Below are 72,089 nucleotides of genomic sequence, written 5' to 3' on the forward strand. Positions count from 1 at the left end.
TACTTGATGAAGCACAAATCTGAGACGTTTGAAAAGTTCAAGGAATTTCAGAGTGAGGTTGAGAATCAACGTGACAAAAAATTAAATGTCTACGATCTGATCGTGGAGGAGAATATTTGAGTCACGAGTTTGGCACACACCTAAGGAAGTGTGGAATCGTTTCACAACTGACGCCGCCTGGCACACGCAACGCAACAGAGTGTCTGAACGTCATAATCACACTTTATTAGATATGGTACGATCTATGATGTCTCTTACCGACTTACCGTTATCATTTTGGGGATACGCATTAGAAACTGCAGCATTCACTTCAAATAGGGCACCGTCTAAATCTCTTGAGACGACACTGTATGAACTATGGTTTGGCAAGAAACCTAAGTTGTCGTTTCTTAAAGTTTGGGGTTGCGATGCTTATGTGAAGAAACTTCAACCAGAGAAGCTCAAACCCAAAGCGGAGAAATGTGTATTCATAGGATACCCTAAGGAAACTATTGGGTATACCTTGTATCTTAGATCCGAAGGTAAAACCTTTGTTGCCAAGAACGGATCCTTTCTAGAGAAAGAGTTTCCTGGAAAGAAGTAAGTGGGAGGAAAGTAGAACTTGATGAGGTAATTACACCCCCTCTCGAACAGGAAAGTAGCGCAACGCGGGAAATTGTTCCTATGGCGCCTACACCAACTGAAGAGGAAGTTAATGATAATGATCATGAAGCTTCGGATCAAGTTACTACTGAACTGCGAAGGTCCACAAGGGCACGCTCCGCACCAGAGTGGTACGGCAACCCTGTGATGGAAATCATGTTGTTAGACAACGGTGAACCTTCGAAGTATGAAGAAGCAATGGCGGGCCCGGATTCCAACAAATGGCTTGAGGCTATGAAATCCGAGATAGGATCCATGTATGAGAACAAAGTATGGACTTTGGTGGACTTGCCCGGTGATCGGCGAGCCATAGAAAATAAATGGATCTTCAAGAAGAAGACTGATGCAAATGGAAATGTGACCGTTTATAAGGCTCGACTTGTCGCAAAGGGTTTTCGAAAAATTCAAGGAGTTGAATACAAAGAGACTTTCTGTCCCGTAGTGAAGTTGAAGTTAGTCCGAATCATGTTAGCAATTGCTGCTTTTCATGATTATGAAATTTGGCAAATGGACGTCAAAACAACATTCCTTAACTGGAATCTTAAGGAAGAGTTGTATATGATGCAACTAGAAGGTTTTGTCGACCCTAAGGGTGCTAACAAAGTGTGCAAGCTCCAACGCTCCATCTGTGGGATGGTGCAAGCATCTCGGAGTTGGAACATTCGCTTTAATGAGGTGATTAAAGCATTTGGGTTCATACAGGTTTATGGAGAAGCCTGTCTGTACAATAAAGTGAGTGGGAGCTTTGTAGCTTTCCTCATACTGTATGTGGATGACATATTATTGATGGGGAATAATATAGAGATGTTGGAGAGCATAAAGGCCTATTTGAACAAGAGCTTTTTGATGAAGGACCTGGGAGAAGCTGCATACATATTAGGCATCAAGATCTATAGAGATAGATCGAGACACCTCATAGGTCTTTCGCAAAGTACATACCTTGACAAGATATTGAAGAAGTTCAATATGGAGAACTCAAAGAAGGGGTTTTTGCCAGTTTTACAAGGTATGAGATTGAGTAAGACTTAGTCACCGACCACGGCTGCGGATAGAGAGAAGATGAGTACTGTCCCCTACGCTTCAGCCGTAGGCTCTCTAATGTATGTCATGCTGTGTACCAGACCTGATATAAACCTTGCCATAAGTTTGGTAGGGAGGTACCAAAGTGATCCCGGTATGGAACACTGGACAGCGGTCAAGAATATCCTTAAGTACCTGAAGAGGACTAAGGAGATGTTTCTCGTTTATGGAGGTGACGAAGAGCTCGTCATAAAGGGTTACGTCAATGCTAGCTTCAACACAGATCCGGATGACTCTACGTCACAGACCGGATACGTGTATGTTTTGAATGGTGGGGCAGTGAGCTGGTGCAGCAGCAAGCAAGAAGTCGTGGCACCATCTACATGTGAAGCGGAGTACATAGCTGCTTCAGAAGCGGCTCATGAAGGAATTTGGATGAAGGAGCTCATCACCGACCTTGGAGTGGTTCCAAGCGCGTCGGGTCCAATGACACTCTTCTGTGATAACACTGGGGCCATTGCCATAGCCAAGGAGCCCAGGTTTCACCGGAAGACCAAGCACATCAAACGCCGCTACAACTCCATCCAGGACCATGTCCAGAGTGGAGTAATAGATATTTGTAAAGTACACACGAATCTGAATGTTGCAGACCCGTTGACTAAACCTCTTCCTAGAGCAAAACATGATCAACACCATAATGCTATGGGTGTTCGATACATCACAATGTAACTAGATTATTGACTCTAGTGCAAGTGGGAGACTGTTGGAAATATGCCCTAGAGGAAATAATAAAATGGTTATTATCATATTTCCTTGTTCATGATAATCATCTATTGTTCATGCTATAATTGTATTAACAGGAAACAGTAATACATGTGTGAATAAATAGATCACAATGTGTCCCTAGCAAGCCTCTAGTTGGCTAGCTCGTTAGTCAATAGATGATCATAGTTCCCTAATCATGGGCATTAGATGTCATTGATAACGGGATCACATCATTGGAAGAATGATGTGATGGACAAGACCCAATCCTAAGCATAACACTATATCGTATTGTTCGTATGCTAAAGCTTTTCTAATGTCAAGTGTCTTTTCCTTCGACCGTGAGATTGTGCAACTCCCGGATACCGTAGGAGTGCTTTGGGTGTATCAAACGTCACAATGTAACTGGGTGACTATAAAGATACACTACGGGTACCTCAAAGTGTATGTTGGGTTGGCACGAATCGAGATCGGGATTTGTCACTCCGTGTGACAGAGAGGTATGTCTGGGCCCACTCGGTAGAACATCATCATGAGCTCAATGTGATTAAGAAGTTAGTCATAGGATGACGTTCTACAGAACAAGTAAAGAGACTTACCGGTAACGAGATTGAACAAGGTATAGGTATACCGACGATCGAATCTCGGGCAAGTTCTATACCGACAGACAAAGGGAATTCTATACGAGATTGATTGAACCCTTGACATCGTGGTTCATCCGATGAGATCATCGTGGAGCAAGTGGGAGCCACCATGGGTATCCAGACCCCGCTGATGGTTATTGGTCGGAGAGGTGTCTCAGTCATGTGTGCCTGTTTCCCGAACCCGTAGGGTCTACACACTTAAGGTTCGATGACGCTAGGGTTATAGGGAATTGTTATACGAGGTTACCGAAAGTTGTTCGGAGTCCTGGATGAGATCCCGATGTCACGAGGAGCTCCGGAATGGTCCGGAGGTAAAGATTGATATGTAGGATGGATGGTTTTGGACACCAGAAATGTTTTGGGCGTCACCGGTAGCGTACCGGGACCACCGGGACCACCGGAAATGGTCCCGGGGGTCCACCGGGAGGGGCCACCTGTCCCAAGAGGTAGCATGGGCCAAAAGGTGGAGGGAAACCAGCCCAAAGTGGGCTGGTGTGCCTCCCACAAAGAGGCCCAAGGCGGAGGAGGTGGAGAAGGGGGGAAACCCTATGCGCTCGTGGGCCTAAGGCCCACCTAGGGGTGCGCCACCCCCTCCTCCTGCCCTGGCCGCCGCACCACCCATCTGGGAGGCTGCCGCAACACCCAGGGTGGGAACCCTAGGGGTGGAACCCCCTCGCCTCCTCCTATATATACCTAGGGGTTTGATGATGTTTTACACACGGTTTCTTCTCCTCTCGGCGCAGCCCTGCTCCCCTCCTTCCTCCTCCTCCCACGGTGCTTGGCGAAGCCCTGCGGGAGACCTCGTCTCTCCATCGACACCACGCCGTCATGCTGTGGGAGATCTTCCCCAACCTCTCCCTCCTCCTTGCTGGATCAAGGTGCGGGAGACGTCACCAGGTTGCATGTGTGTTGAACGCAGAGGTGCCGTGGTTTGGCACTAGATCGGAATCTCACCACGATCTGAATCGCCGCGAGTTCGACTCCATCAACCGCGTTCTAGCAACGCTTCCGCTTAGCGATCTTCAAAGGAATGAAGATGCACTCACCCCTCTCTCGTTGTTGGTCTCTCCATAGGAAGATCTGAATATGCATAGGAATTTTTTTGAATTTATGCTACGTAACCCAACACCTACATACTTGTTAAAAGGTGGGAGGCTCGGCCTTTCTAGCCTGGTATTTTGTTCCACCTTTGTTGCCTTAGTTTCGTCTACTGGTGTTATGTTCCATAAATTAGCGCTCCTAACATGCTTGGGGTTGTTATGGGGACCCCCTAGATTCTCGTTTTGGATAAAGATCGTATGGCAAGGCCTAACATTGGTACTATATTTGCCCAACATAATAATCTTGATATTACTGAATAACATAGGGCGTCATGAACACGAGGAGTAATTCAACATAATACAGGGAGGGGGTAGTGTTGATGGTGTTGGTCCCAAATGGGCTGCATGCGGGGCCACCGCGAGGAAACTCGAGGCTTGGTTTTACTCGTAGCTAGTCACATCCGACCGTGTCCTCAGAAGGAGATATGCGGCTCCTATCGGGGTCGTTGACACGCTGGGCGGCCTTGCTGGATTTGTTTTACCTTTCTCGAGCGTCTTGTGTGAGGTATTCCGAGGATGCTTTGGGTTATCTCAAGGTTGAGGTTTTCCTATAGGAACCCGAGGAGATCACGGGTTACCCTGATCGAGGTCATTCCGTCGCAGTGTGTGGTAGTTTGTAATGGACTAGTTGGAGCACCCCTGCAAGGTTAAATCTTTCAGAAAGCCATGCCCGCGGTTATGTGGCAATGTGGAAACTTTGTTTAACATCCGGTTCTAGATAACTTGAAGTGAACTTAATTGAAACTTGCCAACTGAGTGCGTAATCGTGATGGTCTCTTTCGTGAGCTCCTGCTCTGATCGAGGACACGGTGGGGTCATGTTTGACGTAAGTAGGTGTTCAGGATCATTCATTTGATCATCAGTAGTTCACGTCCGCTATGCGTAGATCATCTCCCTCTTATTCTTGTACTCATAAGTTAGTCACCTCAAATAAATGCTTAGTCGCTTGCTGCAGCCTCACCACTTAACCATGTCTCACCAATTAAGCTTTGCTAGTCTTGATACCTTTGGAAATGAGATTGTTGAGTCCCCTGTGGCTCACAGATTACTACAACACCAGTTGCAGGTACATGTAAAGAGTTACTTTGGCGTGAGCGCGTTGATTGTGCTATTTGGAGTTTTTTCTCATTATTATTCATCGATCTGGGATGGGTTCCAGGCCGGCAACCTGGGATAGTAAGGATGGACGTCGTTCTTTTTTTGTTTGTTTTTTGTTCGTAGACGGACCCTGCTCTTCTTCATGATGATTGTATGTATTGTACTGATGTGTCTCTGATGTAGCTTGTGGCGAGTGTAAGCCAACTCCTTATAGTCATTTTTTCAGTACATGTACTTGTAACGACATCCATTCTTGCGAAACGACGAGATGTGTTTCTATCCCTATCGAGGCCCTCACGTAAAAATAAGGATAGGACCGCATCTTGGGCGTGCCAAGTTGGTATGAGAGCAGTACCGACCTAGGAGCCCGTTTGATTGATCGAACTTGGCCGAGTTGAGTCTAATGAAAAACTGCTTTGAGTCTAGTTATATATCGGAGAGTGGGATTCTTTTCCCCCTTGTCTATGCTCTGGTGAGGTTCACGACTTAGGAAATTTCAATTCTACTCCTCTTCTCACTCAATTTTTTTTAGAATCACGCGGATATCTTTGGAATCTATATGATGTCAATGTGACAGAGTTCTGACTTGGTGCCTCCTGCATGTTGATTTTATTCCGGGGAGTTGAGCTCGTGGGGATTCTTGAGCATATCGTTATCATTCAGATTTCTTAATATCTGAGGACGGAGGATGTTCAAAATTGGTTCAATACTAGTAGTGGCGAGAGGAGTCTAGCTTCCCCAGTACTAGTGCAGATAGGTCCGGATGTATCGCCACACTTAGTACCGTTGTGATTACGAGGATCTAAGATAGATGAGTTTCCGAGATTCTGGTTATGTGTTGACGGATGTGATACACTCGACAGGTAGTGTTATTGCTAGGAGTTGAGTGATGGATTTTACTCCTTATATCCGTGGACCCTATTGCATGACCAGAAATTTCGGGATTTCTTAGGTGGGAATTCAAGTAGTTACTTATAGGACAACCTTTCAACAGATGCATGATGTGAGGTTGGGGTTCTACATCTAGTGGATTCATTTGTTCACGATCGTCTTAAAGAGGTTCTCGTTGTGTCTTAAAGAGTCCTTGTAGCTTGCTACGACTCGGGGACGCTTCGTATGTCGTGTGCACTACCTTGTACATGATGGCTACTGTAGGATAGAGCCCGTGCGATCCTATCCACAAAAATATCGATCGGAATCTCTGTCATGAACTTGTTGTGGCTTGTTTAGTAAGCCTCATCCTTGTTTTGTTGGAGTATGGTAATTCAAGTTGCTTTGATCTCAAGTGGTGAATTCATATCTTTCCAAGTGGTGTTCTCATATTTTTATCGGAATGCTGATTCTTTTGCTCAATCAAGTTGTCTTTTCAATTCTTCTCAACCGGAGTCGTCATGTCAATTCTTTTTCATCTGGTATGCTTCTCTTCAAGTCAATTCTATCCTTTTCAAGATTTGCAAGATTGATCTCTCATTTATTTCCGGAGTTCATCTCATCCGTCCCAAGTTATCTTTGTTTTTCCCCCACCCTCCCGCCCTTTGTCTTGAGTGATTCAATTCTCATCCAAGTGTCTTCTTTTCAGTTTTTCTTCCGCTATCTTCTCTTTTGTGTTGTAGCCGGTGATTCTTTGTGAATATCCTCAGGAGTTTTGAGTTCTTCATTCTTCATTCTTGTTCTATTTTCTGGTGGATTCAATTCAAGCTCTCAGTGTGCATCATATCCTTTTCTTCTGTTGAATGATTCATGTGCTGGAAATCCTTCCAATTATTTCGAGGTTCCCACCTCATTTAGTTTTCATTTGTACCCGCACAATAATATTCTTAGCAATCCATTCATCCGGTGTTTTCTTTCAGTGGGCCCATACCCACGGGTTCTTCCGAGAATCTTATTTGGCTCTTGTAATCTTTCCCAGAGATCTCTAATTCTTTTCAATTATGATGTAAGTATGCATTTCATCAGTCATATTCCTTATTCAATATCACTTCAAATTTATTCTCATCATTGGCTCAACCTTTGCATATTCTTTATTCCGGAGTGTCTTAGTTATTCTTGGTGGTGTTCTCCTCATCATTTTCAACTTGGAAGATTGAAGGAGCATTTCTCTCAAGTCTTTGTCCATTCTCTTGAAGATTCATCATTTCAGCTTTGTGTTATCATCTTGGATTGTCGTCAATCATGAGAAATTCTTCCATATCTATCCGGTGCATTTCAGTGTGGTGTTCATTTCTCGATCCTTTGAAGGCCATCATTTCAGAAGATTTCTTCGTTCCCAGCTTTCAGCTTTCATTCTCAAATTCTTAATTGTTGTCTCTTCGTTTGTATCTCAATTATTTTGGTGCTTCATTCAAGTTTTTCTCTCAGGTGGAATATGATCTCTTCATTCTCAAGGTGTTCTTCAAGATTCTTGTGGTAGTACTGTTGGAAATAGGCCCTAGAGGCAATAATAAATTGGTTATTATTATATTTGCTTGTTCATAATAATAGTTTATTACCCATGCTAGAATTGTATTGATTGGAAACTCAAATACATGTGTGGATACATAGACAACACACTGTCCCTAGTGAGCCTCTAGTTGACTAGCTCGTTGATCAAAGATGGTCAAGGTTTCCTGGCCATAGACAAGTGTTGTCACTTGATAACGGGATCACATTATTAGGAGAATGATGTGATGGACAAGACCCAAACTGGAAATGTAGCATATGATCGTGTCAGCTTGTTGCTACTGTTTTCTGCATGTCAATGTATCTGTTCCTATGACCATGAGATCATGCAACTCCCGGAGGTCGGAGGAATACCTTGTGTGTATCAAACGTCGCAACCTTACCGGGTGACTATAAAGGTGCTATACAGGATCTCCGAAGGTGTCTGTTGGGTTGGCATGGATCAAAACTGGGATTTATCACTCCATGTGACAGAGAGGTATCTCAGGGCCCACTCGGTAATACAACATCACAATAAGCATTGCAAGCAATGTGACTAAGGAGTTAGTCATGTGATCTTGTATTACGGAACGAGTAAAGAGACTTACCGGTAACGAGATTGAACTAGGTATGGAGATACCGATGATCAAATCTCGGGCAAGTAACATACCGAAGGACAAAGGGAACAATATACGGGACTGTGTGAATCCTTGACATAGAGGTTCAACCGATAATATCTTCATAGAATATGTAGGATCCAATATGGACGTCCAGGTCCCGCTATTGGATATTGACCGGAGAGTGTCTTGGTCATGTCCACATAGTTCTCGAACCCTCAGGGTCTGCACACTTAAGGTTCGGTGACATTTCAGTATAGTTGAGTTATGGGTGGTTGTGACCGAAGGTTGTTCGGAGTACTGGATGAGATCGTGGATGTCACAAGGAGCTCCGGAATGGTCCGGAGGTAAAGATTGGTATATAGGAAAGTTTCATTTGGCTTCCGGAAAGTTTTCGGGCATTACCGGTAATGTACCGGGAGTGACGAATGGGTTTTGGGGTTTTACTAGGAGGGGCCACTCAACCGGGAGAGAACCTAATAGGCCTAAAGGTGGTGCACTAGCCCACCCCTAGTGGGCTAGTGCGTACAGCCCAATAGGGCCTATTTCGACCAAGGAACAATTAAGGGAAGAAGGGAAAAGGGGAAGGAAAAGAAAAGGTGGAATCCTACTAGGATTGGAGGTGGACTCCTCCACCTCCTATCCACTTCGGTCGAACCCTATTAGGGTTTCTGGGCTGCCTCCTCCCCTCCCTCCCTCCTATATATACTAGCGGGTAGAGAGGCTTTTTGTACCTCAAGAAAAGGTGCAACCCTCTCCCCCTCTAGATCGTCTACTCCTCTAGATTAGTTCCGCAGAAGCTTGGCGAAGCCCTGCTGGATTGTTCACCACCACCACCACCACGCCGTCGTGCTAAATAACTCATCTACCTCTCCGCCCCTCTTGCTGGATCAAGAAGACGGAGATTGTCATCGGGTTGTACGTGTGCTGAACTTGGAGGTGCCTTCCGTTCGACACTAGATCAGGATGGATCATGATGGGATCGCGGGACGAATCGTGATGAGATTGCGGGACGGGCTGCGATTTGAATTACGAAGATGTTCCACCACATCAACCGCGTTATATACGCTTACGCTTAGCAATCTACAAGGGTATGTAAATTCAATCTCTCCGCTCGTAGATGATCATCACCATGATAGGTCTTCGTGTGCGTAGGAATTTTTTTGTTTCCCATGCAACGTTCCCCAACAGTGGTATCAGAGCTAGGTTCATGCGTAGATGATACCTCGAGTAGAACACAAAAGAGTTTATGGACGTTGATGTTCAATTTTCTGCCCTCCTTACTCTTTTCTTGATTCGACGGTATTGTTGGATTGAAGCGACATGGACCAACATTACTCGTACGCTTACGAGAGACCGATTTCATCGACTAACATGCAACTTGTTGCATAAAAATGACTGGTGGGTGCCTGTTTCTTCAACTTTAGTTGAATCAAATTTGACCGAGGCTGTCCTTGGAGAAGGTTAAATAGCAACTTGCATATCACCGTTGTGGTTTTGCGTAAGTATGATGCGATCATACTAGATACCCATAGAAGCCACGTAAAACATGCAACAACAAATTAGAGGATGTCTAACTTCTTTTTGCAGGGTATGCATGTGATGTGATATGGCCAAAGACATGATATGATATATTGGATGTATGAGATGATCATGTTGTAATAGTTAAATATCCACTTGCACGTCGATGCTATGGCAACCGACAGGAGCCATAGGGTTTTCTTTAATTATTTTTGCGCTTGGAGATGCTTTGCTTTATCGCTAGTAGTAGCTTTAGTAGTAACATCATAGTTAGCGCGACAACCTCTATGACAACACAATGATGTAGATCATGATGATGGAGATCATGGTGTGGCACCGGTGACCATGGAGATCATGCCAGTGCTTTGATGATGGAGATCAAGAAGCACAAGTTCATGGACATATCATGTCACTTATGATTTGCATGTGATGTTAATCCTTTTATGCACCTTTTTTTCTTAGGACGACGGTAGCATTATAAGGTGATACCTCACTAAAATTTCAAGATAAAATTGTGTTCTCCCCGACTGTGCACCATTGTGACAGTTTGTCGTTTCGAGACACCACGTGATGATTGGGCGTGATAGACTCAACGTTCACATACAACAGGTGCAAAACAGTTGCACTCGCAGAACACTCGGGTTAAACTTGACGAGTCGAGCATGTACACACATGGCCTCGGAACACAAGAGACCGAAAGGTCGAGCATGAATCATATAGTTGATATGATCAACATGGCGATGTTCACCATTGAAACTAAACTCAACTCACATGATTTTCGGACTTGAGTTAGTGAATTTGGATCATGCGACACTCGAATGACTAGAGGGATGTCAATTTGAGTGGGAGTTCTTAAGTAATATGATTAATTGAACTCATTATCATGAACATAGTCAAAAGGTTTTTGCAAATTATGTTGTAGCTTGCATTGTAGCTCTATTGTTTTTGATAAGTTCCTAGAGAAAACTTAGTTTAATAATGATAGTAGCAATTATGCGGGTTAGGTCCGTAAACTGAGGATTGTCCTCATTGCTGCACAGAAGGCTTATGTCCTTAATGTACCGCTCGGTGTGCTGAACCCCGAACGTCATTTATGGATGTTGTGAACATCTGACATACACGTTTTTGATGACTACATGATAGTTCAGTGTGTAATGCTTAACAACTTAGGCATCAAAGACGTTTTGAACGCCACAGAACATATGAGATGTTCCAAGAGCTGAAATTGGGATTTCAGGCTCGTGCCCACATCAAGAGGTATGAGACCTCCGACAAGTTTCTTGGCCTCTGAAGTAAGGGAGAAAAGCTCAACCATTGAGTATGTGCTCAGATTGTCCGAGTATTACGATCGCTTGAATCGAGTGGGAGTGGATCTTCGAGATAAGATAGCGATTGATATAGTTCTCCAAAATCACTACCACGAAGCTACAGAGCTTCATGATGAACTATAACATATCACGGATAGATATGATGATCCTTGAGCTATTCGCGATGTTTGACACCGCAAAAGTAGAAATCGAGTAGGAGCATCAATTGTTTATGGTTAGTAAAACCACTATTTTCAAGAAGGGCAAGGGAAAGAAGGGATACTTCATGAAACGGCAAACCAGTTGCTGCTCTAGTGAAGAAAACAAAGGTTGAACCCTAACCCGGGATTAAATGCTGCTGTAATAAGGGGAACGGTCACTGAAGCGGAACTGCCCTAGATACTTGGTATATGAGAAGGTTGGCAAAGTCGACAAAAGTATATTGGATATACATGATATTGATGTGTACTTTACTAGTACTCCTAGTAGCACCGGGCTATAAGATACTGGTTCGGTTGCTAAGTGTTAGTAACTCAAAATAAAGGCTACCGAATAAACGGAAACTAGCTAAAGGCGAGGTGACGATGTGTGTTGGAAGTGTTTCCATGGTTGATCACCATCACACGCTCCCTCTACTTTCGAGATTAGTGTTGGACCTGAATAAATGTTATTTGATGTTTGCGTTGAGCATGAACATGATTAGATCGTGTTTATTGCAATACAATTATTCATATAAAGAGAATAATGGTTATTCTATTTGCTTGAATAAATACCTTCAATGGATTATTGAATCTCGATCGTAGTGATACACATGTTCATAATATTGATGCCAAAAGATATAAAGTAGTAATGATAGTACCACTTACTTGTGGCAATGCCGCTTGAGTCATATTGGTGTAAAACGCATGAAGAAGCTCCATACTAATGGATCTTTGGACTCACTCGTTTTTGAATTGTTTGAGACATGCGAACCATGCCTATTGGTGTAAACGCATGAAGAAACTCCATGCAGATGGATTGCTTGGACTCACTTGATTTTGAAACACTTGAGACATGCAAATCATGCCACACTGGCAAGATGACTGAAGACCTCGTTTTCCACTCAGATGGAACAGGAAAGTAACTTATTGGAAATAATACATTCCGATGTATGCAGTCCAATGAGTGCTGAGGCACCCAGTGGATATCATTATGTTCTTACTTCACTGATGATTTGAGTAGGTACATGTGTATTTGCTTGATGAATCACATAGTATGAGACATTGAAAAGTTCAAGCAATTTCAGAGTGAAGTTGAAGATCATCGTGGCAAGAGGATAATATGTCTACAATGTGATTGTAGAGGTAAATATATATATGAGTTGCGAGTTTGGTAAACATTTAAGACAATGTGAAAATTGTTTCATAACTCATGCCACCTGGAACACCATGGTCTGATGGTGTGTCCGAACATCATAGTCGCACCCTATTGTATATGCTGCGTACTATGATGTCTCTTATCGAATTACCACTATCATTTTGGGTTAGGCATTAGAGACAACCACATTCACTTTAAATAGGACACCACGTAATTCTGTTGAGATGACACCGTATGAACTATGGTTTGGAGAAACCTAAGCTGTCGTTTCTTAAAAGTTTGGGGCTGCGATGCTTATGTGAAAAAGTTTCAGTCTGATAAGCTCGAACCCAAAGTGGATAAATGCATCTTCATAGGATACCCCAAACAGTTGGGAATATCTCCTATCTCAGATCCGGAAGCAAAGTGTTTGTTTCTATAAATGGGTTACAAAAGCACACCTCATAGTTCGTAGTTCTCATCTATGGATTTCCCAATGTCACCGCGGCCATCCAAAGAGAGTACCACAATCACCACAATGTATCTCAAGGATAGTCAAAGACAAGCACCAAGAGACTCTCAATATTCAATCAATTCACAAAAGAGGAAATCACTCATGAAAATATTCTTCTAATACATGTCCAATAGACCGTTGTTATCATGGTCTCGGGGATTATACTAGATAAGATCAAGTGAGTACATCAATCCAATACATAGAAGAAGGGGAAACATCATGGGATCACCCTAGATTAACATAGCCCATGATCACAATCAAGATCACATCATGAGAGAGAGAATTAACCACATAGCTACTGTAGAAGACCTCAACCCCGAGGAGGAACTACTCCCGCTTCATGGAGGGAGGAAGCAACGTCGTTGGAGATGAATCCGAGGTACTTCCTCGTCCCGGCAGGGTGCCGACACACGAATTCTGGTCCCCCGAAACTTGTTGGCGATGGCGTCGGAGATCGGAATTGCTTCTCGAGAAAAGGGTTCAGGAATCAGGGTTTCCTCCACGGGGGTAAAAATAGGAGCCAAGGTAGGGCACCAGAGGGGGTGGTCCCCACCTAGGTGGCCTCCCTACACGGCCAGGGGGAAGGCCGCGCCACCAGGGGCCCTGGGGGCCTGGTGACCCCCCTCTGGCCCTCCTTAGGCCGTCTGGAGTCTTCTCGAACACTGATTTTTTATATATTTTTTGTGGAATTTTTCGGGCACTCTAAATATGGGTATAAACCTGCAATTCACAGACATCAGTAGACAGAAACTAGCACTGGGTGCACTGAGTTAGTAGGTTAGTCCAAATATGTTGAAAAAGGTATGAAAGTGTACAAAACACATAGCAATATCACCCAAAACTTGCATGGAGCAAGCAGAAATTATAGATACGTTTGGGACGTATCAACATCCCCAAGCTTAATTCCTGCTCGTCCTCGAGTAGGTAAATGAGAACAAGCATAATTCCTGTGGTGACATGCTAACACACATATAAGAACTTCAAAGTAAAGCAAGTAAGATATGCAATTCAAGTCAAGACAATAACAAGCAAGAGTTTATATCTAGTATTGAAACTAGCAAAGTAAGAACGTAAAGGTGCAAGAGGTCTCGCTGTCCGTGACTCGAATGTCTCCAAATGGAGTTTGCGTGCAAGAAGTGGGAGATGGGTTCATAGCATAAATATAATATATAGTTTAATTGAGAACTCAATCTACTAAAACTTCACACTTGGTCTCCTTCGGAATCTTATTTTGACTCATCCCCAAACCAGTAGTCCGACACAAGTCAAAATGATCCTCTCCCTTTCGACTATGAGCACTCATGCAATGGATGAGCGCAGGCAAGATATGTTGGCACTTAGGATGGCAAAGAGAATAATGATGGGGAAGGAATATAAAAAATGGTGTTAATGGCTCACATCAATGAGGACAACCATAGGCGAGAGAAAGCCAAACGATAAATATGATGTGAGGAGTAGGGATTGCCATGCAACGGATGCACATATGAGCTAAGGTAAGCTCTCCAATGGAATTAGTGGGGGTGCATCCAACTTGGTTGTTCACGAAGACCTAGAGCTCATTTGAGGAGGCTCATCATTGGAATATACAAGCCAAGTTCTATAGTATAAGGGTCCCCACATAGTTATGCATGAATGATAATCTCTATGGAGTACAAATATAACAATGGAGTACGAGTGTGGATCTTTCAAAAAGAATAATAGTGTTGCCCCTTGTGACGCCCTCGATTTAATCGTACTCTAATCATACACGCAAATGCGTACGATCAAACTCAAGGACTCACTGGAAGATATCACAACACAACTCTAGACACAAAAAAATAATACAAGCTTCATATTACAAGCCAGGGGCCTAGAGGGCTAGAATATAGAAGCTCGATAAACACACGAGTCAGCGGAAGCAACAATATCTGAGGACAAACATACACATGGGGTGCCTTAGAGAAGGCTTGGACAAAACAAAACACGATCGAACGAGGCGAGGCCTCCTGCCTGGGAACCTCCTAACTACTCCTAGTCTTCAGCGACCTCCACGAAGAAGTCACCAACGGGGTGGCAGACGTCGACAGGAAACTCCATCTCCTGGGCTCCATCATCTGGTCACAACAACGGATCAAGGGGACAAAGGTGGAGCAAAGCAACGGTGAGTACTCATCCAAAGTACTCGCAAGACTTACATCAGAACTATGCTAAGTATGCATCAGCATCAAAGAAGGGGGTGGTTATATGTGGACTGACTGCAGCAATGCGAGAAAAGAGAGAGAAGGCCTAGTCCTATCGAAGACTAGCATCTTCAGGGTCTTGCAGCAATAGACGAGAGTAGAACAGGTGTAACACAAATAATAATCATATTGTTTTAGCAATATTAAAGTGAGGTCACGCCCAGAGATCCTCCCTCGACTCCCTCCGAGGAAGTGATCCCGGGGCAACTAATCCAGTTAAGTAACAGTTGTAGTTGTATAAGATCAGGGCACAACTCCAAGTCGTCTTGTAACCGTGGACACGGCTATTCGAATAGATAAGTTCTTCCCTGCAGGGGTGCACAACATATTCCCCGATGTGCTCGATAACACTCTGGCCGGACACACTTTTCTAGGTCCTGCCCGGCCTCGGAATATCGACACGGCGTAGCCCCACCTAAGACTCAATAGAGAGGCCAGCCCGCCGGTCTAACTCCTAAGCACAGAGGGTTCGTGGTCCCACTTGCCCTCCACGCTCCTGCATGATGCGTGGGCGGCCGAGGTCAGTCCTAGCATCCCTTAATCACAAGCGCGATGCATACTGGGACCACTCCGGCGCGCACCGCTCCACTGCTGACATCTGAAAAGCTTCGGCTGATACCGCGACGTCGAGTACCCATAATTCTTCCCACGCAGACGATTAGTGCGTAATAAGGCCTTCCGACCAACCCAGATCAAATACCCAAATCCATTATCATTTTAATTAGTCCCGACACAAACACACCGGAATCCACCCGCCTAACAACTAATCACCAAAGATCCCAGTGACATGGTCGAGTAACTGTGTGGTTGTAACATCGGGGGGAATCCGAGTTATCACCCTCGTTGGATTCTGAGCGATGTATCCGTCAAGGTGGGCTTAGAGGAATCACCCTCGGGGGTCCCACACTTGAGGGGTTGCACGACAGAGGCATCGTCGGGAATGGTGAAAGAGGAATCACCCTCGATAACCACGACCGACTAGCTATACTACAGAGATATCATGAGGAGTACTTAGCGAGGTGTCACCCTCGGTAGCCGATAGTACCTCTGTAGCGGCGTACAACCAAGGGGGGTGTATGTGCTGTGTCGGGTCTAGCTCATCGATCAGGGATCGAGATTTGAAAACAAAACGGGGCAAATGGACTACGGGGTCAGAAGGGATGACTGCTCCACTTATACTAAACAGTTTAAAAGTACAGTACTGAAGGTAGCAGTTCATCAAAAAATAGGCTATGCATCAGATATAGGAGCTAACTACAACAGTAGCAAAGGGGGGTTTGCTTGCCTTGTTGCTTTGCGGCAAAGGGCTGGTCGACAGGGTCATAGATGTACCCGGCAGCAGCGTTAGTCTCGGGGTCTACCGGTAAGAAAAGGGGGAAGAAACAATAAATAAATAAAAGCAACGGTGCAACACGATGCATGACATGGCAATATGCAGACTAGGCATGAGCTAACGCAGCAACATCCGTCATAGACGGGTCGGAAGAATATCTGACGATATTTTCCGGGTCTCGGGCTACTACCGGACAGATGAAAAACGATGGAAAGGTTCCACGTTTGCTATGCTAGGGACGCGTGACACACGAATGGACCGTGTATCCGGGTTCGTCTCGTTCTCGTGATCAACTTTCATGTTGAAAATATTTTGATCTGACTTACGCATTATTTTATATTAATTTTTAAAGTTTTATTCAATATTTAGGAATTAGAAACAGATTTAATTAATTTGATTAAATGCGATTATGACATCAGCATGATGTCATGCTGACATCAGCAGTTGACTGGTCAACTGACCGGTGAGTCCCATGCGTCATGGACACACATTTTTATCTAGGTTTAATTATTAAGTAGCAAAAGGGCCCGTGCGTTGCAACGTGATAAAAAAACTATATATTGACCATTTATTATTACAATGAGTGTTGAGTACATGAAGATTTTGACCGTCTCATATCTAATCGATATACGATTGTTAGATAAACACGTTAACACTTTATGAGGTAATTCGTTATTAACGATTATAATTCTAATGCATAGACTAATTCTAGCATTTTACATTCTTTTATGTGCACTGCTTGTCCCTTATCCACAACATCGCTTCCTCCATCCCCATATTCCTCCCTCTCCCTCTCTTATCCGCTGCAGGCCATGGCTGGTTGCCCGCGCGAGGCTCGCCGAGCCCATCACGCCGCGCCGCTCCACCTGCCCCTGCCCCGAGAGCCGCGCCGCACTCCTCCCGCTCGCCCCTAATCCCTCCTGAGGACAATAAAAGGCACATGTCAGTGCTTAGTTCAAACTCTTTTAAGCTACTTAACAGAACAATACCGACAAACAGAGACCACTTTTGTGTTCTACACAGAAAACCTCTAACAAAGCACTGAAAAGAAGTGACATGTATTCATCCAAGTGTTATACTAACAAATAGCAGCAAGGATTTTACTTTTCAAACCATTGACAGGAAAGAAAAAAAATATATGATTTGCCGCATCAGATCATCAGCAGAATTTAACACACCATATCATTAGCAGACAAGTGGTCGTATACTAAAATAACTGTGAAGAATATGCTTATAATTTCCATGGCTGCAAATCAAAAGATAAACATTTAAGCCTCAGGATGATGTTCAAGAAAAGTTTTGCTGCATGATAACCATTGCCCATGTCTTTCACATAATGTATCGTAGTACCTTAAGCAAACACTACACAAGGTTAAGCAATGCATGAAGGTAGAAGTTCACTAAACCAGACACCAGGAATGACAGAAAGTTTAGAGCAAATTTGGATAACTACTGATCATAGAGAAATTAGTCAAATTCCCTCCATACTGAACCACCATTGCTCCAAACCGGAAAAACATGCATCCATCAGTCAGACAAAATGACAGGCATATTCAAGCAGACATACCAAGCCATCTGCTCCATAGCATAAAGGAATCGACTCCAATAAGATATCCACTTCTTATAAAGGCACCAACAGTTTCATATTGATGTCAGGTGTGCAATGATGGTGACTACGACACATAAGATAGCGGTTTCGCACCTCCAAGATAGAAGATCACTTTACCTTGCCGATTATCCATATTACAGCACATTAATGTGACACCCCCTGCAATGAAGAACATCAAGTTGCACTCTGGATGAATCGCAACGAAATCAAAATCCACATCAAGCCATAAATCTGTCCATCCACATATGTGTGAGGTTTTAATGCTATGCTTCAATTTCCATTGTTCGCCTTGATAGTCCTTGAGAACATGAACTACCAATCGAATGGCGACACTGTTGGGGATATTATCTATTGTGTGACCCGCCCTAGTTGGGCCGGGTCACGAAGCGGGCGACTCATCCTTTGGCGATTCAAGCTTCGGCCCGTGAGCCCAGGAGCTAGACGGTGGTTCAGGATCCTCGTGGAAGGATCCATCATTGGTAAGACCTTTAAGTCTTGGAAAGCACGGTGACTTAGAGATAGAAAGAATCATGACTTGCATGATGGTAAGGACTCTTGTAAACCCTAAGGGCTTGACCTGATATAAAGGCGAGTCCCGAGGAAGGATCCGGCAGGTTAGAAATCATCGAGTGCTAGGTCAGGCGAGTTACGCCCTCCTTGTAATCGAAACACCATCAATACAACACAAAGCAGGACATAGGCTTTTACCTCCTCTCGAGGGGCCGAACCTGGGTAAATCTCTGTCTCGCTCCCGTTCAACCCCTTTGAGTGGCCACCAAGGTGCGATGGCTCCAACACTAAGTCCTTTCACGAGGACATCTGCCGTGACAAAACCACGACAGTTGGCGCCCACCGTGGGGCCTGCTCACGGTGGAGTTGAGTTCTCAAGGGAGCCCTACCAGGGTCAGGGAGCTACGCAGCGGGGCTCACGACTCGGAGCCGCCGCGGGAAGTACTACATCAATAACTTGTCGTGGGGGGCCCGAGGCCGACTCAATCGAATCCGACTACAGAATCCCCTTCGGCAAGATCAACATCTTTGTCGGCATGGTTGGATCGCCTATGCCTGAACCGGACATCTTCACCGACATCGTCGAGCCGGCCAGGTATGTCCGCCCTGTCGCGACGCCAAATCTAACCCGCCTGGTCTTTGTTGGTTTCACACAGGGATCTGAGGAACCAGAACGATCGGTGACTCAGGAGACCACGCCGGTCAACACTGATGACGAATCATCCATGGGCGACTCAGATTCAATTCAGTCTCTACATGGGGGGCTGCCTCGGAGGCCTGTCATTGGCGATGGACCCCGAGGTTCTCGACCGGACCCGCCGTCAGATCGCCGTTTACATGGCACGGGCGACTCAGCCCCCGCAAAACCTGGCAGGCAACGACGGGACTGGCGAAACATCCAGAAGCCCAGCTGCGATCTTGGTGGATTTGGCGGCAGAGGTAACAAGGCTCATGGCGACCCCTGTAACAGCAGAAAATCAGGACACAATAAATGCCGAGTTGACAAAGCTAAGAGAAGATGGCAGCAAGGCCAACTCGCCGAGAAAAGGCGAGTCATCCAAAAATCATACCCGGCTTCAGGGACGCGCCCACCATAATCACGGGGGAAACGGCAAGAGAAGGCGGCAGGAAGGATCCACGGACTTCCTCGCCAACACCAATGCCAACAACGGCAACCAGCGCCAGAAGAAGAGGGGTTACAGTGGCAAGAAGCCGCGCAATTATAACGAGATACTCAAGGGCCCCTGCCCGCACCACGCCATGGCGGACGGAACGACGATTCACTCCTGGGAGGACTGTTATGTGATGCAGGAATTTCGGGCGGAGGCGATCAAAAAGGGCCAAAACGGTGACCCGGACCAACGGCAGGAACAGTTCGGTGCACCTAATCAACGCCAGAACCCGTTCGGCGGCTTCCCCGAACCAGGGGCTCAGGGCGGCTCGCAGCCAAGCAACGGCCAATACCCAATGCATAACCAACAGCGGTATAACCCGCCCGGGGTTTTTCAGCAGCCACCCCCATAGGGCGCTCCGTAGGGGCAAGATGATCATGGCGGGTTCCGCAACAATCCCAAACAATTAAGCAACGGGCAAAACCACATATTCACCACCAATGCCTGCAAGCGCGATTAAAAGGTGAATCACCGAGCGTACATTGTATCTGAGCCGGCACTCCCTAGGTACCTCCACTGGTCCGAGCAAATTATATCATGGAGTAGGGAGGATCACCCGCCCAGAGTTGACAACCCTGGCGACTTAGCGTTGGTCGTGGCTCCTCAAGTCGGGGGATATATCTTATCGAAGGTACTGATGGATGGTGGTAGCAGCATCAACATACTATACTTCGACACTTTTCGAAGGATGAACCTGTTGCAGAAAGATTTAATGCCGTCAACCACGGTATTCCATGGAATTGTCCCAGGTAAATCGGCATACCCCATAGGCCGGGTCAAACTCACAGTTGCGTTTGGAACATCGTCCAATTACAGGAGTGAGTCGCTTATTTTTGAGGTGGTCAAGTTAAAGAGCCCTTATCATGCGTTGTTTGGGCGACCGGCTTATGCCCGTTTCATGGCTCGCCCCTGCTATGTTTACCTTAAACTCAAGATGCCCGGTCCTAAGGGGCCCATCACGGTTGATGGTGACAGGAGGATAGCAAAAGAATGTGAGGAAGGGGATGCGGCTTACGTAGAAGTCCCCTGCGCTGAAGAAGAGCTCAAATATCACCAAGCCAATGTTGATCCAGCAGATATGTCACCTCTAAAGAAGCCAACAACAGACGATGAGCCTCCCCTCAAGTTCAAACCAACGGATGACACTAAGATAGTGGATTTCGTCCCTGGCGACTCAACCAAGCAGTTTACTATCGGGGTGGGTCTGGACCCCAAATAGGAAAGCGCGCTCATAGAATTCATCCGTGAGAATCGGGACATCTTCGCATGGAAACCTTCTGACATGCCTGGTGTACTCAGAGAATTCGCTGAGCACCATCTTAATGTTGACCCAAAAGCAAAGCCGGTTCAGCAATATCTTCGCAGGTTCAATGAGGAACGACGCAAGGAAATCGGGGAAGAAGTCGCCTGTCTTTTGGCCGCCGGATTCATCGTAGAGGTCTTCCACCCCAAATGGTTGGCTAACCCGGTCCTGGTGCTCAAGAAGAACGACACCTTTCGCATGTGCATTGATTACACGGATCTTAACACAGCCTGTCCAAAGGACCCTTTCGCCCTTCCCCACGTCGATCAAATCATTGATTCAGTGGCAGGCTGCGAGCGTTTGTGTTTTCTGGACGCTTATTCCGGATATCACCAAATCAAGATGGTTGTGGAAGATCAGGAGAAGACAGCTTTTATAACCCCCTTCGGGGCTTTTTGTTATGTGTCCATGTCGTTTGGGCTCAAAAGAGCTGGGGCGACTTACCAGCGCTACATCCAAAATTGTCTCCGTGGCCAAATCGGACGCAACATCCACGCTTACGTTGATGACATTGTGGTTAAAACTCATAGGAAGGAGACGCTCTTGGAAGATTTAAGGGAAACTTTTGACAATCTGCGGGTATACCAGATGAAGCTTAATCCCACCAAGTGTGTCTTTGGCGTTCCTGCAGGAAAGTTGTTGGGTTTCCTGGTGTCCGAACGAGGCATTGAGGTCAACCCGGACAAAATCGAGGCGATTACTTCGCTTGGGAAACCAGCGAATATCAATCAAGTTCAACGGATGGCGGGTCATATCGCGGCTTTAAGTCGCTTCATAAGCCGCCTGGGAGAAAAAGTTATTCCCCTTTATCAGTTGCTTAAGAAATCTGATCGTTTTGTTTGGACAGACGAGGCCAATGAAGCTTTTGAAGCCTTGAAGCAGCAGCTCGTCAACCCGCCGGTTTTGGCCGCCCCGACTGAAAAAGAGCCTATGCTTCTGTACATTGCGGCAAACTCCAAGGCGGTGAGCGTGGTAGTGGCCGTCGAGAGGAAGGAAGAAGGGAAGGAATATCCGGTGCAACGCCCGATGTATTTCATTAGTGAGGTGCTAACTCTCTCCAAGCAACGATACCCGCACTGACAGAAGCTGGTCTATGGGGTCTTTATGGCGAGTCGAAAGCTGAAACACTATTTCCAAGAGCATCCCATCACGGTGGTTAGCTCCGCTCCTCTCGGGGACATCATCCAAAACCGAGAAGCGACAGGGCGAATCGCCAAATGGGCGATCGAACTTGGGCCGCGCCACGTGCGATACACCCCTCGCACGGCTATCAAGTCTCAGGCCTTGGTTGACTTCGCCAACGATTGGAGCGAATTACAGATTCCGGAAGACAGGCCCGACCTCAAATACTGGACTATTTACTTTGACGGGTCTTGGCAATTGGAAGGCTCGGGGGCTGGCGTGGTGTTGATTTCGCCCCAGGGAGACAAATTCTGTTATGTTCTCCGACTCATGTTTCCATGCATCAACAACGCTGCGGAGTTCGAAGCCTTGCTTCATGGTTTGCGACTCGCCAAGGAGATGAACCTCACGAGTGTCACATGTCTCGGCGATTCTGATCTGGTGGCTCAGCAAGTTTCAGGTACTTGGGACTCTCGGGACCCCCTGATGGTGGCTTACAGAAGGGCTGTGTCCGATGTTGCGGGTCATTTCCATGGCTATCAAGTCGACCATATCGACCGGCGCCTTAACGAAGCAGCTGACGCCCTTTCACGTCTCGGTTCACAACGTAAGCCGGTTCCTCCCAATGTATTTTTGGATATTTTGCATAATCCTTCCGTAGGTTTGCCCTCAGAAGAGGAGTTGGCAATACCAGACCCTGAGTCCCAGTTTGTGGCGGCTCTCCGTGTTACGCCGGATTGGGTTCTTCCGTATTTGGCATATCTTGCACGAGGCGAGTTACCTTCGGATGAGGTGTTGGCTCGCCAAATTGTCCGTCGGAGCAAATCCATGGTCATCATCAATGGCGAATTGTTTAAGCGAAGCACTTCTGGGGTATTCCAACGATGTGTTTCTTCCAAAGAAGGATGCGTGATTCTAAACGACATCCATGCAGGAGATTGTGGGCATCATGCCGGGTCACGCTCCGTAGTCTCAAAAGCGTTCCACCACGGATTCTTTTGGTTGACGGCTCATGCAGATGCAGAAGAGATAGTTCGTCGATGTGATGGTTGCCAACGTTACGGACGACAGGCTCATGTGCCGGCTCAAGAACTAAGGATGATACCTATTACTTGGCCTTTCGCGGTCTGGGGGCTAGACATGGTTGGCCCCTTTAAGATGCCGTCCAACAAAAAAAACTCATCTGCTGGTGGCGGTTGATAAATTTACCAAGTGGGTCGAAGCAGAACCTGTTGGTGCTTGTGATGCGGAGACAACGGTCAAGTTCTTGAAAAAACTGATTTTCCGGTTCGGATATCCACACAACATTATTACTGATAACGGTACTAATCTATCACAAGGAGCGATGCAGGAGTTTTGCCACCGGGAGCACATCCGGCTTGATGTCTCTGCAGTTGCTCATCCACAATCTAATGGGCAGGCGGAACGGGCGAATCAGGAAGTATTGCGAGGAATCAAACCCCGACTTATGGTTCCCCTGGAACACACCCCAGGGTGTTGGGTTGAAGAGTTGCCTTTAGTACTTTGGAGCATCCGGACCACCCCAAACCGTTCTACGGGTTTTACTCCCTTTTCCTGGTATATGGAGCAGAAGTGGTTCTTCCCACTTACATTAGGCATGACTCGCCCATAATTGTTGCTTATGTGGAACAGGACAACGAGTTGGCGCGTCAAGATTCTTTGGACGCCTTGGAGGAAGCACGCGACTTGGCTGCCGCCCGATCGATGATTTACAGCACGACTTGCGGCGTTACCACAGCCGTCGGGTCAAGAGCCGAACCTTTCAGGAGGGCGACTTAGTGCTTCGATTGATCCAAAATCGCACTGGCATGCATAAATTATCACCACCATGGGAAGGACCGTTCGTCGTCAGCAAAAGCCTACGCAACGGGTCATACTATCTGGTGGATCTTCAGCCTGATCGGCCAACCATGGAGGCTGAGTCAACTCACCCCTGGAACATACCCCACTTGCGGCCTTATTATACTTGAGCTATTGGCTCTGTTTTTTCTTCTCTTAAAAAATTGTAAGTTTTTCATTTTTATGAAGCAATAAAATTGATGCCCACGAACTCGGGGGCTTTCCTGCTATTTCATCTTATTGAAAGTATGGATCTTTTATTTTGCTCCTTAACAAGTCGCCCAAGCATGGACGCTATCCATACCAGAGAGCATAAGTCGCCATGCTGCACTTATTACAACACTGGGTATCGATAAGCCAAAGAGGATCAAGTCGCTCCAAGCGCGTGATTCAAACATAGGTGCCTTATATGATTCTGTGGATTAGGCCAGCTTACTTGGGGGCTATTTGTTCCCAAGTCGTTTTGTGGTAATAGCGTATATGCTTCTACAATTCTATGACCAGTCTTTCCCCTAATCATAGGTCACTTGGGGGCTTCCTCTCACTGAGATCAGCCTTACTACCCATTTGGCCTGCGAAAAATTACCGCATTACAATGGTTATACTGGACTCTGTGTTGGCCGAATCGCCATGTGGACCCATGAACTCTTGGCGAGTTACTCCGCTTTATGGACCCTGAACTCGCCTTGGTTAAAACATGTCTGGTACCGGCTAGCGCCCCACATGGAAAATAGAGAAACCATTGGTTCACTGAACCTGCTTCATTGAAGCTTGACTCGTGCCTGATCAGCCGGTCTAAATACTTGAGCTTTTTTTATACAAAAAGTCTCCCTCGGGTAGCACTTGAGTTTATATAACTCGTCCTATCCTGTCGCGACTTGAATGAGCTGACGAAATTCTTATTTTTCACCTTCCTGGCACTGCCACAAGGTTTTTCAAATTTTTCCGACTCACCCTAACATCTTGTGTCGGTTATTGTTTATTATCATCCATTACTCACTGAGGTGGTTTGATGCATGTTTTTAAGCCTAACAGGTTGATGATCAAAATCACTATTGCCATGGTGGGTCAAGCATCATAAGACGCCCTCAGGGCGACACAAGTGCTTTAAAGAAATCACAGAACAAGGTTGTTTTCTACGAATGACTTATTACATGGCTCTGATGGCCAAATCCATGAAGAACTACTCCGCTGATGTCCCCGGGTCAGCCTGCTTTGAGCTCTGACCGGCTTCAATTTGCAAGTCGCCCAATACCCAATTACACTTGGATAAGGCGGCAAATTCATCTTCATCATTCAAAAATGATGAGAGATCCGCCTCCAAATCAAAAGTGTTCTTGGGTCGACGCGGAGTCAAGCTGGTTGTCTCAAAGGTTGGCGGATTTACTTTCTTATTCTTGTCATCATAAGCAGCTTGATACTTTGATAAATCCAAGCTTGCTGCAAGCTGAGTCGCCACCAAGCGGGATTCTTTGACAACGCGCTGGTAATCCTCTTGAGCAAATTTTGACCCGTCGTCCTTGAGCTGGGGAAAGCCTGCTGCTACTTCTTCGGGTTTTAACTCTGGAGCGTACGCTAAGCATCGACTCAACGTAGTGAGTACCCCTTTTCGGGCAGCTGACCGGGTTAGCTCACCGATGTGAGGCGGAAGGGTAGATAAGCAGCCAAGCATCTTTTTGATTTATGTTATGCGTTCCTTGGCACCCATCACTGCCTTCACGGTCAGCACGCTTCCGATATAAAGTTGCTCTGTTAATGTGTAAATCGCCTTCAGCAACAGGACGCAATCATTCTGAAGGTTGGCGGCTCTCGGACCTATATAAGGGATAATGATGGTCAGTAACTTCTTCATACTAAGTTATTTTTTACAAAGCGCAAGATCAGGGTTTTGCTTCTTACCAAAGATAGCCTGTGCCATGTTGGAGATATGTTGCTTTAAGCCGGCCAGCTCTTGTTGCACGGCTTCCAATTTTTCTTCAGATTTTTCCGCTCGCTTTACCGCGGCGTGTTGATCAGCTTGAGCCTTCTTGTGGGCGGCCTTCAGCTTCTCCATCTCAGATAAGATTATTTGATATTTTTCTTCTGATTTTTCCCGTGGTCGGCTAAACTTTTCTTTAAGTCGCCAAATGCCGACTCAGCTTGGGCAAGAGATTCCTGTCAAAATATATTATCAAGGGGCAAGTCTCAGAATTATTGCAAGCAACATCTCTGACACTTGGGGGCTAATGTATAATTTTTTAGACAAAATTATACAATATCAAGACCCGGCTCATCTTTCAATAGATGACCCGGCCCTTGGGGGTTACAGGTCAAAAGATTTTTTTCATATCAAGATCCGGCTCATCTTTCAACAGATGACCCGGCCCTTGGGGGTTACAGGTCAAAAGATTTTTTCATATCAAGACCTGGCTCATCTTTCAACAGATGACCCGGCCCTTGGGGGTTACAGGTCGAAAGATTTTTTCATATCAAGACCCGGCTCATCTTTCAATAGATGACCCGGCCCTTGGGGGTTACAGGTCGAAAGATTTTTTTCATATCAAGACCCGGCTCATCTTTCAACAGATGACCCGGCCCTTGGGAGTTACAGGTCGAAAGATTTTTTCATATCAAGACCCGACTCATCTTTCAACAGATGACCCGGCCCTTGGGGGTTATAGGTCGAAAGATTTTTTCATATCAAGACCCAGCTCATCTTTCAACAGATGACCCAGCCCTTGGGGGTTATAGGTCGAAAGATTTTTTCATATATCAAGACCCGACTCATCTTTTAACAGATGACCTGGCCCTTGGGGGTTAATGAGGATGGTATGCATTAAGGTGTACCTCATGTCTATTCTTCATCATAAGGAGAAGACTCTTCTCCATTTCATAACTCGCCTCCAGGCGACTTGCAAAGTCGGAACAGAGTTCTTTAAAATTCAAGATTCTCGTATTGAGATAGCTTGGCCTTGGAAATTTCATGTTCAATAGAAGGTCGGGTTGATGTTGATACGTGCTTCGCCAAGACTGCTGGAGCCAGCTTAGAGAAGCTAGTACCAGTGATGATTATAGCATCTGAATCCTCTGCCGTTTTCAACGGACTCGGCGGATTGGGCGTTTTCGTGCCTTCCTTAGGAGAATTCAGGAGATCCGCTTGGTCATCAGATTTATCCTTTGCCAGATTATCCTGAGTCGGCAACGGTCTTTCAATAGGCTCTGGAGTTGTGATGGAAGTTGACCCGCCACTTTTCCTTTTCTTCGCTTGTGCCCTAAAAAGAGAAGGGGGTGCGCTTAAAAACAGACATCATACCATCAGGACAATGTAAGTATTATAAGAATTTACCCTGGAACGCGGATCATCGGTGGAAGGGCTGACATCACTGAGTCGCCTGACGAAGGGGGAGAATTCTGCAAAAGTAATACCTCAAGATATGAGCAAGTTATAAGTATGATCCAAAAGGAAACGAAAGGGGGCGCTGCTAAAAGGATACCTCATTCTGCCCCTTCTTAGTTTTCGTTGGTAACCCGGACACCAAGTCTCCAGAATGACTCCGAGTTTTCCGATGGGAAGCATATTGCGTTTTCTTCAAAACGAAATTAGGATCCAAACAAGCATTTGGGTGAGACATGGGAACCTTCCCACAAATCCGCCTAGCCGGCTTAGGCGGAGGAGAAGATGAGTCGGAGGAAACAGAAATTACCTCTACGAAGTCTTCCTGGCTTTCGTTGTCCTCATTCTACACAAGAGATGCGGAGGCGTAAACACAAAACTATAGCAATGAATGGCAAGACAAAGAAGATAGAATTTTTACCTCTGAAAGTACATCACCGACTTGGGATTCCTCCACATCAGACGGTTCAGTAACGGCGGCTTTGCCTTTGCCCTTGGTTTTCTTCTTTGGGGGCGGCCTGACTTGCTTCAGGGCCATCTTTTTCGGCCTCTTGGACCAGAATTTTTCACCTTTCTGAAGTGGCATTTTTATTATGAGAATCATAATTCAAGTAAGTCGGAAGGAATAAAGTAAAGGCGGGTTAAGTTATTTACCTTAGGTGCCGGGTTGATCTTGCAGAATGGCTTAAGACCTATTTGGCCACACTTGGCCAAGGGCTCGCCGGTCAGCTTCTTGATGATGGACACAATGTCATTTTCTGTCAGTGATGTACGGAAGTAGCACTGGGGATGGTCCAAGGTGCCATCAAACTCACACATTAAGCCGTCTCGGTGACTTAAGGGGAGGATGCGCCATTCAACCCGGCAGCGGATCAAGTCAATCCCGGTAAGACCGTTGTTTGTCAGAGATCGTAACTCGGATAGCACCGGGATAAAATCTGACTCCTCTTCTTCACTAAGCTTGTGTGGAATTTTAAAGTTTGTAGGAAGGTGTTCCTCCCTATAGCCAAGGAGCTTGTTCTCACCCTCAGGAGAAGTTTCTTGGCAATAAAACCAAGACTCGCCCCAGCCTTTGGGATGGCTTGGCATGGCGAGTGATGGGAATGGACTGTCCCTACGGCGTTGAACGTTGACGCCTCCAAGTTCCAAGCTAGGGCCATTGGAAAATTCGGTCTGGCGATTCAAATGAAAGAAATACCAGAACAAAGGAACTGAAGGTTCCATCTGCAAGTAGGCTTCGCAGAACACTTGGAACTGACATAAGTTGCTAATCGAGTTAGGCCCTAAGTCTTGGAGGCGGACGTTCATGAAAGTCATCGCATCTCTGAGGAATTTTGACCCTGGCGGCTTCAACCCCCGTTCGAGGTGCTCAGCAAAGACAACTGTTTCCCCTTCCATCGGGTTGGGAATCTCTTCTCCAAACCCGGAACACCATCCGATAACCTCTTTCGGGTCGAGATTTCCCGTTTTCACACAGTCGTTGAGAAAAGCTTCATCAACTTTGGTCGGGAGCCAATCGGCTTTGAAAACGGTACCCATGATTACGGGTAATTAACTCGCCAAGCGCTTGCTGAGTGGTTAAAAGATCAATTAACTCGCCGAACATTTGTCAAGTGACTAAGGGAGTCTGATGACTCGCCAACAAGGGGTCGGGTCAGAATACAAGGGCGATTTAGGAATTTCCTACTGCTTAAGAGAGACGACTCAGGGCTTCAGAGATGTTCGTTTAAATGGTGAAGTACGGATCTACAAACAGGTTTTATACAACAGGCACTAACATATAGATCTACGGAGCAGGCGAAAATGAATGAAAAAAAGGCCTGGATAAGGTAAAACAGCCTATGGCTAGGGTAAGAACAGTAAAGCTGATCTGACATAAGCCTTTTTAGATCCTCAAACAGGAGCTAATCAACTGAGGATATGGTCGATGCTACTGTACCTACTATTATCGTCGTGAACTAATCAGCGATTATGGGGGCATTCGAGGTGTTCTAAAGAATCGGCAAGCAATGAACCTCGAGGAACTAAGATCTACCTCTAATGGCGGAGGACTGACCTGATGATGGCGACCGGAGGCGACCGAGGAAGATCCGCGGCGAGTGCTGCTCGCTTAGTTGGCCTGGGGATGCGTCAGACGCGGTGGCCGGAGATGGAGATCCTCGAGCGGCGATGGAGTTCTTGGTGCGGTCGCGAGGAAGAAGGGGTCGACAAGATGGGTAGGTGGAAATGTTCCCTGCCCCCTTCCCCCAGCCTATTTATTGGGTCGGGCGCTGGAATCAAGGCGCCTCGCGCGGGAACTGATGACGGGATAAGGATTCGCTATAATGGCGCCCAAAATTTTCAGGATATCTGTGCCGAAGGATCCGTTGGGGATTGCGTCATCATTTCTTCCGAGGTTAAAGGGATAAGATGACATCAACAAGAAGTGGTTCGGCGACTTGGGTATCTCCAGGATAGGGTGGCGGACGAAGTGTGTGATGCGTAAAAAGAGCAGAGTGAGTCGCCCCTCGCTAGGTGAGAATTGACATGAACAAGTTCAGGTCGATCTGGGGCCTAATGTTGGGGATATTATCTGTTGTGTGACCCGCCCTAGTTGGGCCGGGTCACCAAGCGGGCGACTCATCCTTTGGCGATTCAAGCTTCGGCCCGTGAGCCCAGGAGCTAGACGGCGGTTCAGGATCCTCGTGGAAGGATCCATCATTGGTAAGACCTTTAAGTCTTGCAAAGCACGGTGACTTAGAGATAGAAAGAATCATGACTTGCATGATGGTAAGGACTCTTGTAAACCCTAAGGGCTTGACCTGGATATAAAGGCGAATCCCGGGGAAGGATCCGGCAGGTTAGAAATCATCGAGTGCTAGGTCAAGCGAGTTACGCCCTCCTTGTAATCGAAACACAATCAATACAACACAAAGCAGGACGTAGGCTTTTACCTCCTCTCGAGGGGCCAAACCTGGGTAAATCTCTGTCTCGCTCCCATTCAACCCCTTTGAGTCGTCACCAAGGTGCGATGGCTCCAACACTAAGTCCTTTCACAAGGACATCTGCCATGACAAAACCACGACAGACACCATCTTGATCCCTTTGAAAATTGGCAAAATGCAAGGAGCCCTGCGAGCGCTAAATAAGACCATGAGCCAGACCGAAATAATCAAACCGACCACCAGGAACCTTGAATAACACCTGTTGAACAAAACCATCGGCCTGGCCAAAATCATGAACCTGACCACCAAGGACCCTGAATATCAGGCATGTCTCTCCCTTAGTGTCCACCGCAGCTATGCAATCATGATATTAAAGGTCAAGGGTACGAAAAAATAGAAGGCCATCGAGAAAGACTGCGGCGGCGGAGTCCCGAGTAGCTCTGTTCAATCTCTTCTCCTTGTAAATCCACTCTGTGGGCAGCATACAACAGTGACTCCGACTGGTCTCTCTCAGCGTGCTTGCCCTTTCCCTTGTCCAGACGAGCCCTTCGCACGGCTTGTTGGATCTGCCGCTCGTGCTCTTTAAGGATCTCTTCCATGTTTACCCCGGGAGGCATCAATGGTCCTGAGTACTGGATTCGGTTCTTCCTTGTGCCATTCACCTGAATGAATATATAGGCGAGAAATTATGAGCGTAACTGACTGAAGATAATATATAGACGGGAAATTATCAGCACATTATTTGCCAAACATCCGCTCTGAAGTCTAGACCCAATAAGAACCAACCAGAAATGCTAACATATAGATTTTTCGAAATTTATTGAAACTGATCCCGACTCTTAAGGGCTAGGTCATGCTTTGCATTGCTCTCTATAAATGTTAGGAATTAAAACCAACTGGAGCTAATTAGAACAATTAAGTAACTCGCCCCTGCAGGCTCCTTATCTGCCACCACTTCATCCTTCCGATGGGAAGATGACGGTCTTTCTTGGAATTGATGTGATTGCGACCATTTGGGTTTGTCAGACTGGTCAGCAGCAGCGAGTTGACTGTACCTTGAACTCGACCGATGCTCTCTTAAATACTGTTTCCTGGCACTGTCCCCAAGGTTAGACAGCTTACCAATATTGCCTCGCTGCCCAGTTGCAGTAGATGGGTTAGACATCTCGGCAGCAACAATCTGAGAGGTGTAGAATCTCTGGGCGTTTGGATCTGTGCCACTTGATTGACCCAAAGTGGAGGATGAATGACCAGCATTCATCAAAGGAACACGGCGAGCATGACCATTGTCTACTACCAGAGGATCCATTGGAAAGCCGGTAACAGCATCCTCCTTTGGAGTAAACTTGTTACTACTGCTTTTAGGATTAACCAGAACTCGCCGTTGCTGCAAAGCCATGAAAAAAGAGAGACTTGAGTAATATGAAACAGTGAACTGTTTATATTTAACAGCATGGCATCAGAATTAGTTCTCATATTCAGTATAGTTGCCTCTGGAGCTAGAAACAATGTGTGTGTAGTACAATAAAATAGTTGTATAAATTAAGTTCCAGACAAATAGAGAAGCAATTGCATTGCATCACGATAATGGATCATGCATATAATGCATTCACCGAACTGCTAGCATCAGCTATTGAATGCATGTTTCAAAGATCAAAAGTGCAGACTGTGGCACCAGAAAAAAAATCCCTCAGGAGACCCTTGGTATGACAATTACCAGACTATACTAAGACCGGATTAATTGTGCAATACATGTGATTCGTTAGTGCCATTTTGTGCTGCAAGTTGCTTCCTGCGTCCAGTTTCAGATTCATGTCCTTTGGCTGCAACTGCTCTTTGCCTGTGGATCAAAACGCATATAATTAGTTAAATACAGAAATGCCAATGATAAAACCCATCTGTTCAAAACTTCAAATTGCAGATTGCATAATATTTATCTTAGGTGCTACAGAGAATATTACCTCCTAGCTTCTTCATCTCGAAGCTTAGCGTCATATTCCGTGCTTGGAGGATATTTCGGCAGACTTGATGGATCACAAGCATAAGGCTTCGTTGTAAAGAACTGTTGTATAATGTACAAGTACAGATTATAAAGCAGAAGTTAAGGGCGGTCACTTCACATATACAGAGGCAACCAAATCAGTTATCAACTAATCCCATAAAATGAAAAGGCTAATATAAAATCGCATCTCTTAAGTTTTAATATTAAGATCAACAGATATTGTTCACTTTTGAAAATCAATGTCTTGATATCTGAAGTCCATATTTTCAGCGGACTTATTCGCCACAACTCTATACTTGTATCCTGCAATTACTTTTTACAGCTACTCGATTTTCACTCTTCTGTTAACCCTATATTCAGTTTCCACTCTGGTCCTTTTCCATCCACCTTGCATCGCCGGGTCGAAGCCCTGAGACGTGGTGGAGACCTCGATGCTGTCCTTGCCGGAGTTGGGCAACACGGCCCACTTGTCGATGGCGGGGTTGCACACGGCGTAACGGAACGCGCCGACCCCGTGGGAGACGTGGTAGCAGCGGCAGAGGAGGAGGTCGTTGCAGGAGTCGAGCAGATCGACGGGCAGGTGGTGGTTGGGCAGGAAGGTGAAGGAGGCGCCGAACAGAGCGCGGTGGCGGTCCTCCAAGAGGCTGGTGTAACGGAAGGGCAACTCCAGGCGCCGCTGGCCCTGCTGCTGTAGAAGAAATCGGCGAGGGTTTGGGGGAGCCGCTTGCGGTGGTCGGGGTGGTGAATGAGGCCCAGCCAGTTCTTCGAGACACACTTGCAGCGGCAGAGCGCCTTGGCGGGCATGCGCGAGATGATCTCCACCAGGATGTCGTCGATTAGCCTCCCCGCCGGCGGCCCCCTTGGGAGAGCCCTGGGGAAACACGGACGAAGGTCAAGGGATCGGTGGAGAAGGAGGGAGAGGGTGTGATGGCGGTTGTTTCCGAGCGTACCGGGCGCGGATCGAAGCGCGACCTTCCTCTCGCGTGTGAGAAAGGTCCCCCGCGGCGGACATGGCAACGGACGGAAGAAATCCGGCGGCCGATTGGATGTGGCGAGCGCACTGTGTGCTGCCGCCGTGCCTCCTCGCCTCGGAACATGTAGGGTCTTTTTCATAAGTGAAACGTTTTCCTCACTTAAGAAAGGACTGCTGGTTGATTAACTGAAAACGGAGGGACTTTTTCGCAAAAATGCCACGATGGACGACCAGAAACCCTACTTGCTTTATTTTTAGGGAGAGATTAACCAGATTAATTTAGTGAGGGACCTACGTGTCATACTGTAATTATCCTAATTACTTAATTATCCATCTAATTAATTAACTAATTAATTAAATAATATATCTATTTATTTATTTAATAAAAACATATTTTTATATTTTATATTTTACTGTTATTGTTATTTTTTATTTATCAACGTGTGGGGCCTCCGTGTAAGTGAGAGTGGGGGTTTGGCCACACCACAATTTACACGCACACATATTTGCATCCATACATAACATAATGTATTTTCTTTTCTTTCATACATGCATATATGCGCAATACATACATACATACATACATATATTAATACATACATATGTATTTCATACATAATACATACACGCTTTTAATACATTCTTGTTTTTCTTTTCTAACTTCTCATCTCCAACCTTTGTGTCTCAACACAGACATCTCTCTCAAGAGAGAGAGGGAGGAGGCAACTCCACCAACTCCTACCGGAGCACAACGACGTCGGAATGCGACGACGACCGCCGGAACGGAATCGGGATAGAGAAAGGAAGGTAGGGGTGGGAGGAGCCCGACAAAAGGGCTCACCGGCGTTGACGGGGAAGCAGAGGCTCGGTGTAGAGGTAGACCGGGGGGAAGCTCCGGTGACATGGGGGGGGACCAGCCGAATCCGGCCCAGAGGAAGCGAGGCGGCCGCCGGAGGGAGGGGCCACGGTGTGGGAGCACCGGTGGGGGGTGCACCAAAGTGGGGGCGAGGTGGCTCGGTCGGCAGGGGTGAGGAGCTCGCCGGGAGGGGAGAGAGCCGGATGGGTACGGTGGGAGAGGAGGGGCGAGGGGCTCTCGGTCTAGGGGGACGAGGGGAGGGAGAGGGCGATGGGGAGAGGTGGGATCTGGGGCTAGGTCGTGGGGAACAGGGCGGGTGACGAGGCCGCGTGGCGGTGGGGTTCTCGTGCGCTCTAGGGGAGAGGGGGGGTCGTGGCAAGCGAGCGGGGGAAGGGTGGCAGCGGCGAAGGGGGTTGGGGAGTGCGTGGGCTAGGGTTAGCCCCGGTGGGGGAGCTTTATACCGCACCCACGGGTTGGGCCGGGATGGTGGGCGGCAGGCCCAATTCGGGGCCACGCGGTAGTGTTTCCTTTTTTTCTTTTTTTACTATTATTTATCTTATTTTTTTTCATATTCTTTTACTATTTATTATATTTTTAATACTTTCTTTTATTTATTTATTTATTTTTGTTTTACATTTTCTCTTTTAAATATATAGGGTTTACAAATTCTAAAACGCCCGATTTATTATTATAATCTATTAGAGAATATTTATAATTCATCCAACCGTATTGCATTCAAATCTTTCCGCGCTTGTTTTTATTTTAAAATTTCGAATTCAAATTGTTTTTGAACTAACGCGAGATCAACGATAGGGAATCATGGTGACGTGGCATCATTAGCGTATGATCACTGTAGCTTAATTACAATCATCACTGTAGCAAAAGTTGAGGATGTCACAACTCTCCCCTACTAACAAGAATTCTCATCCCGAGAATTAAGCGGTAGAAGGAAAGAGCTCGGGGTATTTATCACGAAGATGATCCTCGCGTTCCCAAGTGGCTTCATCTTCAGTATGATTTAACCACTGCACTTTAAGGAACTTGGTGACTTTCAAACGAGTCTTACGTTCAGCTTGGTCGAGAATGCGGACCGGATGATCTTCATAAGAGAGGTCTTGTTGCAGCTCAAGCATATCATCATCCACTGCTCGAATAGGATCCTTGGAGCAGCGGTGGAGCTGAGACACATGGAAGACATCGTGAATCTGAGAAAGGTTTGCCGGCAGTTCCAACTGATAAGCCACTCTTCCATGCCTTTCGAGAATAGTGAAAGGACCAATATAGCGAGGAGCCAACTTGCCCTTGATCCCAAATCGGTGTGCACCTCTCATTGGTATGACATGAAGATAAGCCTTTTTGCCAGGTTGGTAGACCATATCTTGATGGTGACGGTCATACTAACTCTTCTGACGAGACTGAGCAGCCTTCAGATTCTCATGAATAATGCGGACTTGATCTTCAGCATGTTGGATAACATCTGGACCGAAGATTGATCGGTCCATTGAACGGTGGCTCGAGAATTTCATACGAAGCCAAGTGTAAGGGATACCTTGGAGTCAAAGATGTACAGGAGAGTCAGGTTTCAATCATGTGGAACTTGGGTTATGGATGCACCATGTGGGCCGGGAGTAGGCAGAGGGGTGACATATTATGCGGTCTTGGTAGTATGCCATGTCAGAGGATAACCTGTCAGTTATGTTGGCAACCACATCGGTACCAAGGGCGAGGGACGAATAGAACCATTTTCCTGCTCGCTGAAACGAGGCGGACCAATAGGCAAGGTTCTCGTCCACCGGCGGCTACCGGAATGTTATCCACAATAGTAACAGGGTCTTACTGACGGAGTTGTATACCGAGAATTTTACCTAAGCAGGGAATTAACACTTCTTAGATAAGTTATGCCACAAGAAAGGTCAAACAGACCAACAGGAAGGAAGATGTGTTCACACACACAAGTATTCAAGCATTCCATTCCCGAGGGGGAAATAGAGTATGGTATACATGATAGGTCATCAAGTACATAACCATTTTGATAAAGAGGCAAGAGAAATCATGATGTTTATCCGTACCACACAGTTTGGATAATTGATCAGGAACAATTTAGCATTCCGCTTCCAATGTTCCTCTTGAAATTTGAAGTACCACATCCGTGCTTCGAGGTAGCATCGACATGGTCATCAGATAAAGGTCGGACTTACGGGTATACAAAGAGGAACCATGAGGAACAACTTATAAAACTAAGTCATACAATTTCCTCATGGTAGAATGGCGAATCTTATATATGGAAGAATTTATAACAGTAGGTCCTTCGGCTCGGTGTTCCAGACAAGACATCACCGTACCGGGTTACATAAGACCAAAGTTATAATTATTGGGAAAATGATCCAACCATCATATCTGACCGAGATTCAGATCTGATTGGTTTGAGGATACCTCAGGCTCAAGATGCCTGGGAAGAATGATGACGATGCAAGATTTTCAGGATATGAACTACGAAAGCAAGTATTGGATCATGAGTTGGATTGTGAGACACATGAACACAATGTCAAGACATTCGTGCCCACATGGAATTCTTACAATGAAATGCATCTTAGTTATGATTTGAGAAGCATCATTGAAATTATCAAGGCCCTTGTGTAAGCCTCGATTAGCCCTTATGACGGAACTTCTTTCCCTTGATCAAATCAGGAAGTGGCTTGGGGTGTTAGGAGAAATTATATGAAGTGAAGATAGCAAATCTTCAAAACATATCACACCACACACATGCGTGGATGATTTGGGATGACCCCGAAGGAAGTGAAACAAAACTTTCACATATTCACGATGGCAAGAATGCACGTGAACTTTGGGAAAAACACTTATTTTATCAACATATCCTTCATGAGCTAGGCACAAGGCTAATGCTTTCAAGAGCTTCACCGTCGCACCATGAATAAGTTGAGGGTGTGGCTGATGGGCTCAGCAACAATCCCTCAAGATTTTGACAGGGATGAATTTCCAAAATTATAATATCAAGGAAATAGCATTCGTCAAGTCAAATGGTATAATGTCGTATGCTCGAGGGAACAACAACAATTAGACAAGTGGTGCGCTCGGAAATACGGACGGAGTAGCACAACCAATGTCAAAAATGATGAGTCAACACCCAGCACATTAAGAATGAATCAGTCAGTTGTTAACCTCAAGGCAATAGAGTTGCCAAAAGTATTGAAATCACACATCAGAGTTCACTTGTTGGTATTCCGGTTTGAAATAACACGAGACCAAGAAATGACTGGTGATGGCGAGAAGTATCACCTATATCAAGAATTCTTTAAGAGGTGCAACAATGCTCACAACATTCCTGACATAAAAGGTGATGACACTCCAAGGTAGAAGGTAACATAAGCTGGATAGCGAGCAACTCAAAGGACAACACAAAACACGAACAAGTTTGTGTAGGAGGGAAGGCAACAAGGATGTCGATTATAATGTAAATCGTCGAAGGGAAGGGATGGTATTTCTCAACATGCATTCGATTGATACCCTGTAAGAGCTCAGAATGCTAATGATGATCACAACACATTTATCGAGAAACTTCACGAAGATGTAATCGATCAGCGACGACATCAAGCAAGGGAATGGTGAAGCTACAGGTTGCCGGAAACGCAATTAAGACTGCTAGCTTAGAATTGAGATTGCCTTTCAGGACAACCAACATGATGTGGAAAGCTCGATGCAAGATTAACGCACAGTTGGAATTGTGTTCCAGGGATGGAGGACGTAGATAGCATGGTCAAGCTCTAGCATGTCGATGATTATGTAGCTTAACAGCTTGGAATGACATGATCGAGTACAAACTCGTAAACAAGGAAGATTACTAAGAGTTTTTGAATCACAATGCGTACTCGATTCAGTTATCGATGTACCCGCGTGTCCAACAACTCAAACACGAGGAAACTGGAATTAATGAAAATATCATAGTTGATGAGGAGCTCACAATAAGTTATATAGCTCCGTGATATCCTTGAGATACGAGGGACAATACTCGAAGATAGATCAACATTAAGGCTTGGACCGGTGTGTTGATCTGAATAAGACAAGTACTTTAACTCGTGTGAGAATGAAATCAAGGTAGGACAACATGGTCAGAACCATGATTGCAAAGGACAAGATCACAGATACCAGATTTAAACCACAGAATGAATGATTGTTGATACGAGAAGTTTCTATGATAGGATCAACGTCATTTCCATGGGCATGAACACAAAGTTCAAGGTCGACTCCCACTTCATCAATGCATCACCTGCCATTTACTCCTCGCCTTTGATAAGGTTGTATCTTTGAAAGATTATCTCGCAAAACACCAGAAGAGTAAGACTCGTGAAAACTCTTCGGTTCATATTGCTTTAGGAAGACATAGGTTCAACCCATCAGGGCATCTTAGGAACATATACCCTAAACTCCAAGAGTAATCAACACATCCATTGACAACAGAGCATGACCGGTAAAAGCATAGGATACAGTCTATCAAAGGGAAAAACACAATTTACCAATGGCATCATGTGTCAGGGGAAGCAATCACAAGAATTTTTGAAAGAAAAGGATGTCGTCGGATAATAACCAGAATGAGTTTGGCAGTCCACAAAGGATGTGATGTGAGTATCGATACTCAATCAGAGGGAGATAGGATGCAATGCATCGGGTTATAGAACATCTGAAAAATATTGATACTTAATTATCAAAGGAATTAGGATTTCCAGGTTGGTGTATCATAATCAGATGCTCCAATCAAATACAAGTAAGCTGAATGGGTTTAGATGGACAATCAATCAAGGTTTATTTGTCGAGATCCAGCTCTGTATGAAAGGACGTCTGAGCTGGAAGATAATTTATGAGTATTGATGTCTACTACGCAGCCTTCTTCTTGTAGACGTTGTTGGGCCTCCAACTGCAGAGGTTTGTAGGACACTAGCAATTTCCCCTCAAGTGGGTGACCTAAGGTTTATCAATCCGCAGGAGGCGTAGGATGAAGATGGTCTCTCTCAAGCAACCCTGCAACCAAATAACAAAGAGTCTCTTGTGTCCCCAACACACCCAATACAATGGTAAGTTGTATAGGTGCACTAGTTCGGCGAAGAGATGGTGATACAAGTGCAATAAGGATGGTAGATATAGGTTTTTGTAATCTGAAATTACAAAAACAGCAAGGTAACTAGTAACAAAAGTGAGCACAAACGATATTGCAATGCGTGTAAACAAGGCCTAGGGTTCATACTTTCACTAGTGAAGTTCTCTCAACAATGATAACATAATTGGATCATATAACTAGCCCTCAACATGCAACAAAGAGTCACTCCAAAGTCACTAATAGCGGAGAACAAACGAAGAGATTATTGTCGGGTACGAAACCACCACAAAGTTATTCTTTCTCATCAATCTATTCAAGAGTCCGTAGTAAAATAACATGAAGCTATTCTTTCCGTTCAATCTTTCATAGAGTTCGTACTAGAATAACACCTTAAGATACATATCAACCAAGACCCTAATGTCACCTAGATACTCCATTGTCACCTCAAGTATCCGTGGGCATGATTATACGATATGCATCACACAATCTCAGAATCATCTATTCAACCAACACATAGAACTTCAAAGAGTGCCCCGAAGTTTCTACCGAAGAGTCAAAACGTGTGCCAACCCATATGCATAGGTTCCCAATGTCACGAAACCCGCAAGTTGATCACCAAAACATACATCGAGTACTCACATGAATATCCAAACGTGTGCCAACCCATATGCATAGGTTCCGAATGTCACAAACCCGCAAGTTGATCACCACAGATAGACACGTGCAAGACATACATCAAGTGTTCTCAAAGACTCAATCCGATAAGATAACTTCAAAGGGGAAACTCAATTCATTACAAGAAGGGAGAGGGGGAAGAACATCATAAGATCCAACCATAGTAGCAAAGCCCGCGGTACATCGAGATCAAGACATCTCAAGAACACGAGAGAGAGAGATCAAACACATAGCTACTTGTACATACCCTCAGCCCCGAGGGAGAACTACTCCCTCCTCGTCATGGAGATCGCCGGGATGATGAAGATGGCCACCGGAGATGGGTTCCCCCTCCGGCAGGGTGCCGGAACGGGCTCCCGATTGGTTTTTGGTGGCTACAGAAGCTTTCGGCGGCGGAACTCCCGTTCTAGGTTTCTTTTTGGGGGTTTCCGTATTTATAGGAATTTATGGCGGTGGAATTACGTCGGTTGGGCCCACGAGGATGTCACAAGCCTGCTAGGCCCCGCCTAGGGTGGGGTCGGGCCTCATGGGCTTGTGACTCCCTCGTGGCTCTCCTGGCCTTCTTCCAAAGATTCGGGGGTCTCTTTTGGTCCAAAAAAATCCATCGCGAAAGTTTTATTCCATTTGGACTCCGTCTGAAAAAGGGTCAAAAACACGGAAAAACAGAAACTGGCACTTGGCACTGAGTTAATAGGTTAGTCCCAAAAAAGATATAAAATAGCATATTCATGCATATAAAACATCCAAAGTTGACAAGATAATAGCATGGAACCATAAAAAATTATAGATACGTTGGAGACGTATCAAGCATCCCCAAGCTTAACTCATGCTCGTCCTTGAGTAGGGAAGTGATAAAGACCGAATTTTTGATGTGGAATGCTACCTAACATATTTGTCCTTTGTAACTTCTTTCTTGTGGCATGAATGTTCAGATCCGTAAGATTCAGAACAATAGTTTACTATTGACATGGAAACAATAATACTTCAAGCAAACTAGCAAAGTAATCATGAACTTTTGAAATAACAAGGCCAAAGAAAGTTATCCCTACAAAATCATATAGTCTGGCTATGCTCCATCATCCCCACACAACGAATTTAAATCATGCACAACCCCAGTATTGGCCAAGTAATTGTTTTTGCACTCTTACTTTCTCAAACTTTTTCAACTCTCACGCAATACATGAGCGTGAGCCATGGATATAGCACAATAGGTGGAATAGAGTGTGGTGGAGGTTGTGAAGCAAAAGGGAGGAGATGGTCACATTGACTCGGCGTATCAATGGGCTATGGAGATGCCCATCAATAGATATCAATGTGAATGAGTAGGTATTGCCAAGCAACGGATGCACAAGAGCTATAAGTGTGTGAAAGCTCAAAAGGAGAACTAGTGGATGTGCACCCAACTTGCTTGTTCACGAAGACCTAGGGAAATTTTGAGGAAGCCCATCATTGGAATATACAAGCCAAGTTACATAATGAAAATTCCCACTAGTCTATGGAAGTGAAAAACCAAGAGACTCTCTATCATGAAGAACACGGTGCTATTTTGAAGCACAAGTGTGGAAAAAGATAGTAGCATTGTCCCTTCTCTCTTTTTCTCTCTCTCTTTTTTTGTTTGGGCTCTTTGGCCTCTTTTCAAATTTTTTTGTTGGCATCTTTGGCCTCTTTTTTTATTTCCTCACATGGGACAATGCTCTAATAATGATGATCATCACACTTTTATTTACTCACATCTCAATACTTAGAACAATGATGACTCTATAGGAAATGCCTCCGACAGTGTACCGGCATGTGCAACGATCTAGCTTAGCGTATGACATTGAAACAAATCGCTAGCTATCTTACGATCATGCAATGGCAATATGAAAGTGATGGCACAAGTCGTGAGACAGAACGATGGGATTTGCATGGCAATATATCTCGGAATGGCTATGAAAATGCCATAATATGTAGGTATGGTGGCTGTTTTGAGGAAGGTATATGGTGGGTTTGTGCACCGACGAAAGTTGCGCGGTACTAGAGAGGCTAGCAATGCTGGAAGGTAAAAGTGCATCTATACCATGGACTCACGTTAGTCATGAAGAACTCATATACTTATTGCTAAAGTTTTATTAGTAATCGAAACAAAGTGCTAAACGCATACTCCTAGGGGAAGGGTTGGTAGGTGTTAACCATCGCGCGATCCCGACCGCCACACAAAGGATGACAATCAATAAATCAATCATGCTCCGACTTCCTGACATAGCGGTTCACCATACGTGCATGCTACGGGAATCACTAAGTTCAACCCAAGTATTTCTAGATTCACAACACCCTACTAGATTAACTCTAATATTACCATATCCATATCTCGAAACCAATTGAGAGGAATCAAACTTCTCTTACTAATCAATGCACATGAATATGAAGGTTTTTATCCTCTTTGGATGCCTATCATATTAGGACTAGATTCATAACCTAAGCAAGGTACCATGCTGTTTAAGACTCTCAAAATGATCTAAGTGAAGCATGAGAGTTCAACTAGTTCTATAAAATAGAACCATTGCAATGCTCTTCAAAGATATAAGTGAAGCACTAGAGCAAAAGACAAACTACTCCAAAAGATATAAGCGAAGCTCAATGAGTAGTTGAACAACTATTTGGCTATGTGGAGACTCTCCCATCTAAGAATTTCAGATCCTAAGTACCTTATTCTAACAAAATAAAATGACGCTCCAAGCAAAACACATATCATGTGGTGAATAAAAATATAACCCCAAGTAAAGTTACCGATGGATTGAAGACGAAAGAGGGGAAGCCTTCCCGGGGATCCCCAAGCTTAGGCTTTTTAGTATCCTTGAATATGGCTTGGGATGCCTTGTTAATCCCCAAGCTTAGGCTCTTGCAACTCCTTGTTCCATAGTTCATCAAAACTCTACCCAAAACTTGAAAACTTCACAACACAAAACTTAACGGAACTTCGTGAGATGGGTTAGTATGATAACGAACAAATCAATCACTTGGGTACTGTCAAAACAGGACTCATAATTATTTTCACACAATGCCTATTGTATCTTAATATTACCACAATTTATATTACTCAAAATATTCTATGGAAACACCAAAACAAGAAAACTATGTATTGAAAACAGAATCTGTCAAAAACAGAACAATCTGTAATGATCTGAATGAGAACCATACTTTTGCACCTCCAAAAATTCTGAAACATTACGACAGTTTGGGAAATTGGCATATCAACCAGCAGCAAAAATAATCAACTCAAAATCTCTTTCTGGATAAAAACAAAAAATAATTTCCTGAGCAAAAAGTTTCTGTCTTTTTCCAGCAGGATCAAACAACCATCACCAAACTAGTCATAAAGGTTTTACTTGGCTCCAACACAAAAAGAAACACAAAAGACACAATCATAACATAATTATGATGGTGTGGACAAAACAAAACATAAAGCGAAAGGCAAAAATAAATTCATTGGGTTGCCTCCCAACAAGCGCTATTGTTTAACACCCTTAGCTAGGCATGATGATTTCAAGGATGCTCACATAAAAGATAAGGATTGAAACATAATGGAAGCATCATGAAGCATATGACTAGCACATTTAAGCCTAACCCTCTTCTTATGCATAGGGATTTTGTGAACAAACAACTTATTGGAGCAAGAATCATCTAGCATAGGAAGGCAAAACAAGCATAGCTTCAAAAATTTCAACACATAGAAGGGAAACTTGATACTGTTGCAATAAGTAGAAGCATATGATCCTCTCTCATAGTAATTTTCAGTAGCATCATGAATTAATTCAACAATATAACCAGCACCTAAGGCTTTCTTTTCATGATCTACAAGCATAGAAATTTTACTACTATCCACATAAGGAAATCTATTCTCAAGAATAGTAGTGGGAGTATCGTAAAAGACTTGAGCACTACAAATTGTGTCCACAATGAAAAAGCAAGGTTTAGCAAAGGGGTTCTCGAGAGTATGACAAGTTTTACCATCCCTCTTCTTTATAGCATAATTATCCTCACAATAATCATCATAGATAGGGGGCATGCTTTCATCAAAATGATTTTGATCATTCAAAATGGAAGAACTAAAAAGATCATCTTCATCAAATATAGCATCCCCAAGCTTGTGGCTTTGCATATCATTAGCATCATGGGTATTCAAAGAATTCATGCTAACAACATTGCAATCATACTCATCATTCACATATTCTATGCCAAGCATTCTATGTAATTCTTCTTTCAGCACTTGGGCACAGTTTTCCTTCCCATCATGATCATGAAAGACATTGAAAAGATGGAGCATATGAGGCATCCTCAATTCCATTTTTTTGTAGTTTTCTAGAGAAAGAACACGAAACAAAAAGATTCGATAGCAAGATCTAAAGATATACCTTCAAGCACTAACCTCCCCGGCAACAACGCCAGAAAAGAGCTTGATGTCTACTACGCAACCTTCTTGTAGACGTTGTTGGGCCTCCAAGTGCACACGTTTGTAGGATAGTAGCAATTTTCCCTCAAGTGGGTAACCTAAGGTTTAAAATCCGTGGGAGGCGTAGGATGAAGATGGTCTCTGTCAAGCAACCCTGCAACCAAATAACAAAGAGTCTCTTGTGTCCCCAACACACCCAATACAATGGTAAGTTGTATAGGTGCACTAGTTCGGCGAAGAGATGGTGATACAAGTGCAATATCGATGGTAGATATAGGTTTTTGTAATCTGAAATTACAAAAACAGCAAGGTAATTAGTAACAAAAGTGAGCACGAACGGTACTGTAATGCGTGGACACAAGGCCTAGGGTTCATACTTTCACTAGTGAAGTTCTCTCAACAATGATAACATAATTGGATCATATAACTAGCCCTCAACATGCAACAAAGAGTCACTACAAAGTCACTAATAGTGGAGAACAAACGAAGAGATTATTGTCGGGTACGAAACCACCACAAATTTATTCTTTCTGATCTATCTATTCAAGAGTCTATAGTAAAATAACACGAAGCTATTCTTTCCGTTCAATCTTTCATAGAGTTCGTACTAGAATAACACCTTAAGATACATATCAACCAAGACCCTACTGTCACCTAGATACTCCATTGTCACCTCAAGTATCCGTGGGCATGATTGTATGATATGCATCACACAATCTCAGAATCATCTATTCAACCAACACACAGAACTTCAAAGAGTGCCCCGAAGTTTCTACCGGAGAGTGAAAACGTGTGCCAACCCATATGCATAGGTTCCCAATGTCACGAAACCTGCAAGTTGATCACCAAAACATACATCGAGTACTCACATGAATATCCAAACGTGTGCCAACCCATATGCATAGGTTCCCAATGTCACAAACCCGCAAGTTGATCACACAAATAGACACGTGCAAGACATACATCAAGTGTTCTCAAAGACTCAATCCGATAAGATAACTACAAAGGGGAAACTCAATTCATTACATGAAGGGAGAGGGGGAAGAACGTCATAAGATCCAACCATAGTAGCAAAGCCCGCGGTACATTGAGATCAATACATCTCAAGAACACGAGAGAGAGAGATCAAACACATAGCTACTCGTACATACCCTCAGCCCCGAGGGAGAACTACTCCCTCTTGGTCATGGAGATCGCCGGGATGATATAGATGGCCACCGAAGATGGGTTCCCCCTCCGGCAGGGTGCCGGAACGGGCTCCCGATTGGTTTTTGGTGGCTACAGAAGCTTTCGGCGGCGGAACTCCCGATCTAGGTTTCTTTTGGGGGGTTTCTGTATTTATAGGAATTTATGGCGGTGGAATTACGTCGGTTGGGCCCACGAGGAGGTCACAAGCCTGCTAGGCCCCGCCTAGGGGGGGGGTCGGGCCTCATGGGCTTGTGACTCCCTCGTGGCTCTCCTGGCCTTCTTCCAAATCTTCGGGGGTCTCTTTTGGTCCAAAAAAAACCATCGCGAAAGTTTTATTCCATTTGGACTCTGCCTGAAAAAGGGTCAAAAACACGGAAAAAACAGAAACTGGCACTTGGCACTGAGTCAATAGGTTAGTCCCAAAAAAGATATAAAATAGCATATTCATGCATATAAAATATCCAAAGTTGACAAGATAATAGCATGGAACCATCAAAAATTATAGATACGTTGGAGACGTATCAAGTATCAACACATGATTATGTGCATTCACACAAAGGTAGAATCAATAAGATCACAAGAAGTTTACAAAGGAATTTAATAAATGCAGCTAGACATATTGATTTAACCATAACACAAGCAGGTGAGAAAAGTCAAGAGCAATAGGCTACACGGGATTCCGAAAGATCGAATAGTAATTCGAAGAACTCTCGAAACCCATGACAAGTGATGATGGACGAATCCCCGATAAGATAATTCATTGCATCTTGTAAAACAATAGCAATTGTAAAATAATGCATGGACGACATTTGTATGTCGTCATCCATAAGGGTTGACGGAGGATGGAAAATCGCAGAAGCGATGAGCATCAGCTCTCGAGAGAACATCGGAGAGTAACTTTGGAGTCTTTTGAGAAATCAAGCCATCGTCTGGGCTGAGGGGATCTCTGGAGGAATTAGTTATGAGAACCTAGAGTTAGAGTTAGTAAAATCTTTAACCGGAAAGAGAAGAGAGGATAGAACCGAGAGTATAGGAAAGGGGTAAAAGATACTAATACAACCCAATCGAGATGTGGGCACGTAAGCCACAACATCAATGTTAGTAAAGTTTTTCAAACACTAGACTCAACTTCGACCAAGGAGTTGGAAAGGGGGCTACCTACAGGCAGTCGGCTCTGATACCAACTTGTGACGCCCTCGATTTAATCGTACGCTAATCATACACGCAAATGCATACGATCAAACTCAAGGACTCACGGGAAGATATCACAACACAACTCTAGACACAGAAAAATAATACAAGCTTCATATTACAAGCCAGGGGCCTCGAGGGCTAGAATACACAAGCTCGATAAACACACGAGTCAGCGGAAGCAACAATATCCGAGGACAGACATACACATGGGGTGCCTTAGAGAAGGCTAGCATAAAAGAGAACATGATCGAGCGAGGCGAGGCCTCCTGCCTGGGAACCTCCTAACTACTCCTGGTCTTCAGCGGCCTCCACGAAGAAATCACCAACAGGGTGGCAAATGTCGACAGGAAACTCCATCTCCTGGGTTCCATCATCTCGTCGCAGCACCGGATCAAGGGGACAAAGGGGGAGCAAATCAACGGTGAGTACTCATCCAAAGTACTCGCAAGACTTACATCAGAACTATGATAAGTATGCATCAGTATCAAAGAAGGGGGTGGTTATATGTGGACTGACTGCAGCAATGTGAGAAAAGAGAGAGAAGGCCTAGTCCTATCGAATACTAGCATCTTCAGGGTCTTGCAGCAATAAACGAGAGTAGAATAGGTGTAACACAAATAATAATCATATTGTTTTAGCAATATTAAAGTGAGGTCACACCCAGAGATCCTCCCTCGACTCCCTGCGAGGAAGCGATCCCGGGGCAACTAATCCAGTTAAGTAACAGTTGTAGTTGCATAAGATCTTGGCACAACTCCAAGTTGTCATGTAACCGTGGACACGGCTATTCGAATAGATAAGTTCTTCCCTGCAGGGGTGCACAACATATTCCCCGACGCGCTTGATAACACTCTGGCTGGACACACTTTTCTGGGTCATGCCCGACCTCGGAATATCGACACGTCGCAGCCTGATGTCAGCTGAGCTAATGCACAAAAGTCCTTCCAATGGCACCAGAAACAGGTGTGTCGACGGCACCAGGAATCCATCAGCTGCGGCTACGCCTTAAGGGACTTCCTAGGAAAGTATGCAAAGTATTTCCCCCGTGGACTTGGAGCCTTGTGTTGGTGTTCCCTCGAAGCGGAAAGGGTGATGTAGCACAGCGACGGTAAGTATTTCCCTCAGTTTGAGAACCAAGGTATCAATCCGGCGGAAGAGTATCTCAAGATCCTGCACAAACACAAAAGCTTGCACCCAATGCTATGAAGGGGTTGTCAATCCCTTATAGATTGTTTGCCAAGTGAGAACTGAAAGCAACAAAGTAACAAAGCAAAGTAAAAGCGGAGATGTAAACGATGGATGTGAATAGACCCGGGGGCCGTAGTGTTTACTAGTGGGTTCTCTCATGAAAGCAAGTAGACGGTGGGTGAACTAATTACTGTCGAGCAATTGATAGAACTATGCAGAGTCGTGACGATATCTATGCAATGATTATTTCTATAGGCATCACGTCCGAAACAAGTAGACCGATACTTTCTGCATCTACTACTATTACTCCACACGTCGACCGCTATCCAGCATGCATCTAGTGTATTAAGTCCATAAGAACAGAGTAATGCCTTAAGCAAGATTACATGATGTAGAGGGATAATCTCAAACCAATGATAAAAACCCCATCTTTTTACCCTTGATGGCAACTACTTGATGTGTGCCTTGCTGCCCCTACTGTCACTGGGAAAGGTCACCACATGGTAGAACCCAAAACCAAGCACTTCTCCCATTGCAAGAATCATAGATCTAGTTGGCCAAACAAAACCCAAGACTCGGAGAGACTTACAAGGATATCAAATCATGCATATAAGAAATCAGCAAAGACTCAAATATATATCATAGATAATCTGATCACAAATCCACAATTCATTGGATCTCGACAAACACACCGCCAAAGAAGATTACATCGGATAGATCTCCATGAAGATCATGGAGAACTTTGTGTTGAAGATCTAAGAGAGAGAAGAAGCCATCTAGCTACTAACTACGGACCCGTAGGTCTGAAGTGAACTACTCACGAGTCATTGGAGGGGCGATGATGATGATGAAGAAGCCCTCCAACTCTAAAGTCCCCTCCGGCAGGGCGCCGGGAAGGTCTCCAGATGAGATCTCGCGGAAACGGAAGCTTGCGGCGGCAGAAAAGTATTTTCGAGGCTCCCCTGATTTTTTGCGGAATATTTGGGAATTTATAGGCCAAAGACCTAGGTCAGGGGGCGGCCAGGGAGGCCACAAGCCTGCCCACAGCCGCCTCCCCCCTGGTGGCGGAGTGGGGGCTTGTGGGCTCCCTCGAGCCCACCTGGCTTGGCCCAAAAGCCCCCTGGTCTTCTTCTGTTCGGGAAAAAATCATTTCGGGGTTTTTCTTCCGTTTAAACTCCGTTCCAAAATCAGATCTGAAAAGAGTCAAAAACACGAAAAAAAACAGGAACTCGCACTTGGCACTGAATTAATAAGTTAGTCCCAAAAAAGATATAAAAGGTACATAAAACAACCAAAGAAGACAAGATAACAGGGTGAAACCATAAAAAATTATAGATACGTTTGAGACGTATCACAACCCCACCTAAGACTCAATAGAGAGGCCAGCCCGCCGGTCTAACTCCTAAGCACAGAGGGTTCGTGGGCCCACTTGCCCTCCGCGCTCCTGCATGATGCGTGGGTGGTCGAGGTCAGTCCTAGCATCCCTTAATCACAAGCGCGATGCATCTCGGGACCACTGGGGCGCGCGCCACTCCATTGCTGACATCTAAAAAGCTTCGGCTCATACCGCGACATCGAGTACCCATAATTTTTCCCACGCAGACGGTTAGTGCGTAATAAGGCCTTCCGACCAACCCAGATCAAATACCCAAATCCATTATCATTTTAATTAGGTCATCGACACAAACACGCGGGAATCCACCCGCCTAACAATTAATCACCAAAGATCCTAGTGACATGGTCGAGTAACTGTGTGGTTGTAACATCGGGGGGAATCCGAGGTATCACCCTCGTTGGATTCCAAGCGATGTATCCGTCAAGGTGGGCTTAGAGGAATCACCCTCGGGGTCCCACACTTGAGGGGTTGCACGACAGAGGCATCGTCGGGAATGGTGAAAGAGGAATCACCCTCGATAACCACGACCGACTAGCTATACTACAGAGATATCCTCAGGAGTACTTAGCGAGGTGTCACCCTCGGTACCCAATAGTATCTCTGTAGCGGCGTACAACCAAGGGGGTGTATGTGTTGTGTCGGGTCTGGATCGTTGATCAGGGATCGAGATTTGAAAACAAAGCGGGGCAAATGGACTACGGGGTCAGAAGGGATGACTGCTCCATCTATACTAAACAGTTTAAAAGTACAGTACTGAAGGTAGCAGTTCATCAAAAATAGGATATGCATCAGATATAGGAGCTAACTACAACAGTAGCAAAATTCTAATGCAAGCATGAGGAAGAAAGAATAGGCGATATAGGAATGATCAAGGAGGGTTTGCTTGCCTTGTTGCTCTGCGGCAAAGGGCTGGTCGACAGGGTCGTAGATGTACCCGACAGCAGCGTCAGTCTCGGGGTCTACCGGTAAGAAGAGGGGGAAGAAACAATAAATAAAAGCCAGGGTGCAACACGATGCATGACATGGCAATATGCAGACTAGGCATTAGCTAACTGTAACGCCCCGGACACACCCGCCGGTGGTCGTTACTCGTGGAGGGATCTAGACTGGCCCCACATATCAATACTAGTCTTTTCTGCATACTTTGTCCTCACTCATGCGCACCCGGGATGAACTTCCCGGTCGGTCACCCATCCTAGAACTACTCCAAGCCGAGCACGCTTAATCTGAGAGTTCTGTTTGAATGGGCTCCCGGAAAAGAAGGAATTCCTTATTGATATGAGTAGTCTATCATCCCTAATAAGCCAGGCTATCACATACACCACCACTCAGAGGAACCGACGTCCTCGTCGGGCCACAGGAGCGTTCCCTCTTGGTACAAACGTCTGTGCATCCAGTCCAGTACATGTACCATGTCGTGTGCCACGACGGGTCACAAACGTCATGAACAACATGACTGCGCACCTGTCCGCAAACATCCGTGTAACCGCGAGGGTCGGCCCTGATACCAACTTGTAACGCCCCGGACACACCCGCCGGTGGTCGTTACTCCTGGAGGGATCTAGACTGGCCCCACATATCAATACTAGTCTTTTCTGCATACTTTGTCCTCACTCATGCGCACCCGGGATGAACTTCTCGGTCGGTCACCCATCCTAGAACTACTCCAAGCCAAGCACGCTTAATCTGAGAGTTCTGTTTGAATGGGCTCCCGGAAAAGAAGGAATTCCTTATTTATATGAGTAGTCTATCATCCCTAATAAGCCAGGCTATCACACTAACGCAGCAACATCCGTCATAGATGGGTCGGAAGAATATCTGACGATATTTTCCGGGTCTCGGGCTACTACCGGACAGATGAAAAACGATGGAAAGGTTCCACGTTTGCTATGCTAGGGACGCGTGACACACGAATGGACCGTGTATCCGGGTTCGTCTCGTTCTGCTGATCAACTTTCATGTTGAAAATATTTTAATCTGACTTACAGATTATTTTATATTAATTTTTAAAGTTTTATTCAATATTTAGGAATTAAAAACAGATTTAATTAATTTGATTAAATGCGATTATGACATCGGCATGATGTCATGCTAACATCAGCAGTTGACTGATCAACTGGCCAGTGGGTCCCATGCATCATAGACACACATTTTTAATTAGGTTTAGTTATTAATTAACCAGATTAATTTAGTGGGGATCCACGTGCCATACTCTAATTATCCTAATTACTTAATAATCCATCTAATTAATTAACTAATTAGTTAAATAATATATCTAATTATTTATCTATTTATTTATTTAATAAAAAAACTTGTTTTATTTTTTTATCATTTTTTTATTTATCAACGTGTGGGGCCTCCGTGTAAGTGGGAGTGGGGTTTGGCAACACCACAATTTACACACACACATATTTGCATCCATACATAACATAATATATTTTCTTTTCTTTCGTACATGCATATATACGCAATAAATACATACATACATACATACATTAATACATACGTACGTATTTCATACATAATACATACACCCTTTTAATACATTCTTATCTTTCTTTTCTAACTTCTCATCTCCAACCTCTTTGTCTCAACAGATACATCTCTCTCAACACAGAGAGGGAGGAGTGCTACTTCTCAAACAACAACGCCAAAAATTGACACGTTGACGGAGACTTGCTTGCGTCGGTTTTTCCCTTGAAGAGGAAAGGGTGATGCAACACAGGAGCAGTAAGTATTTGCCTCAGTTTAAGAACCAAGGTAAATGCAAGAGATGAGTTTGCGACACTTACTTGGATGAGTTCTTGACTTGATCCTCCCCGACAACGGCGCCAGAAAATCTTCTGCTACGGCAATAGACAACAGCACCAGAAATTGACACGTTGACGGAGACTCGGCTTGCGTTGGTTTTTCCCTTGAAGAGGAAAGGGTGATGCACCACACGAGCACTAAGTATTTCCCTCAGTTTGAAAACCAAGGTATCAATCCAGTAGGAGAATCTCGTCAAGTCCAGAGTACCTACGCAAAGACAAAAGAGCTTGCACCCAACGCTTTAAAGGGGTTGTCAATCCCTTCAAGATTGATTGCAAATTGAGATCTGAAGGCGGAAAGTGCGGCGAAGTAAAAGTGTAAGGGTGAAAATATGGTGTGCAGTAGACCCAGGGGCCATAGAGTTCACTAGAGGCTTCTCTAAAAATAGCAAGTATTACGATGGGTGAACAAATTACTGTTGAGCAATTGATAGAACCGCGCAAAGTCATGACGATATCTAAGGCAATGATCATACATATAGGCATCACGTCCGAGACAAGTAGACCGATACTTTCTGCATCTACTACTATTACTCCACAAATCGACTGCTATCCAGCATGCATCTAGTGTATTGAGTTCATGACGAACAGAGTAACGCCTTAAGCAAGATGACATGATGTAGAGGGATAATCTCAAACCAATGATGAAAACCCCATCATTTTACCCTTGATGGCAACAACATGATGCGTGCCTCGCTACCCCTTCTGTCACTGGGTCAGGTCACCGCACGGTATGAACCCAAAACCAAGCACTTCTCCCATTGCAAGAATCATAGATCTACTTGGCCAAACAAAACCCACAACTCGAAGAGAATTACAAGGATATGAAATCATGCATAAGAGAGATCAGAAGAAACTCAAATAAGATTCGTATATAATCTGATTATAAATCCACAATTCATCGGATCTCGACAAACACACCGCAAAAGAAGATTACATCGGATAAATCTCCATGAAGATCATGGAGAACTTTGTATTGAAGATCCAAGAGAGAGAAGAAGCCATCTAGCTACTATCTATGGACCCGTAGGTCTATGGTGAACTACTCACGCATCATCAGAGAGGTCATGGTGTTGATGAAGAAGCCCTCCGTATCCGAATCCCCCCTCCGGCAGGGCACCAGAACGTGCCCCAGATGGGATCTTGCGGAGACAGAAGCTTGCGGCGGCGGAAAAGTACTTTTGATGATCTCCTGATTTTTTTCTAGGATTCTAGGGAATTTATAGGCGAAAGTCCTAGGGAAGAGGTGGCCCAGGGAGCCCACAAGCCTGGGAGGCGCGGCCCCCCTGGCCGCGGCTAGGGGGCTTGTGGGGTCCCTACAGGCCCCCTGCCCTGATTCTCAGGCTTCCCGATCTTCTTCTGTTTCGGAAAAAAACTTGTTGGCAGTTTCGTTCCGTTTGGACTCCATTTAAAATCCTCCTCTGAAAGGGGTCAAAACATGGAAAAACAGGAACGGGCACTTGGCACTGAGTTAATAAGTTAGTCCCAAAAAATATATAAAAGGCATGCAAAACATCCAAAGTTTGACAAGATAATAGCATGAAACCATCAAAAATTATAGATACGTTGGAGACGTATCAAGCATCCCCAAGCTTAACTCATGCTCGTCCTCGAGTAGGGAAGTGATAAAGAATGAAATTTTTATGTGGAATGCTACCTAGCATAGTTGTCCTTTGCAACTTCTTTCATGTGACATGAGTGTTCAGATCCATGAGATTCAAAACAATAGTTTGCTATTGACATGAAAACAATAATACTTCAAGGAAACTAGTAAGGTAATGATGAACTTTCAAAATAACAAGGCCAAGGAAAGTTATCCCTATAAAATCATATAGTCTGGCTATGCTCCATCATCCTCACACAACTAATTTAAATCATGCACAACCCCGGTATTGGCCAAGTAATTGTTTTTGCACTCTTACTTTCTCAAACTTTTTATAACTATCACGCAATACATGAGCGTGAGCCATGGATATTGCACTATAAGTGGAATAGAGTGTGGTGGTGGTTGTGAGACAAAAGGAGGAGATGGTCACATTGACTTGGCGTATCAAAGGGCTATGGAGATGCCCATTAATAGATAGCAATGTGAATGAGTAGGGATTGCCATACAAAGGATGCAGTAGAGCTGTAAGTATGTGAAAGCTCAGAAGGAAAACTAGCAGTTGTGCATCCAACTTGCTTGCTCACGAAAACCTAGGGCAATTTTGAGGAAGCCCATCATTGGAATATACAAGCCAAGTTTTATAATGAAGATTCCCACTAGCATATGGTGGTGACGGAACGAGAGGCTCTCAATCATGAAGAACATGGTGCTATTATGAAGCACAAGTGTGGAAAAAGATAGTAGCATTGTACCTTCTCTCATTTTCTCTCTTCTTGTTTTTTTATTTGGGCTCTTAGGCCTCTTTTTTTCTCCCTTTTTATTATTACTTTTGGGCACTTTGGCCTCTTTTTTTTATTTCCTCACATGGGACAATGCTCTAATAATGATGATCATCACACTTTTATTTACTCACAGCTCAAAGCTTAGAAATGACTCTATAGGAAATGCCTCCGGCGGTGTACCGGGATGTGCAACGATCTAGCTTGGCGTATGATGTTGAAACATCTCGCTAGCTATCTTACGATCATGCAATGGTAATATGAGAGTGACGGCACAAGTCATGAGACGAAACGTTGGGAGTTGCATGGCAATATATCTCGGAATGGCTATGAAAATGCCATAGTAGGTAGATATGGTGGCTGTTTTGAGGGAGGCATTTGGTGGGTTTGTGTACCGGCGAGAATTGTGCGGCACTAGAGAGGCTAGCAATGGTGGAAGGTGAAAGTGCATCTATACCATGGACTCACATTAGTCATGAAGAACTCACATACTTGTTGCGAAAGTTTTTATTAGTAATCGAAACAAAGTGCTAAACGCATACTCCTAGGGGAAGGGTTGGTAGGTGTTAACCATCGCGCGATCCCGACCTCAACACAAAGGATGACAATCAATAGATCAATTATGCTCCGACTTCCTAACATAGCGGTTCACCATACGTGCATGCTACGGGAATCACTAACTTCAACACAAGTATTTCTAGATTCACAACACCCTACTAACATAACTCTTAATATTACCAAATCCATGCCTCAAAACTAATGGAGAGGAATCAAAACTTCTCTTTCTACTCAATGCACATGAAGATGGAGATTTCTGTATCCTCTTTGGGTACCTATCACCTTTGGGACTACTTTCATAGCATAAGCCAACTACCAAATCACGCAACACCGTGCTCTAAAAGATATAAGTGAAGCACATAGAGCAAAATTATCTAGCTCAAAAGATATAACTGAAGCACAATGAACATTCTAGCAAAATCACGATGAGTGCATGTCTCTCTCTAAAGGTGTGCAGCAAGGATGATTGTGACACAACAAAAATAAAAGACTCCTAAGATACAAGACGCTCCAAGCAAAACACATATCATGTGGTGAATAAAAATATAGCTCCAAGTAATGTTACTGATGGGTTGAAGACGAAAGAGGGGATGCCTTCCCGGGGCATCCCCAAGGTTAGGCTTTTTGGTGTCCTTGAATTTGGCTTGGGATGCCTTGGGCATCCCCAAGCTTGAGCTCTTTGCACTCCTTATCTCTTTGTCCATGAGAACATCACCCAAAACTTGAAAACTTCACAACACAAAACTTAAACACAAACTCGTGATAACATTAGCACAAGAAAACAAACGCCCTTAGCTAGGCATTCATAATTGAATGACGCTCACACAAAAGACAAGAATTGAAGCACAACGAGAGCATCATAAAGGATGTGAAAATCACATCTAAGTCTAACATACTTCCTATGCATAGGCATTTTATAGGAAAGCAGATTGTCAAGACAACCAATAGTTACCATATGCAAGGAAGAAGAAATAGACAATAGCAATCTCAACATAATGAGAGGTGATTTAGTGATATGAAAGTTCCTACCACCATATTTTCCTCTCTCATGATAATTACATGTGTGATCATATTTGAATTCAACAATGTAACTATCACATAGGATATTCTTTTCATGATCCACATGCATGCAAAATTGACGCTCTTCAAAAATAGTGGGATTATCATCAACTAAAGTCATGACTTCTCCAAACCCACTTTCAATAATATTGCAAATATCATATTCATCATGAGGCTTAAAAAAATTCAGGATCATAAGAAAAATCATCACCCCAATCATGATCATTGCAACCAGTAGTGGACATAGCAAAACTAGCATCCCCAAGCTTAGGGTTTTGCATATTTTTAGCATGATTGTCACTAATAGAATTTATAGTGAAACCATTGCAATCATGCTTTTCATCCAAGGAGCCCTCGTGAATCACTTCATAAATTTCTTCCTCACAATTTTCAGATTCACGCATCTCAAGCAAAACTTCAAAAAGATAATCTAGTAAGCAAAACTCACTAGCAATTGGTTCAACATAGTTGGACCTCTTGAAAAGATTAGCAAGTGGATGAGGATCTATATCACTAGATTTTCAGCAAGCGAAGATGCAAGCATATTGAAGGCACATAGCACACGAGCAAAGGAAAGGCAAACGAAAAAGGCAAACAGAAAAAAGGCAAACGAAGAAAAGGGCAAATATTTTTGTAAATTTTTGTTTTTCACAAGTGGGGGAGAGGAAAACGAGAGGCAAAAAGGTAAATGCAAGAGATGAGTTTGCGACACTTACTTGGATGAGTTCTTGACTTGATCCTCCCCGGCAACGGCGCTAGAAATCCTTCTTGCTACTTCCCAAACAACAGCGCCAAAAATTGACACGTTGACGGAGACTTGCTTGCGTCGGTTTTTCCCTTGAAGAGGAAAGGGTGATGCAGCACAGGAGCAGTAAGTATTTCCCTCAGTTTGAGAACCAAGGTATGAATCCAGTAGGAGAATCTCGTCAAGTCCAGAGTACCTGCACAAACACAAAGAGCTTGCACCCAACGCTATAAAGGGGTTGTCAATCCCTTCAAGATTGATTGCAAAGTGAGATCTGAAGGCGGAAAGTGCAATGAAGAAAAAGTGTAAGGCTGAAAATATGGTGTGGAGTAGACTCGGGGGGCATAGTGTTCACTAGAGGCTTCTCTCAAAATAGCAAGTATTACGGTGGGTGAACAAATAACTGTCGAGCAATTGATAGAACCGCGCAAAGTCATGACGATATCTAAGGCAATGATCATACATATAGGCATCACGTCCGAGACAAGTAGACCGATACTTTCTGCATCTACTACTATTACTCCACACATCGACCGCTATCTCATACGTCACCATCGTATCTACTTTTCCAAACTCTTTTGCCCTTGTTTTGGACTCTAATTTGCATGATTTGAATGGAACTAACCTGGACTGGCGCTGTTTTCAACAGAATTGTCTTGGTGTTATTTTTGTGCAGAAATCAAAGTTCTCCAAACGTCCTGAAAATTTACGGGGAGAAGTTTTGGAAAATAAGAAAAATATCTGCGCCAAGTTCCACCTCAGGGGGTGAGCCAGTGGGCCACAAGCCCTGGCTCCACCACGACCCCCTGGTGGCGGTGGGCAGGCTTGTGGGGCCCACACGGCTTTGTCGCCCCCAATTCCAGCTCTATAAGATCCCTTTCGTCCCAGAAAAAATAAAAAGAGAAGTTTTCATCGTGTTTATGATACGGAGACGCCGCCACCACCTGTTCTTCATCTGGAGGGCAGATCTGGAGTCCGTCTTGGGCTCCGGAGAGGGGAAATCGTCGCCATCGTCATCATCAACCTTCTTCCCTCTCCAATTCCATGAAGCTCTTCGTCGTTCGTGAGTAATCTATTCGTAGGCTCGCTGGGCGGTGATGAGTAGGATGAGATCTATCATGTAATCGAGTTAGTTTTGATGGGGATTGATCCCTAGTATCCACTATGTTCTGAGATTGATGTTGCTACTACTTTGCCATGCTTAATGCTTGTCACTAGGGCCCGAGTGCCATGATTTTAGATCTGAAATTATTATGTTGTCACCAATATATGTGTGTTTTAGATCCGATCTTGCAAGTTGTAGTTACCTACTATGTGTTATGATCCGGCAACCCCGGAGTGACAATAACCGGAACCACTCCCGGTGATGACCATAGTTTGAGGAGTTCATGTGTTCACCAAGTGCTAATGCATTGGTCCGGTTCTTTATTAAAAGGAGAACCTTAATATCACGTAGTTTCCTTTTGGACCCCGCTGCCACGGTAGGGATGGAAAATAGATGTCATGCAAGTTCTTTTCCCTAAGCATGTATGACGACACACGGAATGCATGCCTACATCACATTGAGGAACGGGAGCTAGCCACATATCTCTCCATGTTATAGCTGTTGCATGATGAATATCATCCAAACAAATCACCGACCCATTGCCTACGAGTTTGTCCTACTGCTGTTACTTGTCTTGATCTACTGCTGCTACTACTGCTGCTACTTGTCTTGCTCTGCTACTGCTACTGCTGTTACTTGTCTTGCTCTGCTGCTACTATTGCTACTACTGTCGATTGCTACTGTTGCTACTTGCTACTGCTGTCACTACTGTTGTTCCTTGCCACTGCCATTACTCGTTACTTTGTTGTTACTACTTTGCTTGCAGATACTAATCTTTCAGGTGTGGTTGAATCTGACAAATTCAGCTGCTAATACTCGAGAGTATTCTCTCACCTCTTGTCTGGTAAACCAACAAATTGGGTCGAATACTCTACCCTCGAAAACTGTTGCGAACCCACGCGCTGGTGGGCCATCAACAACATTCTTATATTTTCGTTACCGGGGAGTGCTAGCAGCATTCTTCTGGTGCCGTTGCAGGGGAAGGTTTGTTGTCATCAGCATTCGTCTAGCCATCGCCAGAGATTGCAATCAGCATTTTTCTGGCGCCGTCGCCGGGGAGGTATTGCTATATTCTCTGAGTTACTTGCGATTTATATCTGCTGATCACTATGAAGAATCTGAAGGATCCGAAGACCAAAGTCTTGCCCTCAACTATGAGGGGAGGTAAGGAATTGCCATCTAGCTCTGCACTTGATTCACCTTCAGTTATAAGTAAGTTTGCGACATCACCTCCTGCTAGAAAACTTGATATGTCGCCTGTGCTTGATGATGCTTGTGATACTACCGCTAGAGATGCTATGCTTGATACTATGCCTGATATTGCTAGAGATGCTATGCTTGATAATATGCATGATACTTCTTTGCCTGATACTGCTAGAGATGCTATGCTTGATACTATGCCTGATGATATGCTTGATGATACTATGCTTGATATTGCTAGAGATGCTATGCTTGATACTGCTTTGCCTGATGATGCTAGAGATGCTATGCCTCATGATGCTATGCTTGATAGTGCTAGAGATACTCTTTTGCCTGATATTCCACTAGGAGTGTTCCTTGATGCTCATATTGCTAGAGTTACTTCCAATGCTCGTGATGCTTCTGATACTACCGATACTATTGAGATAGAACCTGCTTTTGCGCCTGCTAGATCTAGCTCTCCTAGATATGACTTGCCTAATATACCTGAGGGTTACGTTATGGAGGGAGAGATAGCTGAGGATTTTCTTGCGTGTAAGGATGCCTATGACGCTGAGAAATTACTTCTCAAGTGGAAGGAAAAATCTCGTGAAGCTAGGATGAAAAATGACCCGAAGTTTGCCACTTCACATATCTTTGTCACCGATAAGCATTATGAATTCTCTGTCGACCCTGAGATAATCTCTCTAGTCAAATCTGATCCTTTTCACGGTTATGAGTCTGAGACGGTCATAGCCCATCTTGCCAAACTATCCGAAATAGCCAACCTTTTCACTAATGAGGAGAAGATCTGCCACTACTATATCCTTAAGTTGTTTCCTTTCTCTCTAAAGGATGATGCTAAAGCCTGGTTCACCTCTCTTGCTCCTGGATGTGTGCGTAGTCCCCAGGAGATGGTCTATTACTTCTGTGAGAAATATTTCCCTGCCCATAAGAAGCAAGCTGCCTTGCAGGAAATATACAACTTTGCTCAACTCCAAGAAGAGAGTCTTCCACAAGCTTGGGGGAGGCTCGTCCAGCTACAGAATGCTTTGCCTGATCACCCTCTTAAGAAGAATGAGATACTTGATATCCTCTAGAACGTACTTACCGATGCCTCTAGAGACTACCTTGATAGTTGTGCCGGTTGTGTTTTTAGGGAACAAACTTTAGAACAAGCTGAGACCCTACTGAATAACCTCTTGATCAACGATAATGCTTGGGCTATTCCCGAACCACCTCCTAAGGCAACTCCTAAGAAAAGAGGTATTCTATTCCTCAGTCCCGAAGATATGCAAGAAGCTAAGAAATCTATGCAAGAGAAAGGCATTAGATCTGAAGATGTCAAAAATCTACCACCTATGGAAGAGATCCATGGTCTCGATAACCCGATACAGGGAGTGGAAGTGAATTCTCTGCGTAGGTTTGATGAGAGTGATATTCCTTTTGATAAACCTGCTAGCCTATGCATTGATGAATTTGACAACTTTGTTGCCAAACAACAGAGTTTCAATGATTATGTTAGCAGACATTTGGAACAAAGTACTCGTATGCTTAGCCATTTAAGTGCTTGTGTAGACAGAAATGTCAATGCTCTGAAGCTTCTGAGTAAACATGCCTCTATGATTACTACTCACGTAGAACAAGTACTTAAAGCTCAGAATGACCTGCTCAATGAACTAAATGACAACTCTGTTAGAGTCATTACTAGAGGAGGCAAAATGACTCAGGAACCTTTGTATCCTGAAGGTCATCCTAAGAGAATTGATCAAGATTCTCAAGGAATCAATGCTGATACACCTAGTCATCCTAAAGAGAAGAAGAAGGATGATAGAAACATGCACGCCAGTTCACCAAATACTGTCACACCTGAAGAACCTAATGATATTTCTGTGTCTGATGCGGAAACACAATCAGGTGATGAACATGAACCTGGTGACAATATGGATAGTGATGTTCATAATAATGCTCAACCTAGCAATGATGAGGATGTGGAGATTGAACCTACGGTTAATCCTGATAACCCACAACCTAAGAAATACGACAAGAATGACTTCACTGCTAGGAAGCATGGTAAAGAAAGAGAGCCATGGGTTCAGAGACCTATGCCCTTTCCTCCTAAGCTATCCAAGAAAAAGGATGATGAGGATTTTGAGCGCTTCATTGAGATGATAAGACCCGTCTTTCTGCAGATGCGGTTAACTGATATGCTCAAGATGTCTCTGTATGCCAAGTACATGAAAGATATCGTGACTAATAAACGGAAGATACCAGATCTTGAGATCTTCACCATGGTTGCCAATTACACTTTTAATGGTGGAACTCCTAAGAAACTTGTTGATCCCGGAGTGCCCACTATACCTTGCTCCATTAAAGGAAACTACGTAAGAACCGCCTTATGTGACCTTCGAGCCGGTGTTAGTGTTATGCCGCTCTCTCTTTATCGTAGACTTGAGTTGGATAAGTTGACACCCACTGAAATTTCTCTGCAGATGGCCGACAAATCAAATGCTTTCCCTATCGGCATTTGCAAGGATGTGCCTGTTGTGGTTGCTAACACCACTATCTTAACAGACTTTGTTATCTTGGATATTCCCGATGACGATGCCATGGCTATCATCCTCAGAAGACCCTTTTTAAACACTGCAGGGGCTGTTATAGATTGCAATAAAGGCATTGTCACTTTCCATGTCAACGGTAATGAGCACACATTGCACTTTCCGAAGAAACGATATCCAGTACATTGCATCAATGCTATCGAAAAGACTTCATCGATTCTCATTGGGAGCTTTGAATGCCCTATTCCTCGTGTCAATATGAAGTATGATTTTCTTGTTGGGGAGATACATATCCCCATTGAGGTGACCTGTTCAAAAATTCTCCGTTCTCTCTTGCGATTCGAGAAGGTTTTGTCATAAGGACTTGATCAATCCCATTGACGGATTTCTTTTGATGACCATGAAACGGATGAATCAAGGAGTCACATACCTCTGTTTTAAGTTTTCCTTTTCTTTTGCTTAGAAGAAAAATGATAGAATTAGTTTAGTTTTTCATGTTTTCTGTTTTAGCGTCCCGGAGAAAAATACCTCGAAAACAAAAGTTCTTCGATGGTCCTGAAAATTTAGTATGATTTTTTCTGGATTTTTTGAAAATTTCTGGGCCTGAGAGCTGGCCTAGGGGCCAGACCAGTGGGCCACAAGCCCTGCCACCGCCACCTACCCCCCTAGTGGCGGGGTGCAAGCTTGTGGGCCCACAGGCACCCCCTCCACTCATTCCAGCTCCCAGCCTCTTCTTCAACCTCCAGAAAAAATTGTTTCGCGGCTCAAACCCGTGTTCTTGCTCATTTGGCTGTGATTTTCGATCTCCTTGCTCAAAGCACCATTCTCCGAACCGTTTTGGGGAAATTACTCCTTGGTAAGCGACTCCTCCATTGGTCCAATTAGTTTTTGCTCTAGTGCTTTATCCTTCGCGGATTGTTGCTACCTTGGTGACCCTGTTCTTGAGCTAGAAAGGTTGATTTTAGCCGGTCCCAAGTAGTTTTAGCGTGTGATACGATCTCTAGGCACTAGTAGGAGTAGTTGCTAAAAGTTGGGTTAATCTTCATTCACTTTTCTTTTGAAATCTCTAAAAATTTCAGAATTTTTCAGAGCTAGAAAAGGGAAAAGATGAGGAGGTTCTTGAGAGGCTCTTCAAGCCGTAACCCCAAGGAGGATGAGAAGAATTACCCCAAGTACGTAGTCCCTCGAATCATAGAAGTTCGAGCGTGCGAGTGGCCAAGTGATGAATTTTTGCGCGCCGCCGGACTTTATGAAGACTTTTATTACTTGGTGGAGAACGCAGGTCTTACTGCGTTTGTTGAAGATAAGTGCCCACAATACATCACCCTCACCAATATTTTCATTCAAAGCTTCAACTTTTATCCGAGGAAGAATCCTCCCATGGTTGAGTTCATAATTTACGATGTCCCCCAGTGCATGACGCTGCAGGACTTTTGCAATGTATGCAAATTACGTTATGTTGGGGATATCCGTGACCCTCGTCCACGGGACTTGGAGGATTTCATTGGTTCTATTGCTGTTGGAGAGGAGAGAGGAGTGTCTCGCGCTAGAATTGCTAGCATACATTTTCCTGTGCTTCGGTACTTCTCACTATTTGTGGGAAAATGTTTGATTGGCCGTGGGGAGGCTGGATCACTTAGTTCTCCAGACCTTACAGTTTTGCGCGAAGGCCTTTATAATGATAAGACTTATAGCCTCGGCGCTATATTAGCTCAACGGGTGAACCTGAACTGTTCTAAAGGTGTTGTCTATGGAGGTATCTATGCTACCCGTCTTGCCAGACACTTTGAGATACCCATTAGTCTGGGAGAGGAAGGAGAAATGCTTCTCCCTGAGAGATATCTGGATTATGACAGCATGGTTCGCCATGATTTTCTGGATAGAGATGCTAGTAGACGGATGATTTATAACCCGGTGTTTAGTCAGGATACTCGAGAGACTATTACTTTGCCTGCTCCTTCTTTGTTTGATCTTCATGCAGGCAGGTACACTATTATGCCCGCGGACATCTACGCATATTGGGGCTTGGCCCAACCACAGGCGCCCGTGCCCGAGCCGCCAGTCGAGTACCAGACGCCAGTTTATCAGTGGAAGCCACAGGAGCTCACACAGCAGTGGCATCCACCGTCTGCTCCGGAGTATCCTGGAGCTGGTTATTTCCCACCTTGGGAGTAGACCAAGCTAGGAAAAAAGCCTAAGCTTGGGGGAGTACGTGTTCTCACCGACTTTACATTCATGCTTATGCTTTCACTTTGTTAGCCGGTGTTTACACTTTGCCACTTTATTATCTATGCTAGTTTCTTTTTGTTTTCTTGTTTTCTTGTTTTGTGTCCTTTTGAGAAAACCCAAAAACATTTTTCTTTCTTCTTTTGCTTGTTGGGAGTTTTCCCGTGTAAATAGTTTTCTTTTTCTTTGTGTCAAGGTAGAAGATATTGGTTACAATGTTTATTGGTTCTTGCATGCTTACCTGTTTAGCTTTCAAAGAGCCATATTATTTTGTCTTCTCATTTGTGTTTGCCTACAGATTCAGCTTAGTCCAATGCGATTATTATCGTTTTTATCGTTCGATCATGCAAATGAAAGGCAACAATGATGATATATGATGAAGTGACTGCGACTGAAAAGCTGGTATGAACTCTATCTATTTTGTTTTTGTAAATATGACTAGCTTGTCGACCCAGATTTAGCTTTGTTGTGAGAGAACCATGTTTGCAATGACAACTTAGAGATCATAGTTTTTGATGCCATGCTTATTTAGCTGAGAGCTTATAATGGTTTGTCTTGAATGCCAACATAGATTTTGAGATGACTATGATGTAGTATGATAGGATGGTATTCTCCTTTGAATGTTTCAAGTGTCTTGACTTGGCACATGTTCATGCATGTAGTTGAAACAAAATCAACATAGCCTCTATGATGTTCGTGTTCATGGTGATGTATATCCTGTTCATGCTTGCATTCAATGTTAGTCAAACTCATTGCATTTTGATGACTGTTGTCGCTCTCTAGTTGGTCGCTTCCCAGTCTTTTGCTAGCCTTCACTTGTACTAAGCGGAATACTGCTTGTGCATCCACTTCCATAAACCCAAAAGTTTTTCCATGAGAGTCCACCATACCTACCTATTTGCGGTATCTACTTGTCGTTCCAAGTAAATTTGCATGTGCCATTCTCTAAACCTTCAAGAAATAATATGTTTTGCATGCCCGAACGGCTCATGTGGTGACAGAGGACTATTGGTATCTTCCATGCTAGGAGTGTTATCCTCGACATGTGTTTATTCACAGTCATTCACGAGAAAGGGGCCGGTAATTGGAATGCCCAGTTCCATGCTTAAATTGAAAACATAACTGTAAAACAAGACTCCCCCGGGATTGATGTTAGTATGGACTGTACCCGAGGATTCGGCTAGCCGTGGAGTGTGATTGATTGGTGGTGGGGGAGTTAAAACTTTACTTTTCTGTTTGGGAATCGCCTATAGCATGAGTAGCATGGAAGATATTGAGAACTCTTGGTCATTGCGTTGACAATGAAAGCATGCCACCCAAAATTATTATCTCTGTTTTCAAAGCTTGAGCTCTGGCACCTCTGCAAATCAATGCTTCCCTCTGCGAAGGGCCTGTCTATTTATTTTCCTGTTGAGTCATCCTCCTCTTATATAAGCACTAATTAGAGAGCACCTTTGTCATTTTTATGCTTTTCTTTTGATTGATATTGAGTATGACTATGACTGGATCTTCGTTGCTATGAATTACAATGTTTAGTCAGCCCTTGATCTTTGAAAGTGCTCTGCATTTATGTTTTGCGGTCTAAGAAAGAACTAGCGAGATACCACCTATTCATATTGCTTCATGCTTGTTTTGATTGAAGTGTTGGTATTTGAAACTCATTGTTATTTGCTCGCTAGCTGATTATGCAATTGATATTAGTTTACGGTGAGACCTTTGTGTCATTTGCTTATGTGGTTAACTTGTGATCTTGCTGAAATTCTGGTTATGAGTTAGACATAGTTGCAACAACAAGATCAAATAGAGTTTGTCAAAGTTTTTCTTTCTCTCTCAGTTTGTCAACTGAGTTGCTTGAGGACAAGCAAGGTTTTAAGCTTGGGGGAGTTGATACGTCTCCATCGTATCTACTTTTCCAAACTCTTTTGCCCTTGTTTTGGACTCTAATTTGCATGATTTGAATGGAACTAACCGGGACTGACGTGGTTTTCAGCAGAATTGCCTTGGTGTTATTTTTGTGCAGAAATCAAAGTTCTCCAAACGTCGTGAAAATTTACGGGGAGCAGTTTTGGAAAATAAGAAAAATATCTGCGCCAAGATCCACCTCAGGGGGTGGGCCAGTGGGCCACAAGCCCTGGCTCCGCCACCAACCCCCGTGGTGGCGGTGGGCAGGCTTGTGGGGCCCACACGGCTCTGCCGCCCCCAATTCCAGCTCTATAAGATCCCTTTCGTCCCAGAAAAAATAAAAAGAGAAGTTTTCGTCGCGTTTACGATACGGAGGCGCCACCACCACCTGTTCTTCATCTGGAGGGCAGATCTGGAGTCCGTCTTGGGCTCCGAAGAGGGGAAATCGTCGCCATCATCATCATCAACCTTCTTCCCTCTCCAATTCCATGAAGCTCTTCATCGTTCGTGAGTAATCTATTCGTAGGCTCGCTGGGCGGTGATGAGTAGGATGAGATCTATCATGTAATCGAGTTAGTTTTGATGGGGATTGATCCCTAGTATCCACTATGTTCTGAGATTGGTGTTGCTACTACTTTGCCGTGCTTAATGCTTGTCACTAGGGCCCGAGTTCCATGATTTCAGATCTGAAATTATTATGTTGTCACCAATATATGTGTGTTTTAGATCCGACCTTGCAAGTTGTAGTTACCTACTATGTGTTATGATCCGGCAACCCCGGAGTGACAATAACCGGAACCACTCCTGGTGATGACCATAGTTTGAGGAGTTCATGTCTTCACCAAGTGCTAATGTGTTGGTCCGGTTCTTTACTAAAAGGAAAACCTTAATATCCCGTAGTTTCCTTTTGGACCCCGCTGCCACGGGAGGGATGGACAATAGATGTCATGCAAGTTCTTTTCCCTAAGCACGTATGGCGACACACGAATGCATGCCTACATCACATTGACGAACGGGAGCTAGCCACATATCTCTCCGTGTTATAGCTGTTGCATGATGAATATCATCCAAACAAATCACCGACCCATTGCCTACGAGTTTGTCCTACTCCTGCTACTACTGTTGCTACTGTTGTTACTTGTCTTGCTCTGCTACTGCTACTATTGTTGCTACTATTGTTACTTGTCTTGCTTTGCTGCTACTGTTGCTACTACTGTCGCTTGCTACTGTCGCTACTTGCTACTGTTGTCACTACTGCTGTTCCTTGCCACTGCCGTTACTCGTTACCTTGGTGTTACTACTTTGCTTGCAGATACTAATCTTTCAGGTGTGGTTGAATCTAACAAATTCAGCTGCTAATACTCGAGAGTATTCTCTCACCTCCTGTATGGTAAACCAACAAATTTGGTCGAATATTCTACCCTCGAAAACTTCTGCGAACCCACGCGCTGGTGGGCCATCAACAACATTCTTCTAGTTTCGTTACCAGGGAGTGCTAGCAGCATTCTTCTGGTGTCATTGCAGGGGAAGGTTTGTTGTCATCAGCATTCGTCTAGCCATCGCGAGAGATTGCAATCACTATCCAGCATGCATCTAGTGTATTGAGTTCATGACGAACAGAGTAATGCCTTAAGCAAGATGACATGATGTAGAGGCATAATCTCAAACCAATGATGAAAACGCTATCTTTTTACCCTTGATGGCAACAACATGATGCGTGCCTCGCTACCCCTTCCGTCACTGGGTGAGGTCACCGCACGGTATGAACCCAAAACCAAGCACTTCTCCCATTGCAAGAATCATAGATCTAGTTGGCCAGACAAAACCCACAACTCGAAGAGAATTACAAGGATATGAAATCATGCATAAGAGAGATCAGAAGAAACTCAAATAAGATTCAAAGATAATTTGATCATAATCCACAATTCATCGGATCTCGACAAACACACCGCAAAAGAAGATTACATCGGATAGATCTCCATGAAGATCATGGAGAACTTTGTATTGAAGATCCAAGAGAGAGAAGAAGCCATCTAGCTACTAGCTATGGACCCGTAGGTCTATGGTGAACTACTCACGCATGATCGGAGAGGTCATGGTGTTGATGAAGAAGCCCTCCGTATCCGAATCCCCCCTCCGACAGGGCACCAGAACGTGCCCCAGATGGGATCTTGCGGAGACAGAAGCTTGCGGCGGCGGAAAAATACTTTCGATGATCTCCTGATTTTTTCTGGGATTTTACGGAATTTATAGGCGAAAGTCCTAGGGCAGAGGTGGCACAGGGATCCCACATGCCTGGGAGGCGCCGGCCCCCCTGGCTGCGACTAGGGGGCTTATGGGGTCCCTGTAGGCCCCCTGCCCTGATTCTCACGCTTCCCGATCTTCTTCTGTTTCGGAAAAAATCTTTTTGTCAGTTTCGTTCCGTTTGGACTCCGTTTAAAATCCTCCTCTGAAAGGGGTCAAAAACATGGAAAAACAGGAACTGGCACTTGGCACTGAGTTAGTAAGTTAGTCCCAAAAAATATATAAAATCCATGCAAAACATCCAAAGTTTGACAAGATAATAGCATGAAACCATCAAAAACTATAGATACGTTGGAGACGTATCAAGGAGGCAACTCCAGCAAGTCCTACCGGAGCACAACGACGTCGGAATGAGACGGCGACCGCCGGAACGGAACCGGAATGGAGAAAGGAATGTAGGGGTGGGAGGAGCCCGACAAAAGGGCTCACTGGCGTTGACGGGGAAGCAGAGGCTCGGTGTAGAGGTAGACTGGCGGTGAGGAGCTCCCAGTGGTGGTGGTGGCCGACGGGGAAGCTCTGGTGACGTGGGGGCGGGATCGGCCGGATCCAGCCCGTAGGAGGTGAGGCAGCCGCCGGAGGGAGGGGCCGTGGTGTGGGAGCGTCGGTGAGGGGGTGCGCTGAAGTGGGGGCGAGGTGGCTTGGCCGGCGGCGGTGAGGAGCTCGCCGGGAGGGGAGAGAGCCGGCTGGGTACGATGGTAGAGGAGGGGCGAGGGGCTCTTTGTCCAGGGGGACGAGGTGAGGGAGAGGGCGACGGGGAGAGGTGGGATCTGGGGCTCGGTCGTGGGGAACGGGGCGGGTGACGAGGCCACGTGGGGGTGGGGTTCTGGTGCGCTCGAGGGGAGAGAGGGGTCCTGGCGAGCGAGCGGGGGAAGGGTGGCGGCGGCCAGGGGGGTTGGGGAGTGCGTGGGCTAGGGTTAGCCCCGGTGGGGGGCTTTATACCCCACCCACGGGTTGGGCCGGGATGGTGGGCTCGCACGCCCAATTCGGGGCGAGGGGGTAATGTTTCCTTTTTTGTTTTTTGTTTTTTTATTATTTATCTTATTTTTTCATATTATTTTACTATTTATTATATTTTTTAATACTTTTTTATTTACTTATTTTTGTTTTACATTTTCTCTTTTAAATATATAGGGTTTACAAATTCTAAAACGCTCGATTTATTATTATAATCTATTAGGGAATGTTTATAATTCATCCAACCGTATTGCATTCGAATCTTTCCCCGCTTGTTTTTATTTTAAAATTTCGAATTCGAATTGTTTTTGAACTAACGTGAGATCAACGATAGGGAATCACGGTGACGTGGCATCATTAGCGTATGATCACTGTAGCTTAATTACAATCACCACTCTTGCAAAAATTGAGGATGTCACACCCCTTCTCTTCTTCTTTTTTCATTTTTTTCTTTTTTATTTTATTTTTGTGGCCTCTTTGGCTCATTCTATTTATCTCTCATTTGTCCTCTTTGGGATCTTTTCATGTGTCCTCTTTTGGGATCTTTTAATTTGTCCTCTTTGGGATCTTTTCCTCACTTAAGGGCAACACTCTATATTTTACAAGAATAGAAAGAAGATCTTCACACTTTATAAGAAGTACTCAACATAAAGATAAATGAAAACTATCATGATGTATGCAAATGTATGCCTCTGCCAGTGTAGCAGGATATGCAATGATACTAGCGCGTCATGTAGCAATAATAAGGGCAAGGCCCATCTAGCATGCGGCTCCTCGATCAAGCAAAAGCATGTATGACATGAAGATCAAGTCATGATATGGTGGATGTTGCATGGCAATGTATCTCGGAAAGGCTATGGAAATGCCTTAATAGGTAGGTATGGTGGCTGTTTTGAGGAAGGATATAATGAGGATTATGATGTCACGGCATATCATGCCAAGGGTTTGGATGCACCGGGGAAGTATGCACCGACTCTCAAGATGAGAAAGGGCAACACACGGTACCGAAGAGGCTAGCAAAATATGGACAATGGAAGTGCCAACAATTGAATACCCGCATTAGTCCGAAGAACTCATGCACTTATTATCGGTAACTCTCTATCTAGTCAGGAGATTCACAAAGAGACAAGTACCCCAAGGAGGAGTGTTTGGGGGTTTGGTTATCCTTGCGCATCCTCGACCCATGATAATGTGAGGGTACTCTATATATTCCAAACCCTCCGGAGGTTAGCGATCCATCTAGTAGCTAGAGTTCTCAACTAATTTTTTTGTTTTTGAAAATACACGCGAATTTCCCAAAATACAACACCTATCACTAATAGGCTTAAGCTCTTGACACCAAAAGTCCAAACATTACTCAAATCAATACCTCAAAACTATTGCAAGTTACTACTATACTTAAATAGCAAACTCAATTACCTACTCATGCAAGACACACAACTCACTGCAACAAGCCAACTCTCTAAACAAGATAAGCATGATAACTCAAGAGAGTTCCAAAAGCATCTAAATAAAATATCTTAAAAAAGATAAAGCGTGAAAACTAAGAGCTAAGCATGACAACGGCTATGAAAAGATAAAGAACACACAAAAAGATAAGCATGAAAACCTATGTTGTGTTCTATGGTGGAGTGCAGCGTGTTTCTACCCCAAACAAAGAAGGCTAGGGTCCAATTTGTTATGAACAGCAAGAAAAACTAGAACAAACTAAAAAGTAAAGAGCGGGACGCTCCAAGCATAGCACATAACATATGAAGTTATAAAAATATAGCATGGAGAAGGACGAACTGATGATTGTTGATGGAGAAGGGGATGCACGGGGGCATCCCCAAGCTCAGACGCTTGAGTCTCCTTGAATATTTCTTGGGGTGCATGGGGGAATCCCAGAGCTTGAGCACTTGACACTCCTGGATCTTCTTTCAACATCTTCCATCGCATACTTGAAAACTCCCTTCATACGAAACTCATCACAAGTCGATTAGAGTGGTTAGTACCCATAATAAAATAATGTTTATGTTGGAAATATGCCCTAGAGGCAATAATAAAATGGTTACTATCATATTTCCTTGTTCATGATAATCGTCTATTGTTCATGCTATAATTGTATTAACAGGAAACAGTAATACATGTGTGAATAGATAGATCACAATGTGTCCTTAGCAAGCCTCTAGTTGGCTAGCTCATTGATCAATAGATAATCATGGTTCCCTGACCATGTGCATTAGATGTCATTGATAACGGCATCACATCATTGGGAGAATGATGTGATGGACAAGACCCAATCCTAAGCATAGCACTAGATCGTATTGTTCGTATGCTAAAGCTTTTCTAATGTCAAGTGTCTTTTCCTTCGACCGTGAGATTGTGCAACTCCCGGATACCGTAGGAGTGCTTTGGGTGTATCAAACGTCAGAACGTAACTGTGTGACTATAAAGGTGCACTACGGGTACCTCTGAAAGTGTCTGTTGGGTTGGTACGAATCGAGATCGGGATTTGTCACTCCGTGTGACGGAGAGGTATCTCTGGGCCCACTCGGTAGAACATCATCATGAGCTCAATGTGACTAAGGAGTTAGTCATAGGATGACGTGCTACGAAACGAGTAAAAAGACTTACTGGTAACGAGATTGAAAAGGGTATAGGTATACCGACGATCAAATCTCGGGCAAGTTCTATACCGACAGACAAAGGGAATTGTATACGGGATTAATTGAATCCTTGACATCGTGGTTCATCTGATGAGATCATTGTGGAACATGTGGGAGCCACCATGGGTATCCAAATCCCGCTGATGGTTATTGGCCGGAGAGTGTCTCGGCCATGTATGCATGTTTGCCGAACCCGTAGGGTCTACACACTTAAGGTCCGATGACGCTAGGGTTATAGG

General features: G+C 44.6%; 1 pseudogene; it reads right to left on the reverse strand.

The window, feature by feature from the left end:
• Positions 1–18,203: 18,203 nt before the first annotated feature.
• On the reverse strand, positions 18,204–33,417 carry LOC123405694 (annotated as a pseudogene).
• Positions 33,418–72,089: the final 38,672 nt, after the last annotated feature.

This window comes from Hordeum vulgare, chromosome 6H (genome assembly GCF_904849725.1).
Source record: "Hordeum vulgare subsp. vulgare chromosome 6H, MorexV3_pseudomolecules_assembly, whole genome shotgun sequence".
NCBI lineage: Eukaryota > Viridiplantae > Streptophyta > Magnoliopsida > Poales > Poaceae > Hordeum > Hordeum vulgare.